At 41.1% G+C, this 57500-nt stretch overlaps 2 protein-coding genes across 2 annotated transcripts; one reads left to right on the top strand and one right to left on the bottom strand.

The window, feature by feature from the left end:
- The first annotated feature begins 25161 nt into the window (after nucleotides 1-25161).
- Nucleotides 25162-28894, top strand: six2a (SIX homeobox 2a). Its single transcript, XM_071927645.2, has 2 exons — nucleotides 25162-25721; nucleotides 27563-28894. The coding sequence occupies exons 1-2, from the start codon at nucleotides 25162-25164 to the stop codon at nucleotides 27873-27875; spliced, it is 873 nt and encodes a 290-aa protein (XP_071783746.1). The 3' UTR covers nucleotides 27876-28894.
- A 25392-nt stretch (nucleotides 28895-54286) lies between these two features.
- six3a (SIX homeobox 3a) lies at nucleotides 54287-57093 on the bottom strand. Its single transcript, XM_071927646.1, has 2 exons — nucleotides 56402-57093; nucleotides 54287-54479 (listed from the first exon to the last, which is right to left on the bottom strand). Exons 1-2 carry the CDS (start codon nucleotides 57091-57093, stop codon nucleotides 54287-54289), a joined length of 885 nt encoding a protein of 294 aa, XP_071783747.1.
- Between the last annotated feature and the right edge of the window lie 407 nt (nucleotides 57094-57500).

Below are 57500 nucleotides of genomic sequence, written 5' to 3'. Positions count from 1 at the left end.
CCTCACAGAGGGGTGTGTGTGCTGCAGCCCACCAAGTCAGCAAACCCAGATGGGATGAAGGATCATATTCTTGATTAAAAATGACGCAGAGAGCGCTGAATTCTTCTGTGTTTGTGTGTGTGTGTGTGTGTGTGTGTGTGTGTGTGTGTGTGGTGCGTGCACGTGTTTGTGTGCTACGCTCTATACACACACTCACGTACGTGTGTTTTCTACCTGCTCACACATTGAGTTAGGTAAGGCTTGGCTCTCATTTCCTGAACAAGTTGATAAATTCCAGATATCCTACCCACCCTGTGCACAAACCCCGGCCTGCGTGGATGGAAAGAGAAACTGTGGACCATTGGCGTGAGGTGCGTACTTATTCTACGCAATTAACCTTTAATTAAGCAGGCAGAGGCAGAGGTGAGGTAGCGAGGAGCCGCGGAGGAACAATACGCTGTCTGTTCATTTACTGGACTACTATGGCCGTGTAGTCTGAACCTGAGCTACTGCCATACTATCTGTCTGCTCTCCCTATTCAGAGGAAAGACAGACAGAAAGAGAGAGAGAGAGAGAGAGAGAGAGAGAGAAGGAGGAACAGTCCTGATGGTTGGTAGATATATGTGGATTGGACTGGTTCCATGTATCGTAGAATTAAAGAATAATTAATGTTTTATGTGCTGCTCAGAGGCGTTTTTGACCTGAGAGTACTTTATAGCAAACAGCAAAAATTAGCCACTGCTAACACTATATGAATTGGAATCAAAGGGACAACTGTGAAATTCTTCTAAATTAATCTCTAGATCATCTTAAACCAGGTTAAATTAAATAGAATGAAAAAGAGACATAGTGGTTGCCTTTATGAGTCCCATTCATTTAGATGTGGTTCGACAATGACGTTACAAAACGAAGATAATTATTGTTAAAGATCATCTTTTTTGCATTGTACATCGATGTAATAAATACATACCTCAGACTTGATAGAGCAGAAAGAAACAACTTTCTCACTTACAATAGAAAGTATGCATACAGTACACTATATGTCCAGTTCCAGACTGCACAGTAGATATCACTGACACATATTTCCACCACTAACTAGTAAAAGATATAAGATATATTTATAGAAAGTCTTATGATCCAATTATGATCCAATATGATCCAATCATAAAAATGGATACCATGTGTACCATCCAAATTATTAATTATAAAGGACTATGCCTGCACCCAGCTTAAGGTCAAAACAACTGAAAAAATGTATGAATGTCTCCAGTGTTTTGCAAGCCTTGCACTGCATTAGAAACAATGGGGAACTCAGAACTGCTTGATCCAGACTTGACTGAAATCCTGTTTTCAATATTTGAGCTATCAGGAGTTCGTCTGATTTATTTTTGTCGTCAAGCAGCCTCAAAAGTGAGAACATCACTCTCAAAGTAAGATAAATTCTCCTCATGTTGATTCCCATATTCAAAATGAATTTTGCGACTCCTCTACTCTGATCCAACTTGATTTATCTCATATTGTACATGCTCTGCCCATGTGCAATCTATTTTTAAAGGCTGTACCTGGCAAATCGAATTAAGCATGCTTTAGACACCTCACATATTATTTATTTTTCAGAACTCGACCGGGCTCTGATCTGAAGGTTTAAGCACTGAAACGTGACTTTTTACAGCAGGTAGCACAGTGAGGAGATTTTCTTTTTTCCTGTCAGATATATCTTTGCCCTGCGCTGCCCCGCGGATCGCTGCACGCACTCCTTCGACTATTTATGGCAGCAGTTAGCTCCCAGCGCTCTGGTAAAGAGCTTCAGCAGCAGGTGAAGTCAGAGATATAGTGGAGAACCATATCCCAGACCTGATACAACATTACAACGCATAAACTTACAGGGATGAAAAATAGCCTAGGCTAGGCTCACCAGGGTTAAGGATGAGAGTGTGTGTTTGCTGTGTGTGTGTGCGTGTGTGTGTGTGTTTGGGGGGCAGTGGTATGATACCAGATTGATTCAAGACCGGTGTTTTTGTGGATTTTGGAAAGAGAATATGCCCTGCCCTCCTTTCTCTGCCTCTTTCTCTGTAGTGCTGCTGTTGCATAGCCATTCAACTGATGGATGTCACCCAGGAGACTTACAAACACGCTGCAACCTGCAACTTCACAGGAGGAGAGGAGAAGAGAGGAAAGAAGAGGAGAGAAGAGAAGAGAAGAAAAGAGAGGGGAGCAGAGGAGACGAGAGTAGAGGAGACAAGAGAAGAGAGGAGGGAAGAGAAGAGAAGAGAAGAGAAGAGAAGAGAAGAGAAGAGAAGAGAAGAGAAGAGAAGAGAAGAGAAGAGAAGAGGGATAATTAGATTAGGGTATAGGTTAACAGAGAATAGAATAGAAAAAAAACATGGGGAAAAAAATAGGTTGCTAACATTTACAGTTACAATAGAATAGGATAGAATAGAACTCAACACAGCACAACAGAAGACAATGCAACAGAAACAACAATGCAGAAATGTTATAAAGATTGTTGGCCCAGTCACTTCTATTCTATTCTATTCTATTCCATTCTATTCTATTCTATTCTTTGTGTGACAGTTTAGTGTCTGTTTTCTCTTCCTCATTCCAACAAAGGGATCCATCCCTAAGGCCATAGACCATTTCAAAATAGCCTTTATTGTTGCACGCTGTTTCTTTTGATTACAGGAAGGTCTCACTTTACGCATCCATTGCTGAGCATGTCACATTACCTGCTGCTCTGTGTGTGAGCATGTGTGTGTGTGTGTGTGTGTGTGTGTGTGTGTGTGTGTGTGTGCAGACGTGTACGCTTGATACTACGTGTGTGTGTGTGTGTGTGTGTGTGTGTGCTTGTGTGCGCAGATCTCAGTTTGAGGTTCTGTTTTTATGACTTTGACCCCGAGTGAAGCTGTATTAATAAGACAGCCATCTCTACATGCATTTCCTTTCCCTTCACCTTGAATTTTTAGGCTTTAGTCTTTAACTTGCACCATTAACGGAGGCATCATGTTCAACGCGTCTATTTGTCTAGTTTGGGACAACACATCCTCTGTTTCCTTTCAAGACATTGCAGCTCGTCTTGTGTCAAAGTGTCTCTCGTAGTACATCTTGTTCACATGTTGACAAAAAGATTGGTCCCAAAAATAAGTTGAAAACAACACCTTCTTGTTAACAGTGTGCTATTTTTTATGAGCACTTGTATTATAAATTCTACCATACATGCTAAATCTATCTAAAAAGGAATATATATTAGAGGTCAGAGGCCATTAATGGCCATAGAAAAGGGTGGAATATCCTTCATATCCTTGTCCGAATGCATATCACACCCATATTTCAGGCGGCTGACTCGAGAGCTGAGAATTGAGTTGCATAGTGTTTAATAAATTGAAGCTGACTGGCCAATAAAAACCTGCCGTCTGCTCCGGAGAGGTCGTCCAGGGGTCAAGGGCCCGGCCCCTGATCCAGACAGACAGCCCCGATTCCGTGTTTTCCGCAAAACACAAACGGGTGAAATTCATACTTCAGCAATGTCAACTTCCCTCTGCACCGCTGTCACTTACCGCACAGGCCTCAGAGAGTAGGGAGAGACGGAGGGAGGGAGAGAGAGAGAGAGAGGGAGAGAAGGAGAGAGAGAAAGAGAGGATATATCCTGTATCATTTCCTGTTCTGCCAAGCGATGTCTTTCTGACCTTGTTCGTGATATGCCTCCATGCTTCTCAGTATCCTGCTCCCTGGCGCTTTTATACTTCATTCTGTCTCTCTGTCTGCCTGTCTTATGTTCTTTTTTATCTGTCTTTCTCTCTCCTTTGGTTGGTGGCTCTGCCTTTCGTGCTCCATCTCTGTCTGTCTGTCTGTCTGTCTCTCTCTCTCTCCAACTGTACCCGCGGCTTGCAGCTGGCAGTAGAGAGGGCATGTTGTGGGCCGGGGTGGGTAGGTCTGCTCCCCCTTCTCTCCGGGCGGCGCGCCAGCCTTCTGCCTCTCCCTCTACACCCATTTTTGACCACACGGTCAAGAGGGAGTGTTTTCTGTTGCTCTTGGACCGCGCTTTCAAAAAGCCTTTCCCTCGCCCTGTCTGTCTGCGCTGCACGTCTGACGAAAACTCAGACCCCTTTTTTCCAACCAGAAGTGCTAGTTCTGGCATCGCGAACAGCCCCCCCTCCCTCCACCCCCTCACACCCCAGCCCCCTCACTGAAACACCAAATATTTCATTTTCGAAGCAGGGAGGAGGAGGGGAGAGGTGAAGAAAAAAAACAGATAGATTTATGAAAACAAACTGGACGGCTGCTTTGACGAGTGCAGTTTGGGTTGTGGGTATATACCAACAGGAAAGGTGAGAGGCAGGTAAATGTAAACGTTCATTACATTACCATCGACTCGAGGGCCTCTGATGTCCGTTCCCCGGTCTCATAAAAGCCCTCCTCTGACCAAAGTCTAGCTTCTTCTAATTCCACATGGGGCTCGGGGAATTTATTCAATTACCTAAAAAGATCACATAAGAAAAAGGGCTTCAGAATCTGCTGAGGTGCACAGGATAAGCTTTCAGAGATGCCTATCTCTTGTAATTCATGAAAAGTGTGTGTGTGTTTTAAAATGTCAAAGTGCCTCGAAGCAATTTTTTGCTGAGTCCAGTAAAATCTCCAACATACTTATTTTATATAACCTCATTTTGTAAACAGGAAACGTATTTGATGTATACAGTGAACCAGTGTGCATATTTATGAATACTGAATAAGTTATTGTTGTGTTATCATCATAGTATTTTGACTTATTGTATATTTGTCTGTTGTTACCATGACAATTATTTTCAGTTTTATTCTAAATGTATTAAAATAAATAAACATTATTTTCTTAATCTGTAATTGTGCTGTTACGACATATTTCAAACATTCTGCTGGTAATTAAATACTAAATAATTGCGCAACTCTTGTTGAGTTCAGAATAATTTCTACTTTTTTGTCTACTTTTAGTAATTGAAATGTTATAAAGTGGTGTTCAGATTTTCTACTATCCAATGTAAAAATATTGATACCTATTTATTTAGAGGGACATTTCATCCATAATATCTGTAAACTTCTACGGTATTTTGTCCCGTCTTCAATTTTATGGTTTGATTTTTCAAGAAAGATTATGCCATGGCTTTGAGTTCATGCCATGATACTTGGTTATTTTTTTTTTTTTTTAAGAAAATCGTAATTCCTTAAAAGTTCACTCGAGGGAATAATTTAAAACATTATGCAATTTCATCAGTTTCATAATTTCATAAAATATCCATATTGTGTATTTAGCACAATATGGAATTATAGGGGCATCTGGCTGATATCACTCTTAGGACAAATTCAAACTCATTAACTTTCATTAGCACACAAGTCAGGGGGATTTTCTTTCATGACTTTACAGTTTTACGACGTGTGAGATTTTGCATATAATCATTCAGCTTTGTTTTCACTGAAGTGCCCCTTCAAATAAAATACGTTAGCAATTGTTTAATTTATCTAAGTGTTGAAGAAGTGTGCCAGCTGTGAGACAATGCAGTGTAAAAAAACACATTCTCGCTCATCTGCTCACATATACAGTATGGAGTTTTAAGGCTCGGTCTAAATTGGGGTTAAAGAGTATCTGTTGTCCTTTACAAGACTGCGCCTGAGCGTGGAAACACCACCCAGGGACACTACACACACGCACACACACACATACACAGAGGCTGTAATGAGAGTGTACTCTCTTTCTGTTGCGCTCTCTTTTCCGCCCCATCAGGGAATATAAAGTTTAACAGGCTTTTTGCTATCAGTGACCCTGAGGAGGAAAAGCATTCACCACAGACAGCCTACTAATTACCAAAAACGGTGTGTGTGTGTGCGTGTGCGCGCGCGTGTGTGTGCATATGTGTGTGAGTGCAAAGCGTGCATGGATGCATATGTGAGCTTGTATGTGCACTCGCGCATGAGTGTGTGAATGTGTGTGAGCGTGCACATTAGAGAGCGTGACACCTTTGGATGTAAAGTTCCAACCAGGGTTTGATGGGTGGGAATGTGTGTGTGTGTGTGTGTGTGTCAAATGGATGAGGTGGTGGTGGGGGGTGGGTGGATTTGTGGGTGGGTGGGTGGGTGGGTTGGGGGTGCAGGCTAATTTATGTCAGCACTATAGTGAGCTTCTAGATTTATTGACGGTAAGGCAATACGGCGAGATCTGCTTCTTCAAAAAAGTCCTGCAGCTCCCCCCCCCCACTACACACACACACACACACACACACACACACACACACACACAACCCAATGCCCTCCACCTCCCACCTCCCACCTTCTATTATACAACATGTCTGTCTTTCACACCGAACCCGACTGTAACTGTAGAGGCCGTACTGCTGCTGTGCTGACGCAAAGGACATATGGTCCCGAAAGAAACCATTAGAGGGACTGGGGTGAGGGGGGACTCTCTCTCTCTCACACACACACACACACACACACATGCACACACATGCTGTACATGCCCCATTCCCCGCTTTAGCCATCCCAATAAAATGACAGAATTCTTGAGATTTGTATGGTTGCAGGGGGATTAGAGCAAAAACATATCTTGGAAGGAAAGTGAATTTACCGGCTGACACGGGACAATAACTTGCACATGGGTCAAATGGGAGTATAAAGACAAGGAAGGAAATGCACTGTAAATTTTGGGAGCAATGTCTGTTTCTCTGCCGTTGCATGAAAACCCTGTGATTTTTTTTTTCTTTTACTTCTGTTTAATGTTTATGTGCATTTTTATGTGCAGAGTAGGTTGCATGACCTGGGGTTACATGATACCCATTGAAAACCCATTGCTCAATTTCAAAAACACATTTTAGTCAATATGTTATTGTGATATTTTCTAAATTCCTGAAAAGCTGACTTATTTGGAGATATGAGGGTTTCATCTGTCAGCAGCCATTTGCACATTTGTCTCCATACCATCCCCATTAGTGAAGTCATTTTAGCACTAACCCATCCTGAAAAGTGCAAGCCAAGTGCACGTCTTGTAGGCTCGTAAAAGTTCTCTCTCTGTTTGCATGCATGCGTCTATCTGTGGTTGCATGCATGTGTGTGTCCATGTGTGCCTGTGTGCATGTGTGTATACGTCTCTGTCTTCAAGTGTCTCTCCAGTAGAGGTCAGGCAGAAAAAACTTCAAAGTCTTGCTCCAGTATGCACTGTATTTTTATATGCAGGCCTGGGTTCTCTCCCAGCCGTTGTCGTTTCAAAAGAGCTGAGGGCTTATAAAAGCCATGTTAGGGTTATTATGTACATCCTATCTGCTTCAGCCCTCACTGACCCTCAGAGTGTGTATCTATGTGTGTGCATGTGTATGTGTGCGTCCGTGTGTGTGTGTGTGTGTGGTCATTAGGCAGAACAACGGTGGAATTTATTTACTCTCACTAATTTCGTCGTTCAGTTTTTGTGAGCCCGAGAGGAGGGACGAACATCCTGAGTTTATTGGCCATTAGAGAGCTCTAGAGTTTTGTGCGTGTGTGTGTGTGTGTGTGCGTGTGTGTGTGTGTGTCAGGCGAGCCAGTTTGTTTGGCTAAGTGGGGCAATTTTGGTCTTTAAGTATCTCATGTCACTTCCCCTCAAAAGGGGGCAAGTGATACAAGCTCTCCATTCTTAGCAACACACACACACACACACACGCACACACACACGCACACATACACTCACACACACTCCTTACTCTCCAGTTTCCAATTTGACTAGAATATTCTTTCAAAGTATCGCTCGAACATTTTCAACCACTTCATTTGTCCTAGCAATTTCTTAACACATAAATATCAACTGCAACGACAAATTGTGCACAGAAAGTTGTCAATCTCATTTAGTAAAATCGTTTTTTGTGGATCAGCACATATAAAATGTCATTTTTACCACTACAGATAGATAAACTGCAGTGTAAGAAGAATAGAATTGCTTTGTTTAAGTAAAAGTATAGACAAAATAATCCTCTGGAAAAAAGTAAATGTTCTCCGTTCAGTATTCTTCTCAAGGAAAAGTCTTGAAATTTTAGCTTTGAAATATAAAATATCAAAAGTAAAACATATGTTTACTATAGAATATTCTCCTATTTTAATGCTTATGGGAGTTCATCCCTTTTTTTTTTATTAAGTTCCAGCAGTTATATTAAATGGTTCAGATTTTTACCTTTACAGTTGGCTCAAGCTTTGAATGTACTTCATGAACTTATCACATGGTTTGTATGCATATACTCATGTCCTGCAAACTAATAATTTCATTACTGACAGCCGGTGTTAGATGCAGTGAAAATTAAGATAATTGTGTTTAAATATTGTGGAGTCAAAGTATTAAGTTCCCAAAAGTTGGCTGACTGACATACTCAGAGACTAAAAGAACCTCAAACGTACTTGAATACAGCACTTGAGAAAATGTACATCTCCACCCCTGCAAAGCAAAAACTATAAGCTGATTCCTTTGAGTAAGACGTTACCTGATTGGCTCTTCGGGGTGGTCCTCTGATTAACCTGACTGGCCAGAAACCCGGCGACTTTGATCTGTGATTGGTGAGGTCACCCAATGAGGTCACCCAGCCTCTGCAATGAAACTGAGAAGGTCGGCGATGAAGTATTTGATGAGCATCATTCCTAAATGAGATGTGACACCTAATTTCACCAAAAAATGATTGCTGGCACGCATGAAAGTGGAACTCACAACGGATTCATATTGAAGTCATTAGCCAACTAAAGAGCTTGGCTTACAAAATAATCTAGATTTCATAATCAGCGATATTTTTGAAATATTAAGCATAGGTAAGGGGTAAAATAAGGTTGTTTTTAATCCTAAGTGGATGTATACAGTGTTTTGCAATGAAAGCCGTCATTTGTTGTAATTGAGATAAGTGAAATAAATTAATGTTGGACATCGATCTGTGAATTAGTGTCGTTTTCTACACACAAGACGAAGAATCACATCTCTCTCTCTCTCTCTTTCTCTCTCTCTCTCTCACACACACACGCACGCACACACACACACACACACACACACACTATCTCTCAGCTCACTGTGTCTCTATCTCTGTCCCTCACGCTCTCTTTCATTCTCTGTCTATTCTCCCCTTTCTTTCTGTCTACCTTCCTCCTACTCTCTCTCTCTTTCTCTCTCTCTCTCTCTCTCTCTCTCTCTCTCTCTCTCTCTCTCTCTCCTCTCTAATGTCTCCCCTCGTCTCCCCTGTTGCTCAGAGGAAGATGAACTCTGAACAGCTGTGCTGCTCCCTGCCTGTCGTGAGTTATGGCTAGCTGCCGTCCTCTTGGCTTTTATTGATAATATTACACTGGCTGATGTAAATATGACTCTGACTGCAACAACCTTGTCTGCCCCCTCCATCACCCTCAGGCAAGGCTGACGCTGGCCTCTGTGCACATGTGTGTGTGTGTGTGTGTGTGTGTGTGTGCGTGTGTGTATGTGTGTGCGTTTGTGTGAATGAGATTGAAGAAGCGTGTCTGTGTGTGAGAGAGAGAGCGAGCAAGATAGAGAGAGCAAGTCCGAGAGAGATTCACTGTGTGTGTGTGTGTGTGTGTGTGCGTGTGTGTGTGTGTATATTCTCTTACTGACCCCAGGACACACCTCCCCGAGGTAGAGGACAACGCCAGGCTACATGCGGTTTTTGCAGGAAACAGCGAGCTCAGCTCCAACATAATAAATAGCTGCAACTCTTGACATGACTAAAAGAAGATCCTGCCCTCATATATCTATATGTTTTTTATCTTTCTATGCCGGGCTGTGACTTCCCGCAGCGCTGTAAATATTCACATAGAAACATGGCTGGATTTCACTGCCACTCCAGAGTTCAGAGGTCAATGTCTTTTCTTTTTTCTTTCCTTTTTTTTTTTGCCTGTATCAGCAAACCGTAAATTGCAGTTGTGGTTGAAAGTGGCTGCATTAGGTCAGGAGTGGCCAGTCTCAGGCATTTATTATCATCACAGTGTGGTAAGCAATAAAGAAAGAAAGAAAGAAAGAAAAAAGAAAGAAAGAAAGAAAGAAAGAAAGAAAGAAAGAAAGAAAGAAAGAAAGAGAACAAACAAGCAGAGAAGAGCTAGAAAGAGACAATATGAGAAACGAGTGGGAAACCAGAAAACAAAAGATTATATAGCCTATAGGCAGAAAAGTGTTCTGCCTATAAATACAGTATAATACTACACATACACAAGTATAACACACACACACACACACACACACACGCTCTCGTACCACCAGCTGCAGTGTGAGCAGTGATTAGGTTTTTGGGTCCCCCGACCTGAAGGTGTAAATTCTACATTAAAGCCCCGTCTGTTGACTCGACTCAACTCTGCTGCCCTCACTACTGTAGGTACAACACACACTCACTAAAATAAGTACGCACACACACTTGCGCACGTACACACAGACCCCCCCCCCGCTCTCAACCTGCACACACACACACACACACACGGACACACACATACATATCCAGAGAACCACATGCAGAGCCCTGCAGCTGCTGTCCACCCACACACTCCAACCATCTCATTCCTTCCCCTCACACACACACACACACACACACACACACACACGCACACACACACACACAGACTGGAACGCAGTCGGAACATTCTGCCATTCCTCTAACACAGACAGGCAGGAAGCAAATGTGCCATTTATTAAGGCCTGTTTCCAATCTATGCTGATGATTAATATCTCCTATCTCCCCCATGCTGCTCCTGAATATTCTGAGACAAAGGCCTCTTATGAAATTAGACTGTCATTAGAATGACTGCTCTGATTAGACACTGGGACTGGATTAGCCATCTGCTGCGCTCTTAGGCAGAGGAATGATATGACCAGAACTAATTATCATTTATTCCTATGTGAGAAGACACTGAAGGGTTTCGTTACAAAATGTGATATGCTGTATTAATTTTAGGTGACAAAAAAATCTCTCCGTATAATAAATGTGATGGAATTCTTTAAAAACGTTGCTGTTCAGTAAGCGACGTCGGCGTGTTGTTGATTAACTTCAATGCGTTTTATTCTTGTGCCAGCAATCATTTTGTGAGAGTAGATTTCACATTTTTCAAATGATAAATATCTCCTTTTGGAGTAAGACTGTATACTGAAAATGGATGAGTCAGATACAAAAATATTAGTTACTAAATATATAATAAAGACCGTGCCAACAGATGGGAATAGTAAAATGTCAAAGATGCAGAAACAGAGAAATCAACTTGTTTTACTTGGCTTTACTTCAAATGCTATATAATATTTGGAGGTGGTTCTTGCATGACACCAAAAATACTGAGCTTGATAGCAGATATTAACCTACTGAAACAACACTGTATTTTCAAGTTCAATATCCAAATAGACATTTTAAAATAAACTAGTAAGCCTCAGAGGGCTCATAAGTGCTTTTCTGTTTTCCCTTGGTTGCAGTGTAAAAGAATAGAGATAGTGGCGGGCAATGTGCTAGTATCAGGAGTTGCCACTGTGGAATGGACATATGTAGCAATTTATCACTTGTCTCTCAGCACATGTGTGGGTGGCCCCGCAGCGGGTATTATTGCAATTTGGGAGCAATTGACAGTAATCCCCTTTTTCTGCCTGTGTGAAAGCTCATCATCCCCCTGCATGCTGGCAGGCACGTCTTCACTAGAGATGACCTCCAGAGCTGGTACAGAAAGCTTCGGTCTATTGTAGCTCATGGTGTATATCATTATCAGCCCTTCCCAAACTTTTTCTTGGTGGGCTGGAGAGGCCTCTCAGACTAGACCACTAAACCTCTCTTCTGAAACCAAGCGTAATGAAATTCTTGCAGGCAGGGTGACGGCAATTCTATACAGGGATATTTCACCTATTTTATGATAGAGGAAATACTGCTGCATATGCTTTAGTCATAACCAGAAGAAATAGGTTGGTGGAAAGCAGATGCATTCACTTACACATTACAACCCGGCCACGAAACTCCCAAATCAAGTATCACAGTGATCAAATGACAGATGGAAAGTACTAGAGTCATTTACAAACTCCTAATTCATAATTTATTTATTTTTTTTTTTGTCTTGCATTTACAAAACTATGGGGAATAAAGCATTGGTATGCTCCTTGACTTTCATTCCATATTCCATATATAGAAAACAGATTCATGGAACGATTAAATCATGAATAGGATAGGGGACAGGGACAGGGACAAGGCACATTATTAATGGACAGGATTTGAAGGTGCAGCCGAGGTCTGGAAAGTGTCCAGTTTGGTGACGTTAGGGTGGCATCTCTGCTGTTTGTAGATGATGTCGTCCTGGCCTCAATGGACTGTGATCTCCGATTTGCATTTGAGCGGTTTGCTCCTGAGTGTGATGAGGGTCTGCACCTCCAAGTCTGAGGCTTGGTTCTCTCCCAGGAACTGCCCCAAGCGGAGGAGTTCAGGTATCTCGCGGCCTCATTCATGCATGTGGGTAAAATGGCTTGTATGATTGCCTGCTGGTTCGATGCAGCGGCTGCATAAATGTGGGCATTATCGGACCATGGTGGTAAAGAGAGAGCTGAGCCACAAAGCAAAGCTCTCGATGTACTGGTTGGTCTTCGTTCCGACCCTCACCTACGGTCACAAGCTTTGTGTAGTGATCGAAAGAATGAGATTGCAGATACAAGCAGGTGAAATGAGGTTTCACTGAATGGTGGCGGACAGGGTGAGGGTCAGGGTTTGCTGTCTGCGAGGACCTTGGAGTCAAACTGCTGCTCCTCCACATTGAGGGGAGCCAGTTGAGCTAGGTAGGGCACCTGGTGAGGATGCCACCAAGGCGCCTCCCTTTGGAGGTGTACCAGGCATGGGTGAGGACTGGGAGGAGGGTACACCCAGGACACGCTGGAGGAACTACATCTCCCAGTTGGCCTGGGTGCCAATTGGCATCCCTTAGGAGGAGCTGGAGGAAATTAGTGAAAAGATTAGAAAAGGATGTTTGGGCTGCTCTGCTTGCTCTGTTGCCACCGCGATCCTGATCCAGATAACTGGCCAAAAAATGGATGCGTGGATGGATGGATGGATGGATGGATGGATGGATGGATGGAACAATTAAACTCACCTTTAAGATGATCCCACACTCATTTTAAGTGGCAGGACATGACCAATGGTTCAGTAACATAAGATAGAAGGGATTCCCTCTATAAATGCCAAAAGTAATAGAAGCTGTCTGTACAGTGGAGTAGGCCTATATGAGGGCATATCTTGTATAGCACCCTGATCGGTTTCTACTATCATTATATTTGAGTGAGTCTCACAAGAAATTAATGTATTTCTCTTCCCCCTAAATTTACTGTGACGGTAAAGAATTACACCAACATAGGCAGATAATATCAAAACGCTATCAAATTTATATATTAAGATAACTGATTCACCTGTGCTCAAAACTGGTGCGTCGATTATAAAACTGTAGAGATCCACACTCATGGGATATTTTTACATTTTTTTTACAAAGTTGTCTGGAGGGACATCGTTGACTTGGTTTGTACTGTGTGCATCTCATTGTATTGTACAATTATGGGTGCGTTTACACCCCATAGATGAGTTTGTCTAACACCTGTCTGCAATTAGACTACCAAGCCTTTCTCTTATGTAATGACACTGATGAAGGCCTAGGGCCAAAATGTCTCTTCCCCTCAACGATTCATTAGAATTTGTAAAAATATCCCATGAATGCGGACTTTGAACTCTTTTATGAGTTTATATATTACACACCAAAAGATAATAATATATTGTAGAATTAATTTTGTCCTTACAACTTAAGACGGAAATCTAAAGTCTAAAAGACTAAACATGAGCCACTGATGAAACATTTTGCTGTTTCAGCAGTGTTGGACACCAATTCCAACCAAGAGGAGTAAGAGAAGAGAAAAGAAAAAAAATTTCTATCCAAGGTCAGACGTGCAATGAGTTATTGAAGAGACATAACTGCATTGTGAGAAACACTACACTAATCATAGTCTGAAGCTTTCACATCCAAATATCTCTCAAATATAAAGTATTATGGTGTTATAAACTATATTCTGACTTAAAGGGAAAAGTTCTATTGGTTCCCTTGGCGTAAATCATAGCAGAACCCTTGTGAATTGAGTCAACATTAAAAACACTGACACTATGAGGAGAAAATAAACCCTAGTAACGTGTAATGATGCATGAGGCATTTCCCCAGCCTAAGCCCCATCTTTCCTCTCAAATAGCTGTGGTTGCCATACGCTCAGATTGACTATAATTGTTAGTTTCCTGAACAAAGTGTTCAGAGGTTTGCAGGCGTTTAATATACCCTACAGGCAGAATTAAAAAGCAATCATGAAATTCAATTCTTCCATATAAAAACAAATGAGCGATAGGCCGAGCCACACTTCTATTTACAAAGCAAACACTTGCCTACATCTCCACAATATCTCATATTATGCCCGAGAGTGAGCAGAATACAGTGAAAAGTTTGATGGATGGTTTGGTTTAATGAGAGAGAAGTCATTTAGATGATGAAAGTCGACGAATCATTAATGAGGTTTCTTTAGAGACTTCAGAGTGGAAATAGGGGTTGAAGAGTTGGAATCCCTAATGCACTGAACACAAAAAAACTAGGGAAAAGATCAAAGTTAGCGCTGTGTTGTAAAGACAAGGCAGCGCAGAATGAAAACACCAACAAGCATTGATCATAAGGAGGCCCTTCTCTTTCTTCTGTGGTGGTAAGTGGGGTTTTACATGAGAGACATTTGTGTTCTTCAGAAAGAAGGATCAGCTGCTTGAAGAAGTGAGAGAAGCTCTGTCTTTCTATTTGTATGGTAAACCTTTGACTTTTTACTGTAACTGTTGGTCTGACACTGGAGGTTCACCAGTGTCTCTGCCTGATTTTTTGTCTTGATGGCATGGAATGACCTCTGAAACGCCACTTAAACCATGTGACACTAAAACCCTCCATTGAAATCAATACTGATGGAATCTTTTAGGTGGGGTATCAGCTCCTTCAGGTAGGGTGGCCTTTGACTATTCAGTGGAGGGGTAAACTCTGAGGTACATTACATAGAAAGTGGACCTGAGTGCACAGCAATTGTAATTATTACGTACTTGCGGAAATTTAGGCTACCTACTCAACAATTACTAACATTTATATGATGTTAAACAATGTAGTTGCATGTCATAATTGGCATCACAATGACTGAGTATTTACATAGAGATGGATTTTAACACAGAGTAAAATACAGAACTTCTTTGTGTGTTTTCAACTCACAGACAGAGAGTGAGCTGAAATACACAGAGTAAAACCTATACATCAGGACACAGAAAAGCAAAGCACTATTCAGATGACCAATAAGTCATCCTCAGTCAATCATCTGCATGCCATAAAAAACAACATGCAGAATGTTGTATAGCAATATGTTTCTCTCTGGTACAGTATCACCACAACCACTGACTCTATCATGGAACTATTTACTGCCCATATGGCCGGTGACACAGGGTCAAGCCTGTGTTTCAAGTGAAACCACCAAGTGTTGTAAAAAGCCTGCATACAGGAATGGATACAAATTCAAGCATTAGCACATCGCTAATTACTGCGGGTCGCTTTTAATAAATTCTTTCCTGACATACGAGTTCCAGCACTGTAAAAAAGGGAGAATGTTGCATAAGGGAAAAACACTAAGCGATGTTGCAGATTTTTCTATAAGGAAAAAGCTTGGGCTGTATGTAAAGGGATACTATACTGTAAGGTCTATGAGATTCACACAGGATACTGAAGTCCCCTGGTTTGACTTAAAGAGGAATACCACTCAGTTTAAGACTTCACATGTGTTTTTATGGACCCAAGGCAGTCCAATCAGATTTCTCAAACACTTACAGCTCTTTCCCAAACCTACAAGACAGCGAACCAAGAATTAAATCTGTAATATCATACTGATCCCCCCAGTGGAGATGCTACTTGATAGTATGTGGGAGACATGCTGTTTTTTTACATTCAAATTATCTTCATGTTATGGTAGTGCTATCAGTTAAGTAGTAGAAAATATCCCCAGAACCAGGATGTTAACTACCTTGGGTATCGTCTTTGTTACCTTTTCCATCTTATTTTATTCATCCTCAGTGGAGCTGCACATTGGGCTGACATTACTGATCAGGGGGTGGGACTATAATAATGACTTACATTTGAGTCATGTTTTCTGAGGGTAAATAACTCAACAAGCTGACATAAAACCTGTGCTCCAGAATGCAGTGGTTTCTGTGGGTAAATTCTCATGTCTTGTTTGCTTCCCTCACTGATTTGGTAAAAACAGTTCTAAAAAGAAATTCTGGTCCCAGCACTGGTACTATTAACACTGAATTAACAGTGTGGTATCATTGTCTAGTCCTCTTTTTAGATGTTGGGGTGGGACAAACTCTTCCCTCTTGTTTCTGGCTAATGGAGACAGAAGTGAATTGACTTCCAAAGGAGTTCTAAATACACTTGAATGCTGAAACGCATGGATGTTCCCCTTTAAAGATTGTAGAAAAGTAAGCAAAAGCTGATTTGCATTTAGGACTGTTAAATGCCCCCTCCATGCTAGTCTGATTAGAAAAATATTTTTTTATGTAGTAGTTTGTTGATTCTCACTGTTGGTAGAAGTTATCTCTCTGGGAAAAGGCTCCATTGATTAAAATGCAGAATCTGTTGGCAAACAAATCATAGCACATAACAAGTCTCATAGAAAATAACACATTGCCTCCAGAAGTCTCATGGAGAAGGATGTCCATAATATTAATTCAATTACACTTACTGCCTCATGCAAGAGGCTAGTTAACCATTCAAAAATCTCTTTTATTACTTCCAACTGAAGTGACAATTAGTTTTTGTTTCTGCATAGGAGTTTATTGAGGGTCCTAAGGCTGTCTAAGGGGCAGAGAAGAAGGAAGATAGGGAGGTTCTGGGCATGCTCCCCCATGGAGTTGTTTGTTTTTTGTTTTTTTGTTGTTTTTTTTTTGGGGGGGGGGGGGGCAGTCAATTTCTGTGACTTATGAAAGAAAAATTTTGATTTCAATATTATATTAATGTGCCTTTTCTGCAAAACACAGCACTGAATGATCATTCACTTTCTTCTTCCCCTTCTCTGCTTTCCTTCCCAGGGATTTGATTCCTTTTTTGTATTTTTTTTTCTCAATCTGAAAGAAACACTTGCACATCCTGAATAAAAAGAGAAGAGAGAAGAAGAGTGATTGCTCCCCACTTCCACCCCTGTGTGACAACCATGAGGAAACTATATGAGCTCCACAGCTGACCTTTCTCTGCCTCCGACCCCTTAAGGCTTAACAGCATAACTCAAAAAAAATGCAAGTTTTACAGATTGCTTTTCTCCTGCTGTATATACTCTGACCTGTATAAACCTATGGGGGAAAGCCAAACCTAACCATCCTGCCCTTTGACCGAGCTAGAGTAGATTTAACTGACATTTGACCCATGATCCAGTGACCTTGATGAGCAATACTGTTGAAGCTGGTAGTTCTTTGGCCCACCTGGACTTGTAATGGGAACAACCTGAGTCCAAACAATACTTCATAGTGATACAACAGCAGCCTTATCCCTTTGAGATTTGACCAGCAGCGAAGAGCCGTCTTAAATCAAATCATCCCTCTGTCTGATATTACAAAAGGCTAGAACAGCAAGGGGGGAAATGTGAAAGGTGAGGCACAACACAGGCACAACAGCCAAAATCACTACTGTTGCTATCTCAAATGTTATGTCATTAGAAGCAATTGCATATCATGATCCAATTATATGTCCCAGCCTTGTGGTTACTTTGATGGAAAGCAGGCTAGAGTTTATCTGATCCTACATATTGGTCCCAGGGTGATTTCTAAGGTGTCGGCCCATATCAAAATACCCCAGAGGAACAAGTTATGCCCTAGCCAGAGGTTTGCAATTGACAGTGTCATTACATGCACGGAAATCCACATGAACTATAATATTTTTAAGCTATATGTATTCATCAAATATATTGTTAAGTAGTCACCGAATAGCTATTTATATTTTCATAGCCTATTTGCCAATCAGTTGCCTATAATTATTAAAGGTCTAACCAATACATATTTTAAATCTGATTTTACCAAAATTGTCACAGGAAAAGGAATAGTAGGCCCATACAAAATACATAACTTGCTAGCTGATCAGTATTTTCTAGGCCCACAGCAAACATTTCTTGCAGAGTAATCGATAGGATATCCATCCTCATTTATTCGGCATACAAAAACAGAACATGTAAGGAGAGGGTGCACAGTTTGCCCTGTGTATTTGCCAAATTGTAGACGATAATAATACATAATTCCGCACTGGAGTCTGTTTGCACTCATTTAAACAAGCCCACGGCGTTGACATAAATCAGTGTCCGCAGGCTCAAACCGCTGTATGTGTGAAGCTCGTATACCTGCATGTCTGCGCACTGCGGGTTTGACGAGAGACAGGTCTGAGGGGATTTCACCGTAAAGGTTAGGAACCGTGAAATATCAGAGAGGTGCTGGAGCGGCTCTCCTCTCCAAATTATAGCCGAATGCGTGCTGTATGGTCTTGGTGGCTGGGGGGAAACGCCTTGGCAGCGCATAAAGGGCTCAGTGTGCGGCTGAAATGACCGTGCGACTCCTGAAAATAAACAGGAATCAAATAGAGTGATTGATCGAATGAATTAGCCTAAGCAGCAAGCGGCGTGCGCACTCTCACTCTCTCTCTCTCTCTCTCTCTCTCTCTCTCTCTCTCTCTCTCTCTCTCTCTCTCTCTCTCTCTCTCTCTCTCTCTCGCACACACACACACATGCACTGCTGCTCGGGAGCGCCAACGAAAGGTCTTGTAGAAAAATAGAGACACTTGTTGCTGGTTGCTCAAGTGCTCAGCCCACCTGCAATTTGGGCCCAAGTTTGTTCCACAGGGGAAACACTGAATAGATGCCATTTTTGGCATGAAAATGGTCAAATTTAAAGCAGCACAACATATCTTCTATGCGACTTCACTCTTAAAAATATCGGTATCATATCGGCCTTCTAGTAGAACTAGAGTTTAGAAAAATTGATATCAGAGTAAATTCATACATCTTATTAAGTAGGCTCGTATCAATATAATGCAACCTAAGTTACACAAGGATGGGATCTTTTAATGGGAAAATACAGAAATTAATGCTTTTGTAATTGATTTTTGTTCATGCTGGTGTTCGTTTGCATAACTGGAGATGATAGCGTACTTTCCCCACCTTTTAATTTCTCTCTACAGCCCTGAGTTTTGTTTTGTTTGTGCAGGGCCTGAAATGTATGTTCTTCGAAACCGTGTCAGCGCGTCAGAAGTCCAACCTGACCAACCTGCCGGCCGGTCTGGGCAGTCTGGAAATGAAGGCAAGATCCGCTCTACATTCCCCCCGCAACCCCCCCTTTCACCCCTCCCCGCTGCTGCTCTGTTCGGTTTAGTGAAATCTCCTCCTTGCTCTAGGATAGCCCCGGCCTCTGGGGTAACAAGATAGATGTAAACAACCAATTATTGGATAGGCCCTCATTCATATCCCCTTAACCGGTATAGACACAGAGGTTCTGGCTTTAATAATCTCTCCCCCTCCCTCTCTCTCTCTCTGCCCAACATTTGGATGTCTGTCTGAAAGAATGTTACTCATCAACCCCTTGTTGCGCTTGTCTCAGGTCGGTGTACATAGCGGTCTTATAGAATAAAAGCCATGTCCCAACCCTACACCCCCACCACAACACATACACACGCACATACACACACCAAAACACACATCTTGCAATAATCAGCTCAATTAGTGGAGGTCGTGGTGGAGAGCGGCCGAGGTGAGCGGTGGGAGGTTGTGAAAATAGGGGGTTGGCTATTAGGGGAAACGCGATCTCCATTCATCAGCGGCCGTAATAATCACCGTTTCAGACCCGGGGCCCTCTGATCAAACTGATCCGTGGAAACAAGTGGTTTACAAACACTGTCAAGGGCCAGACATGGGACCCTGATTCGCCCTGTCACTGCCGGCGCACACACCCGGCTGACGGGCACTTGGGGTTTTGACCATGAACGACCCCATATAACCATGTAACGAAGATGATTTGACTTCATGTTGTAATTGCGTGTTGCATAGGCTACTTTCAATACTTTGTATTTGCTCTATTGTTATGTAGCATTCTCTCTGCTGCTGCAACTAGCAATTTCCCCACGGGGAACATTAAACCTTCCAATCTAATCTGAACTAATCTAATCCACAATTTGCATTTTACGCATGACGCGTAAAATGTCCAGGAGCCACCAACAATGAGTGAGCAGGTAGGGGGGCGTGGGGGCAGTGTCTTGCTCAAGGACAAGTCGAGAACACGGGACTCTGACGGGAACTGAACCTGGGACCTTCCGTATACGGGCCAGCCTCTCCAGCCTGGGAATAAGAACGTTTTCATGTCAAGAATGTCTAAATGGACGCGCATTACACCGCTGACCTCCATTGAAATAGATTTTGTCCCAAGAAACCCCATCCCATTTGATGGTTAGCTATGATTTAGTATAGAACTGGGTAAATGTAGTCGGGTGATAACCACAGATGAGAGTGAAACCTGTGGTCCAAATAGTCAGTTTCATACATGATCTCACTGGACTAACTTCTACGGAGTGGAATAATCTTGAAATTAAACAATTTCTCATTTTGCCACGGACCCACTGGAACCACCATCAGGGACCCCTGGAGGTCCCCGGACCCCATTTTTGTATCAACCCCCCCCCCCCCCCCCCCCCCCCCCCCCCTCCACTGACTGCGGACTGTGTCAGTAAGGAATTAATTAGGCTCATAGGCCTTCATGTAACCGCTGCTGACAGGGACACAGAGCATCAGTCTGCAGGGAGACAACGGGCTCAGTTAAAGCTGAGGCCGAGCACTTGACCGGCAATGTAAGAAAGAAAGAAAGAAAGAAAGAAAGAAAGAAAGAAAGAAAGAAAGAAAGAAAGAGTGCAGAGAGACTACACAGCAAGCCAATATTATCCAATATATGTTTTACTTTTTCCAATAACAGCCTGATTCTTAAAGGGTATTTTCAGTGTACAGAGTCGTATAGATAAATCAAGATATTTTACAACGAATAAGTGAATGCCATTTGATAGAAAACGGAAAAGTGAACCCACGGAGACGATAAATAGTCCTACTGGAAAATACTGTGTCCATTGTGAGGGGGTAATTGCAGCACCTCTCTCACCAATGGGAGAGCTCCGTGTATGTTTTGGGTTCAATTACGAGGCATTTAGGTGTTTGTCTTAGATGGTTGGAGATGATAAGTTTATCTGAAATCAGTTTGAAATGGCACGTCTGTCAAACAGTGTTTACAGGCGCTTATTTTCACTTTGCGTTTTTGCTCACTATAAGCTTTCTTCAACTTTCATGAGTTGGCTGAGTCAAAGTCAAAAAGCCAACTATTTGGATGCCATTCAGGTAGTTTTTTAATGGTGTTATATCTGCTGTTATCTAATTATTATATTATTTTTAATGCTATACATTATTATTATTATTATTCATATTATTATTCTCATTATTACAGCTAGCCTTCTTTTAGCCTATGTGTTTTTTGATATTATACAAGAATATAATTAATGAATTATTTTTGTAGTAGAGTTGTGCGATTTTTTTCATATGAACTAGATATAGGCTATGTACTATAAGGTTAAATCGCTTCCTTGTTTTTCTCACTATCCATTTCAGGCAAGCCCCGGTCCCCTGACGATTACCATCAGTCAGGCTAATGCCGTAATACTCTCTGAGAACTGCGCTTCAGGCGAAACCCAAGTCAATTTATTAAACAGAGGGAAAACACAATACGGAAACAGAGATCAGGGTCTTCTTACAAGACTGCTCATCTCTGGTGATAAACTGCCCTCATAATTAGACTAATAATTCCTCTTAAACAGCGCGTCTTATATGAAATAGCCTCTTAATTACAAGGTGCATAACGCAGCTAAGACGGAAAAACCCTGACAGATTGTCCTTGATTTGGTGCAAACGTGAACCTGTGACGTGATCGCTGCAAGTAAAAGTCACATCAGCCTTAATAATGACGATAAACTTTTATTTAGGCTATATGTGGAAGGGAAATTTAATGTAGCTGTTGCTGGCTTTGTATGTGCTGGTAGGATATTTATTTTAGATTGGATATGCTATTTGAAAATATGAAATTCGTAAATGGAGATATGCATTGTCGCCTATGAATTAAGCTTATTGGATTTTTAGCAGCATGATAATAATAATAATAACAATAATAATAATAATAATAATAATAATAATAATAATAATAATAATAATAATCTATATACAATGAACAACAAATAAACATTTAAAACCTGTTATGTCTATTCGTTATTACAAGCTACCTCCCTTTCATTCAACAAGCGCGTCCCTGAAAACTGTAATCAGTCTGAGCTCTGTTGTGGTCCAGAGGTGATATTAAGTTATGGTGAGGAGATGAAAGCTGCTGGAACAGGTCTGCTGGAGGAGAGAGAAAAGCGGTAGAGGTGTAAGTGTGTGTATGTGTGTGGTTTGAGACGGTCTCGAGTGATGTGATACTGAGTGTGTGTGTGTGTGTGTGTATGTGTGGAACTGACAATAGTAGCTCTAATGAAGAGGTCCCATGGTGAGGCGATATAAATCTACCAACTGGTCAATCTTTGGCCCAATAGTCAATAACAGACATGCCCGGCCACATGACACACTCTTCACCAGACAGCCTGCAGTCTCAACAAATCAAATAATAAAGTGCAACGACAAATTAGAATTGATTTTGTGACCGTTATGTTTTGTGTTTTTGTGACCATTACGTTGCAGCCATTTCCTTGTGGACTGAACTTGACCGCCGCAGTCAGGACAGCAGAGTCACTCCCCGTCTCCTTTCATAGGCTGAAAACTCTTTTCAACAAGTACCTCACATCACCTTCTCCCCAGTGAATCACATGCCCTCTTTACTCCCTTTAATGGCTCTCTAAAATCCCTCTCTGTCCTGTTAGCCTCTACTCTATTTCTTTCCCCAGCACTTTTCTCTTACATGATCATATGATCACAGGATAAGGGGCACCAATGGCACCTTTGCACTTCTTATCTTGTAATCCTGCTTGTAATTTTGGTGATCTGGGACTTGCAGCTCATTCCACTGTTGCACCAATTTCAAGTCGCGTCAGCTACATGCCTAAAATGTAAATGTAAACTTTGTCTCACCGTGTGCTGCTTGATGCCGTTTCTCTGCTCCGCTGTTGCCCGGCAGACTCTCCTTTCCTCTCCTCTCCTCTCCGTCCGACAAGCTCCACAACACACACCTCATTTCACCATTAGGTCGGTTATACACACACACACACACACACACACACACACACACACACACACACACACGCACACACACACCTTAGGCTTGTTTCCTATTCTCTGCAATCCTGCTGCGTGACTGTCTTACCCCACACACAAGGATACCAATATGCTGTTATTGTTGTCATCACCTCTTAAATTAAATAATGGACCGGGGGCACACGCCTTATGAAAGAACTATAGAAATCCTATAATACATTTTTAGAAGGATACTACAAATATTACAGCAAAGCTACAATTCCCTTTAGGGATATTATAGGAATATCATAGTTATAGCATATGAGATTAATAAATACCATAAAGTATCAAAAGCTCAGTATAAACTCGCTATTGAGCACAGACACACTTTAAGTGCCTATAGGGATATAATAAGGATTTTATTGACCTAGTGATTATTCATTAGAGCGCATGGCCTTTCATATCAAGTGATTAAATATATCAAGATGACCTGCTTTCTAAACTGAACTTTCTGTACTTTTCCACGGGCCCATAAGTCTTATTTGTAACTCTCATAATTTTTTTCTTCATCCTTAGTGTCGCACTTGTAGATATAATTATCTGAATTTATATATTGTCATATATATTGTAGGTACAGGCTATTTTCAGTAAAGTTTGGTGGTGTTAGGCTACAAACTATATGGAAAAGAGTTTTTTTTTTTTGTTTTTTGTTTTTTTTAGCTCAAATGTGTCAACAGTAAGCAGGGTAAACCCACCTTACCAAAATTGTATTTGCCGAATAGGCTTTACCCCATTTTTTAGGCTGACATAAATCTTTATGACATTAATTGAAAGCAATCAGAATCAAATGTATCCAAGTTATATGATGGTGCAGTCATTTAAAGGGAAAAGCATAAATTAATGTTTTTTCTGCAAGTGTAGGTCTAATTATTTTTTGTTCATATCGGTGTTATTTTTGCCTTATAATAACCACCGACTGGAAGTCACAGTTTTCAGCGTTTTATTTACCAATACATCACTGGTTGTCGGGTGTTTACAGTCATTTCGCGTGTATGTAATAACGGACTTAACTATCATTAAACTTACAGACGTTATGGAAAACTTGATTGATTGGTGAGCGGTGTCAAGAGCCGGGTTAGATACATAAAGATACATACAGTCTTGGTGTTGTGCAGCAGGCTCTGTGCGCTCTGGCGCCATCCTTCCTCCAGCTGCGGGATCAGCGCAGCTCTCCTCCTCCAGACTCCGCAGCTCTGCGCTCTTTGGCTGCCCGAGGTGTCTGTCAAAACGAAGGGAAAGAAAAAAAACGGGTTTAGAAGAAAAATCTGAGCAATATTTCTATTGGTAGGCGGGCTGGTCGCGAAGGGAACAATCGGATTGACTTTGCCAGGGAGCCACCTCAAAGCATATCAGGTTACTTTGAGTGACAGCGTAACCATGGCAAATAATTTGACTAAAACTATTGTCTTATCCTCACCATCCCCGGGTCAGATAACCGACCAATCAGAGTTCATATAATCGCTTGTCTTGCCAGCTTAGAATAATATTATTAAAACGAGCCAGCGAGCCTGGTCTCCGGGAGTAGGTTATGTTGAAACGGCATAGAAAAGGTGGAGGAGGACGGTGGAAGGAGTAGCAACTTTTCTCTCTTTCTCACCAACTTTATGAGGAATTGTCGCCTGGGGTTTCGTATGGCTGAATGGACTTGAATTTATTCTACATTACGCAGTTGGATATTACCTACGCTTTGTCAGTTTTGTCAAAGTTTTAGACTACTTTTTTGGGGACCTTTTCTCGCTCATGGACTTAATGCGTTTTGGTTTAATGTGAGACTGAGCGGGGAGACGTGGAAGTAAGGCACAATATAATCTGCGCTGGTTTACGTTGTAGCCATGTCCATGCTTCCGACGTTTGGTTTTACGCAGGAGCAAGTGGCGTGTGTCTGCGAGGTCCTCCAGCAAGGGGGGAACATCGAGCGGCTGGGGCGCTTCCTCTGGTCCCTCCCGGCCTGCGAGCACCTCCACAAAAACGAGAGCGTCCTGAAAGCGAAAGCTGTGGTCGCCTTCCACCGGGGGAACTTCCGAGAGCTCTACAAGATCCTGGAGAGCCACCAGTTTTCGCCGCACAACCACCCGAAGCTGCAGCAGCTGTGGCTCAAGGCGCACTACATCGAGGCGGAGAAGCTGAGAGGCCGCCCGCTCGGCGCCGTGGGGAAGTACCGCGTCCGGAGAAAGTTCCCCCTGCCCCGCTCCATCTGGGACGGAGAGGAGACCAGCTACTGCTTCAAGGAGAAGAGCAGGAGCGTCCTCCGGGAGTGGTACACCCACAACCCCTACCCGTCCCCGCGGGAGAAAAGAGAGCTGGCCGAGGCCACAGGACTCACCACCACGCAGGTCAGCAACTGGTTCAAAAACCGACGGCAGAGAGACCGGGCAGCGGAGGCAAAAGAAAGGTAGGAGTAAATTATTACAGTTTGGTGTGGAAAGATATGGGTACTTGCCATAGGTCTAACTTAGCCTAAATGAATCCTAATGTGATCTTGTAGTTTTTGTTTTTTTTACCATTATAAATAAAGTAAAGATCAAGCAAAAATAGCCAGAAATACATTTAAAAAATATATCATGAGAGCATAAAGAACAAAGGTTCCCCCTTCTAAGTGTGCGTCTGTGCAAGAAAGTTTGGTGACCTACATCTAATAATTTATTACACTGATCAAATAATAATACATTGGCAGTCCTCGCTTACTTCTCCACTTGTCCCCAGAAAGCACATAAGCAGGTTTTGGTTGCAAATGATATTAGATGCAAGGGCTTTTGTACATTAAGGCTTAGTGAATTGACGTCCCGTTACTATCGCTGTTGTTGTTGTTGTTTTGGTTGTGTTTGTGATAATTGTCTAGGCCGCGCGTAAAGGTTGAAACGCTGAAAATGAAAAGGCTCGTTGTCTGGTAAATTACAAGGCTATAAAAGTTACCTTTACCCTACTTTTAAGTTATTGTAATCACACATATTATAACATGAAATAGATACTTTGACTTTGACATTAACATCAGGAAAGCCTTCTTTTTAACTCTCCAGACTGTTTATCCACTCTTAGGGCTGTACGGCCCAAACTCTTTTTAGTATAGCCTGTGTAGGTAGTGTAGATATGTACATCTAAAAAGACAACATTGGTCTATGTGAATGTGTTATGAAAGCTGTTTTGCGATGTAATTGATGTGGTGGGGTGTATAGGCTCCATACCGGCCCAGCTCTTTTGACATTTCATTAGGAGTCGTTTGTACATTTCAAAGTTTGGAAATTACACAGGCAGGCGTGCAGGGAGACTTGGGAGACGTCTGTAGTCAGGTGTTCGCTGGGTTGGTGTCTTCTTTCACCCTCTGGCCACTAATTCGGGCTGAAAGCTCCACGTAAATCATGTCTTCCCACTGGAAAAGGCCTTACTCACCACTGCAAACAGTTGTGAACTATGCCATACGCAACGCGCACAAGTTTAGCAATCATTAGGCCTGTCATTTATGTAGACATAGCGAGAGTGTACATAGTACATTGATAGTAGGTCTTTACTTACGCGCACGTCGCTCTGGTAAAATGAATTTCTTATGAAAAATTATTACTTTATGTCAGGCTAAACAGTCAAATAGATTTATTGTTTTCGGTCTTTCTTCACTGTTGCTCTTAGAAGCACACAAGCATCTGCCTTGCCATAGGCCAGAGAACAGTGAAGGAGCCTCTAATAATTTCAAGAATTACAAGTAGTTTGCACCTTGGCGCATGTACGCATGAATGCATTACTGATTTATACATTAATAAATGATGACGCATTCATACTGTAATCATGGTTATTAGGCCTATGGTAATTACAGTGTAATTACCCACTTTGACCTAATAGACGATACTATTTTTGCTTACGCGCGCGCGTGTGTGTGTGTGTGTGTGTGTGTGTGTGGGGGGGGGGGGGGGGGGGGGGGGGGGGGAGGTCATTTGTTTTGAAACTGTTTAATTCAAGAGAAATAAGAAATACTGTAACTCTTTTCAGAATGATGAATCTCTATTTTTGTTTCATCTGACATTTAATTTGCATATTAGGTGTTCTAGTTTTCATGCATGACTTAGTGTTAGGTGTTCTAGTTTTCATGCATGACTTAGTGTTATAAAAGTATGTGTCCAATGGTCCATTGGTAATTCTGGAAATTATAGGCTATAAAATGCGGTAAAACGGTGTGAGAGTTTATGTCTGTACTAGTAAACAGGCTGTTAGGTGATTGTGTTTTGTTTTGTTTTATGTTCGCAGAGAAAACAATGAGAACTCCAACACCAATAGTCACAACCCATTGACTTCTTCCATGAATGGAAATAAAACTATATTGGGGAGCTCGGACGACGACAAAACGCCCTCAGGGACACCGGATCACACGTCTCCGAGCCCGGCTCTGCTCCTCGGTTCAAACCCCGGTTTACCGTCCCTGCACGGCCTTGCGCCCCCGCCGGGACCGAGCGCCATCCCGGTACCCACCGGTGCAGACTCGGTGCACCATCACCACTCATTGCACCACGACACCATACTGAACCCTATGTCTTCTAATCTGGTGGACCTTGGCTCTTAGAAACCGGCACAGAAAGGAGACGGAGAGCGCCGTTTTTGGAAAAGTAATTTTCTACATGGAGGCGTGAGACAAGCTTCAAGCACTTGCGGCAAGGTGCAAGGCAGACAGACTGGAAGCACTGCAAAAAGACCCATCTCAACAAATCATTTAGTCTCATAGTCAGCCTTAAATTCTTGTTTCTCTTGAAGAAGTGAAAAAAAAATCTGCCAGTGGGTGAAATGCCTCCATTTGTTTCTAATTTAATTTCCACTTGTCTCAGGGATTTTCTGGAAACAAGTGTCAGTGTTTTGGAAAAAAAAATAAAATGGCAGAATAAGGCAGATCACTCCACTAGTGTCAAGAAAATGACACCAAAATCCTTGAAACATGTTGATTTACATTGAGAACAAGTGAATTTATCTCATTTCATTGGCAGATTTTTCACTTTCATTTGTCTTAAGAAAGATCAAGCAAGATTTTAAGACTCAGTAGAACAGACCTACAAGATTAAATGACTTGTTAAGATGATTTTTTTTTTTTTTTTGCAGTGTATGTGGTGCATACACACACACGGTGAGGCGGATCTAGGGAGTTTTAGGTAAAAAAAAAAAAAAAAGTATTTTACCGGAATGTAATAACGTAACATGTTATATTGTTGAAAACAATAACAATAAAATGTCTTAATTCTTGTTACTATTAACGTTGTTATTTTAGGGGTTTAGATATATCAACAGACTCTAGGCACCGAGTTAAAGGTACCCCATCGACTTTTCGTTTACATAGGGTTTTCAAAGAGAGCCATAAGCAGTTTTTTTTATTTCTTTTATTTTATGGTTTTTTTTTTTGGTTGTTTTTTTTTGAAAGGGAGGGGGGGGGGTATCATATCTTCAAGTGTCTTATGTAACAAGAGCCGTCTGTGATAAGATGAAATATCTTAATCTCTTGATATTATTATTTGCATTTTCATTTGGAAAGAGACTGCATGTAAACTTTGCGATAAATAATGAAACATAAATAAATCGATTCACCTATAGTTTCATATACCCTTTACAATAAAAGAAAAGAAATACATGGATTAAAATGAGAATTTGTTTGATTTCCCATTCAGTGATTTTGGAAAGTTTGCAGCAAACATTTGTTTTTTGTAGGCCTATAGTATTTTGTCTACAGGCCACCTTCAGTTCTGTGTCTTCAAACCGTTCAGACAGAATGGGTGACATTTTAAAAATAGCTGAAACCAGCAAAGCAAAATGACCAGTGTCACCAAATGCCCATACAGTTCGCGTTATCCTTTTCGAATAATACGTTTTTTCATAGTATTGATGTTTTACAGCAGATGTCACGGGAAAATGTCAATCTGTACACAATCACAACAGTTAATTGCGTTTCAAACCATTAATTAGTGTGCATTACTTTTCCAAATTAATATTAACATGTTGATTTGCATTTTGCATGATGGAAATATTTATGTTTATTCATATTTGGATGATTGACACTTTGTTGCAGTCATACATTTGAGCCTGAAGCCTGTAGCCTATAGATCTGTGGTTGCCAGTCGTAGGCTGCACGTATTACAACTAGCCTATATGGTGTAGAAGTTCAGATCCAAACCTCACTCTGTACTGTGGCCTCTGAAGGGGTGCTGAACCACCGGTTCCTTAATAACGTTAGGGAAATGTATAATGAGATAGCATTACTCAAAATCAAGAGCTCTTAGCCTTTGACACATATGCCTGCTCTCGAAGAAAGAGGATATTGTCCTTTATGTGTGGGCAGTCTGCCGGTATGCATGGGTCGATATCCTGGGATTATCTACCATCTAATCATGAATGCTAGAAGGGAAGTCGTTAGGAGGAAAACTATCTACTTCTCCCCATTCCCCCCGAGCGACTCGGTTCCAGGTTTATGTCCTTGGCGTTTGGTGCGCAGTTGAAATGGAAATGCAAGCACAGTATCTGATAAATATGGAAAACAGTCTGGATATTCGGGAAGCACAGGCTTGTCAGAGAAAAATACATATGTCGATTTTAAGGGTTATAGTGGACGGTAAACCCACATAGGCCTAAAATACAGTTTACCCTCCTTTTTTATTTGTGGATCGATGTAAGTTAGCCCATACAAGTACAGGGACTTTTTAGGGGGGGGAAATACCAATTAAAGTTATTCTGAAATTGATTTAGTTTATATTAAAGGCTGTTTTCCCTTATGATGATCACCGACTGGAGGTCATAGTTTACCCAACCTTTCTATTTACCGCTACATCACTGCCGATGTTTAAAGAAAACGGCACTCAAGCCAGTACTTTGTAAAAACAACACTCAGAAAGCGACTGAAGCATGTCATGTGGCCATTATAGGCAGAGCCGGGCGAAATTATACGTGCTTTTCCAACCGGGGACCTTGATGTTCAAGTGATGACACCTTATCTTTCCTCGCTTGGGTGAAGGGAACAAAAGTGCCGTAGTGTTGGCGGAGAAAAACAGAGAACTGGAAACGTGCGTTGAAAGAAGACACTTTGTTTGAACAGCTTCAGCCATGCAACACCTTCAGACCCCCCCTCCTCCGCTGTCCAAGCCCTGCGTGTAGAATATGCCTAAAAACAACATTTGACTTATAGCCCACCCCTTTATCCAGGAAATGTCAATCTTTGCTTTCTCTCGTAGCTTCATTAGTAAGGTTATGCTTCAACCCCCCCATACCCCCAACGAGAAATCACTATAATAATCCTACAGGTTATACGCTTCCAATAGACTTTGGTAGTGAGTTTCTATAGTGACCTTATTGTACTGGATGGTACTTTTCAATCTCCTTTGGCGTATCACTATACTTTATCATGGTTTTGGTGTGACATTTGCATAGTAGCCTATCTTTATATAATTTATTATAGCATTAGTCATTTTTCTTCCACCCCCGCCCCCCTTCTCTCTCTCTCTCTCTCTCTCTCTCTCTCTCTCTCTCTCTCTCTCTCTCTCTGCGATGTGACCCAATTAATGATTTCAAATATTTGTCATAGCATATATTTGTCCACATATAGGCTACTAGAAATATTTGTTCACATTATAATGAATGTTGGGCTATTAGGTTCAGTAGGCTGCATGTGAGCACTTGTGCAAACAAAGGTTTCCTTATAATTCAAGAAACAAAAGCATAGAAATAGTATGATCCAGTGGAAAATGATCTGCAAGGCCCAGGCGGCTCGGATGCATGTGTGAACATAAAATGTGTAGCTATACAAAGAGTGTGTGAAGTGTTTCCCTCCGGCCTGTAAATGCTAAGAATCAATCACACCTTGTTGACTGTAGCTTCTGGCCCATGAAGGTCAATTACACACGGAGCTCAAACCCCACACTTTATAATTAGCGAGCATTTTAGCGCATATGGGTCTACTCAAAACAAGCCTGTAATAGCGGCCTTTGCGAAGACATAACACGGAATAGTTGGGCTCTCACCAAACCAGCTCTCTTAACTCCAAAGAAGTGTGATTTTCGTCTCCTCGTACATTCTCTTTCTCTTGTTTCCCAAACAGCTTGAAATGTGAACTTGAAGTGGGGTTGTGAGTGCGGCATGTGTGCCCGGGGAGGGGCGGGGAGGCTCTTAAACTTTTTTGGGCAGAAGATGTTAGGAAAATCCGCCAGCATGCAAGAAGAGGGCTAACAAGACGCACTGATTATAAACTCTGATTTAATTCTGTCAAGCTGGCTTATGGGAATAATGACCCACCAAAGGCAGCGGCAGAATTAGGATAAACAATTATGAAATCATTATTGTTCCCCCTCACTCTCGCCCTATTTCTTTGGGAGACAGGTGTGAACTTGTGCTTGTCCTGCTTTCTAGCACAAATCGATCTGGAGGCTGACAGTGTAGAGGAGATAAACGTCAAGTGCCCAACGGCAGAGGCAAACAAAAAAGAAGAGAAGTTAACACCCTGTGGCTTCATGACAACTTGTAACATCACGAAAGAGCCAAGAAAAGAAAGTTTGGGAAGCCCAGAGCTAGGCTTGCTATGTAGGCACTATAAACCTCAGCTATGTGCATTTATAGACTATTACACACCGGCTTGTGCTTAAAAATCTGAGGCATCTAGTCCACAGGGCGCTGACCCAAACCCTGTTGAGACGAAGCTTTTGTTCTTCGCTAGGCCCGAGTTTATAGATGGGGTAATTATTTGATTTACTTAATTAGAACATCACCGCACTACACATAGGTGATTTTGTTTATCTAATAGGACTAAGCACACGATGCATCTTTACGCACAGGGATGTGTTCCCCTTTCAAATTTTAATAGCCTTCTGATAAGTGAATAATAAGAGTTTTGATTGTTATTTAATTGCCTTATCGCTTTTAAAACATTACCTCTTGCATTAACTATTTTCATATTTAACACATGGCCTTGTGTTTGTTTGTAATGGCTGCAGCGGTGTAATAATCTACAATGGTTGTACCAAGAGCACAACCGATTCTGCTCTCATATTTTTGATTTATTTACTTTATATATATATATATATTGATTCACTAACCACTTTCAGCTTGGATTGTATGACTACATATCCCGCATGCTGTCAGGTCAAACAGACGCAATACAAATTTGAATAAGCTACATATTAATTATCAAAATGCTTTGTTACTGATGTGACAGAAAGATGGTAAAAAATATTTTAAAATGTTGATCGGACTTTCTCTTTTATCAGCTGAGCTGGAACAATGTTGGTCCCGTATCAGTATTAAATCTTGTGATAATAAATTTTGGTTAAAATAAGGGGTAGCTAGGCCTGAAGATAACACTGACTTCAGTCTGTCTTATGTATGAACAGTATGAGTCTTTCAGACGATTTAATTCATAGGGGATATCCCCCCACAGCGAGTCGTGTACAAGTAAAAACAAAAACAATAGTAATGATAATACAAATAGTATAAAATAAAACAGTAAATTGAGGAAAAAATACAAAAAAATAAGAGGAAAAATAACAAAACAGATAAGCCAGATCGAGACGTTACAAAAATTATTCTTGCATGATTTTCTCTTTTTATTAGGCTATTATATTTTATAGATGCTATATTATTATTCTCTTTCACAAGTAGGTTACTTGACAACCAGAAAAAAAACAGGCTGGGGCAATAAATAAGAAAATGTGAGATTTTGGGGAAGTGGGTATGATATTGTCCCCTTAAAAACTGTCAAGTTGTCCTTTTAGGGTTGCTCTTATCCTGAACAAAAGCAACGTCCTCCTCACATGTGGTCTGAAGGTGAAATTGAAGCAGAAACGTGCCTTTCAAACATGCTGTTTATTCACTCCTGTTCCTCATGGCTTTTCCTTAAGATGATTGGACATTTGAAGGGGAAGAGTTGTATTCCAAAATGACAGATATGTTATTTGAAAAATTTGATCATTTCTTGCAATTTGATTTTTGTCATGAAAAGTAGGTCATATTGAAATTCTTGGCTATTGTAATATTTTTACCTTAAACTTTTTTTTTTTTTGCAAGGGATTGTGGGCAATCCAATCCCCTGAGTACTGAGGCAGTGAGGACAGTGGACAGCAGGCTGAGAGGAAGGCTGCCTCTGGAGTCTTTTAAAGGATCTGTATAGATGAAATTATAGCAATAATAGATTCAACATCAGTTCATGTTTTTTTTCACAGAATGCACACATATAGAAATGAAATTGGAAATGCTACTCCCCCAGCAAAGTATTTTATGCAGGAGAGCCCTATAGATAAACAAGGGATAATGTTGCTCTGCTGCATGTTCCTACAGCAGATGATAATTATTCCTAGTCCGCACTAATAAAAGAGACAGTGATTTGGTGCAACCAGCTTCCCTTGGTGACAAACTGCAGGGAAGAGTGATAAAACAGTTTAATGGTCGTGTTCACCAGTCTTCAAATTGTCCAAAAATAATCAAAATGGCTAGCAGGTGACAAAATTTACATCTCAGGAATATTAGAAACTCACTCAAGATGGGATTTTTGCAAAGTGATTGTCACAGTATTATACTTTGCAAAAACCCCAGGTTGAGTGAATGTGGTGATGATTGTTATAATGTGATACTTTATTGATCACCTTAGGGAAATTCTTTTTTTACTTGCCCTCCCTCTAGGGAGGTCAGAGGTCAGGCTCAGCTACAGAAAAGCAGCCCTGGAGCTGGAAGGGATTCAGTGTTTTGCTCAAGGACACTTCAGCAGGGCGGATGCTTGCCGACACGGGGCCTTGAACCCTCGTCCCCTGATTGACAGATGGTCTCTCTAACCACTTGGACAGCTTAAAGATGACCTCTGCTAGTCTTGAGATGAACCAAAATAGTTTTATAAATGTTCAGTAAGTGACAAAACTCTGACTCTGATAGTCTCTTATCCCAGGCTGAGTGAGTTTGATGATGATAATACCCATCAAATATTTCAGAATAAAAATTGAAGCAGTAGAGTGTGGACAATTAAACAAATAAACACCACACATTGCCTAGAAGGGCTGGTGGGAGTGCTAACAAGAGAGTGAGACAGCTGGGATTCACATTACTGATGCTGCTGTCAGAGAGACAGTCTACAAAATGGAAACTCGTGTTTGAGCCAAAGGAGACAGAGGAATCTTCTCAACTTGTTGCACCTCCGCTGTCATTGAAGGCTTTTCACACTGGGTTTCTGCAGCAAGACTATAAGGTGTGTACCACGTCACATGTTTTTTTTTTTTTTTTGTGTTTTGTATTTCTAATTAAAGCACAGGACAGTCCATTCAGTGAACATGATGAACACATCTCCCAATAAGTTAGACACCAGAGTATTATTGATGTATTTCCTGGAAGGCTTTCATTTACAGTTAAAAGTAAGATCTATTAAGTGGAATTATACAGTGGTTGTTGGTACATTCACATTCATTCACATTCCAGTATGATTTTTTTTTTTTTATAGTAGTGCAATTACTTTTTAACTAGACTATAGACATTATCCCTCATAAAATGTGTCCACGATTTGTCACTGTCACCTCTCTTAGGATCTTATCTTCTATTCCCATCATATTCACTTTCACTGGAGCTGTACATCAGCGTGACTTCACAGATTAGTGAGAGAGACAAACTCTTCTTTCTCATGCTTGGAAACACCAAACTTTAAAACTGATGAAACTGTCCTATGGAATAAGAATAATGTATTTTAAAGCTGAAATTCCTCTTTGATAATCTATAAACCATGACTGGATTGTGCTTTCAAGGGCTGCAATGGTGCTGTAAAGGAGGAGGAGAAGCAGTGTCAGCTGGACAATCAACATCCTGCTCTCATAGAGCACCATACAACACATCAAATTTACCTCTATGTTTGGTCACTTTAGCAACATAGGTTTTAGTTTTTCATCACACTTAATGATGTTCTTTTTTTTAATTCCAATTTGGAGTCCTTTTATTACACATATAAAAAAATATTAAATATCACCGAAGCACATTGAATTTGCCTTGTGTATGAAATGTGCTATATAAATAAAGTTTGCCTTGCCTTGCCTATAATATTAACTTAGGTTTTCAAAATCATGTAAAATTACTTGACACTACCAACTAGTGATTCTTGAATCTATACTTGGCCTGCTAAGATGAAGGAGTATCTGGGCTACAACAAAGTATGACATTAATTTGAATATAATTCACAATTGTTCACAGACAGTCCTTTCTTGGCTGATACAATTAGACTGACAAGCAGTGCAGGGCCAGTGTGTCAGCCATCCAGGACAATTCAACATGTACAAGTACACCCTGACAAATAAAACCAATATTAATCAGTAGCATAGTGGTCTATACAAGTTTTCTTGTTTTGTCACCTCAAAAAGTGAAACCCTATTTTGTGAAAAAGCCCAGACACAGGCCTCTGTGTGAGTAGAATGTAAATTCAAATTAGTTGATTAGCCTATATCTACCCAATAGCATGATGTCAGTTATGTTGTAAATAATGGAGCTAATAAGATATTAGTAGTACAGCTACTTATGGTCACTCCATTGCAAATATTTGTTACAATCATTCCAATAAGACATTTCAATTTCAAAGCAGATGTCTAACATTAATCTGATTATTGTTTTATCAGATATTAAAACCTATTTTTCTTTGTGTTTTTATTTTACGGCCCTTTGGGGTCAGGCACAGTGGTATGTTTATTGATGAGCACATTGATTTCAGCCTTTCCTCAGCCATTACGCATTTTTAGTGTATCAGGTGCGTCCCATAAAACAGGATAAAACGGCAGGGGGTTTGGCGGGTGAGGGGGGGTGGACGGTGTAGGGTTACGGTCAAAGAGAGAGAGAGAGAGAGAGAGAGAGAGAGAGAGAGAGAGAGAGAGAGAGAGAGAGAGAGTGAGGGAGAGAGAGTGAGAGAGAGATGGCCAGGGGAGTATGAGCAGGGCCAGAGCATTAATGCACTCCCTGTGTGCTGGACGCGTACTGTTACAAAACACACACACACACGCACACCCCCACACACACATACACACACACACACACATACACACACATACACATACACACACTGTGGGCAAACCTTTGCTCAAGTGAAAGGTCACCTGGCAGACCGAGTCCTGACTTCCATCACTGCAACCCACTCCGAGACCTGAGACAAGGAGAACCATATTAACAAATAAAGACTTCAGGTTAAAGTGAAAGCTGCCATATAAGCAATTGGGATTTTAACTTTTTGTGGCTTCTCTTATCTAAGATTGTATGTAAAATGTTTGTAATATACAATCTTGTATATTAGAATTTTTTGGGGGTGAGAGTGTGTGCTTGTGTATGTGCAATGTATAATAGAGAGGGAGAAAGAGAAAGGATTTTGAGTGCGTGTGAATGGGTGTCTGTATACGTGTGCGTGCATGTGTGTGTTGGGGTGTGGGTGTGTGTGTGTGTGTGTGCATGCACACTAGGGGTTAGGAGAGGTTCACCTGGGCTATTTCCCTACTGTAAATTCCTAGATGGGAGACAGACATGGGGTATTCTGATCGCATTAGGTTCACCCCGATGGCTTTTCCAGCTATTGTCACTTGACACCGTTCCATTAAATCTGTCCAGTGTAAAGATTAACTACTCCATTCTTTATGCTTTCACTGGGTGTTCACTCTGAACGCCGAGGGGCAGGTTAAATCATGCACAAAATGTTCATAGCACACTGTATTTTACGTTCAGACGATTTAGCTTTTTCTTGATGTTGTATCAACTGGCAGTACAGAGTGTCAATCAAATATGTAACTATGTAAAACTATTCCATTCATCATTTTTCACCCCTTTGTTTCTTTTTTTCTAGAAAGTATTAGTTATCTGCTATTAGAGTAACAGGCATTTATAAGGGTTATTTGTCTTTTTGTTTTTGCAGATTTTAATTTTAAACTGCATTTTCACTCCTTGCCACTGTTTCTTGTTTGTTTGTTTGCATGTTTGTTTGTTTTTTTTTAACACTTTTTTTTTTTTACATTCCTTTTACGGTAATTTCTGCAACATCATGCCATGACTATGACATTAACATTTACCATAATGGTTATCAAACCATCAAATAGTCATCATGACCCCAGAATCACCTGTATTTCTTTATTATTATGACAACAAATTTCACACAGGCATTGTGGAATACACAATCAACTGTGACATCATAAACCTAAATAAGTATTATTGTGTATTACATCACAACATGCCTTGCACTGTGCATCGATGTTTACCCCCCACATGTTTCTTAGTGGGTTTGAAAGGTCTCTCAAACAGCATTTAGATCATTGCAAACTCTCATCTGATACCAACATTCATGAAATTATTTTATATGGGATGACAACTCCTCCAGACAATGGGATTCCCAGTCAGTGGCAGGGGAAATATTCCTGTAAAGCTCAATATTTCATCACAAATGCAATATCTCATTGCAGACTATGACTTAAAATAGCCATTATTGTAATTGCTAGGATTATTAAACCTCACTGTAATAAGTTTAGCTGCCTTTTTCATATGATTTTATATTTCTGCTTTGATGAACAGATCAGTAGAGAATTAAGAGAGTGCCAATGATATGTGATATAAGGAAGTCCCAAGCTGCATTTGAACTCACAGTATTGCTGAAGTGCATTTGCGCCGTAGACCCTTGTGACACACAGTGCCCCACATGTGCAGTTTCTACATGAACGTTTTAGGTAAGATTAACTATTTGTCTATTAATATAGTGGCCCTTTATGGTCAGCTATTGACTTTCGATTGACTGGATTCAATTGACAGTGTAAGACAAATCAAAGGAAAAATATGTTTGTACCAGAGGCAATAAAGAAAAATAATAAGAATTGTGAGGTTCCTAACACTGGATAATTATAAACTACTATAATTTCAGCTATGACTGTTGACCTTGGCCTGCACTCTGCACTTCAAACACAAATATGCAAATGGCCAACTGTTACGATGGTAATCTGTCCTGTCTTGTTATGTGATACGTTTGTAGCATGTCTTCCTTTTAATGTTTGTTTGTGCCTTTGAATTATGTCCGTTCAATTTCCCCATGTGGATTAAATAAAGTTGTATTGAATTGACTGGGTTCTTATTGAATTGAGAATTGAGTTCTTATTCTTATTCTTTAGATTAGGGTTAGGGTTAGGTTTAGGTTTGTGGTTAGGTTATTCTTATTATTCTTATGTCTGCTTTATTGGAGCAGCACACAGTAAAAGTTGATAGAAAAGATGAGACAGAGAAAAATAAAATACAACATGGGTTTTGAACATTAAACCTACAACATCAAGAATACATAGCGTTGCCTTAATCCGCTGAACCTCTGAGCACCTACACGTACAGATTTTTTTTGAGAACTGATTAAGGACTTACAGGTTACACAACTCATTCATATCCTGCTCCGGGCTTGTCTGTTCCATGGAAGCAGTGGGTGAAGGGAGCTTCCTTCTAATTTAGATCAATCAGCAGTTCAATCAGGAGAGACTAGGATGAATGCTCAAATGAAAAACTTTATTCATGACATGACACAAGATGTAAACTTTGGCGTAAGCTCCATGGAGGAAAGTGTTCACCAACTCTGATTGGGTAAAGAGAAAGCATGAATGAATGATAAGTAGTCTTGCTGATTGAAATTGCGTAATACTTCACTTGTGTAAAGTAGTCCTGTCTGTCTGAGTGTGTACAGTACAGGCCTGTCTGTTTCCAGCTAAACACACCAACGGGTACAACCTGCTAGACTGTTGACTCAGCATGCAGCGTGTGTGTGTGTGTGCTTTAATCTTGGCTACATTTTTCTGCTCTGTATTTGTCATCCGTGTTCAACAACAGTATCTAGTCTGCAATCAGACACCTAACAGTGAACAGAAATCACTCTTTCTAATAAATTTTCAAAGACAAAAATGTAATACTAGGTAAGTCATACAGTATATAATATATGTCATATAACACCCCTTACAATTTGGATCAGATTGTCACCGAAGCCACCCATGATTAATATAGAGGGGTGTCATAACACAACATGTAGGGTTGTCCATTGACTCAGCAGTCTAAGGTACAGTTATGTTCTTGTGGTTTCAAGTCTGTCACAAGAATTATTTATGTGCCTGTCTCTCTTTTGTCATTCTGTAAGAGCAATTGCAAAAGGAACATAAAGTAAAGGGGTAACCATAGAAACCAATCCAGGGAGATGATGACAGGAAGACAAGATGAAGATGAGAGGAGGAAGGATATATGAGTGTGTCTGCCTGATCAAATGGAAACCACAAATGATTCATATGACACACAATGACCTGAGACACTCACACACACACACACACACACACACACACACACACAGATGCCCATGCTGCCCCACCACTCCACTCACACACAGACACATGCACACACACTGTTACACTGTCTTCACTCCACTAACTACTGGGCAGATTTGTTTGATGAGTAACAGCGCCTCAGGACAGGCGTGATGAGAGGTAACGATTTGGTTTAGTCCAGGTTTTCGAGCGAGGCAGCGGAGGCCTGAGTGAGAAGACTGAGAACCCATTTTGAGTTGAACACTGCTTCCACCTAGGGGACAGAAAGTCTACCTGCACCTGGGTCAAAGGAGTGAGCAGGTTTTGCAGAGAGACCCTGACAACCCTAATGAACACTTTTAGGCCAGTTTGTAATTCAGTGTCCAGATTGGAAGTACTGGAGTGCCATGTCGTGAGAATATACAGTTTTTGCTATAGGCCTATAAAGCTAAATAGCTAATTATGTTTTTATATTATTGTTTATGTTTATTATTTAATATTTATGTAATAGCATCTATAATATTCCATCTTTTCAATATTATTTATAATATTTAGTGTTTTTTGACTGCTATTTAACATGTTTAGGCCTGAGCAATTTGTTAGCTTGCTGCGCCAACACTGAGGTCTGCTCAACAGTTATGAATACTTATTTTCATGTCTCCAGTCAAAAGGGAGTTTCATAAGCAATGGTAACTTGAAATCATCAAGTATTTTTGTTAAAAATGTATAGAAATATTCTAGTCACGCTATGATTTCATCAAATGCTGGCACTCAATCAATGTTGGCACTGGCACAGTATTACCAGATCCACATAAACAGTATGTTCAATAGACAAACAGTCATATATTCATGCATTCAAAACGCAGTGCTGGGTTTCCCTAAAGCATCAAGGTTCTTCTCCTCTTATTTCCATTATGTGCTCAAATAATGAATTAAGGTGTTAGTACTTAGATGTTTTCTAACCCTTATTCCCTTATTTATTCAAGCAGGCAGACTAAGGTCACATTCCTATTTACACAGTGGCCCTGGAGGGAGCGAGTGTGCGAGGAGGGAGGGTTACATGCATAAATGCTAATCTTGTGCATATCTGGGAGCTGCCCAGTATAACCATCAGCATACTGCGGTAATAGAGGAGCGCCACTGAAAGTTCACCTCTAAGTGTTCATCAAAAAAAAGCCAAGGCTACGCAAAGGCATGTTGTCATATGAAAATAGATCCAGTTTTGCTGGTGGACATAATGTCAATACAATAGTAATACATGTCTTTCAAAACCACCTGCCACTTCAATTCATGCCTTGATACTTGAGATAAGTGACCATGAAAAATTACAACAAAAATGGTTAAGGGATGGTATTACCAACAGATTTGCCAATAGAATAGAATAGAACAGATTCAAGCAGTCCTTCAGCTTCTTTGGAAACTGCATAGTTTCTGTAGACCAATCACATTCTCCCGCCTCCCTGTTCCCTTTCACCATCTTTCCTGCACTTTTTTCTGAAGTCCTTCTACTTCCCTTTATCCATGTCTCCCTTCCTCTTCCTCTTTCTGTTTCTGTTTCTGTTGCTCTGTCTCTGTCTCTGTCTCTGTCTCTCTCTCTCTCTGTATCCCCCCTCCCCTTTCTATCCATTCTCTCATCTCCCTTCCTCCCCCTGTCCTCTTCTCCCTGATAACTTACACTAGACTGGTTTCCAAGCTGTGGACTCCTCTTTCTTTTTTTCTCCCACAGCAGTGGCAGCTGCTTGAAGTCTCTTTTGCTTTGTTGCCGTTCACTTGCTGCTTGATTGGCTTCTCCACTACACTTCAGTCGCTCCTGGGCACCAGCCAAAGCGGTGAGCAATTGTGTAGTGAGATATGCAGAAAACATGCCATGGGTATAATTTCACTACACGATGAGAGGTAGGGAGGGAGAGGGGGGGATATGTGTCAGTGACCTTAAAGCTTCTGTATACACCATTTGTAATTCATTGTACACTTGACTTGACACACACTCTACATGTAACTACAGGAAAGGATCTCGAAGCCATGAATACCATAGGCAGCTTTCATACACAACTGGAAAGACTGTGTATTCTTCACAGGATATGTATAATAACCTATACAGTATACAGTTTTCCATGTAGGCGTAATGCACTCTTAGTAAATACATATCAGATACAATCATATCTATAGGATCACAATGTGTTTGCCCCTCAGTGTTGCTTACACTTGCATCATATCATTTCATCAATTAAATCAAATCATTTTGAGTCATGAGCTCATGATGACCCCTTGTGGTTAAATTCAGACATTTCTGGATTATCTTTTAGAATAGCTTAATTCACATTTACATACAGTGAAACATACATTTATAGGTATGTTTCACATTGCACAATGAATTAGATAGGAAGATGTGATGTCATAACATAGTTAGAATTGTAATTTATATAACAGCATGCTATAATTACACACTACATTCAGTGCATTTTTTTTTTCTTCAAGGGTTTGCTGACTGAGTACTATCTCTCTTTTCCAGCATCTTCATTCACATCTGTGAGCACAGACCAGCCACTTGTCCAGGGTGAAATACCTTGCTCATGGGCACAGTGGTGGTATTCATAAGAAGAGAGGGAATGTAGATACCCAAGGTCACAATGATGACAATGGGTTATACACACTCTGTGACGCTACAGTCGATAATCACATGCTCTATATCCTGATGCCATAGGTACATTTAGAGTCCTTCCAAGAGGAGGGAAAAGTGGTATTGTGATGTCTCTTCCAGTTGTGATGTCACAGAGTGATTCTAAAACTCACGGCAAGAATTTGAAGCGACTGGCTATCACATTGTGACTGCAAGGCATGCAACTGTTGAATCAATAACTACTGAAAACATTAATTTGATAAAATATCATTATTATTTATATACTGTTTCATTTAAAAAACAGTTTTTAAGGTGATATTTCACTTTGAAATATTTCATTTTGAAAACCTTCGTAAAAATTGCACTTCCAATACGGTATGTATTGGAAACAAGCAAAAGTATATTCAGGTATTATTGCTATATTTTGTACTACAGATCAGATTTTTCAAGAAATAATTTTGCTTACATGTTATCAATACCGAGAGTAGAGGAAAAAAACATGACAGTTGGTTGATATCTGTGGATCCCCAGAGTAGCCAGATGGTAACTATTCCTAAACTTGGACAGATGTACAGTATATTGAAAAGTGAAAATTATATACCAAAGTGAAAGATCATTTTAGGTAAATAATTCTTCAGGCCATTGAGCAATGAAATGAACAATTTCAAAGCAAATGTAAGCATAAGTAATCATTTGAATGTACATACAATTTGAATTCTGATTAAAACCTGTCTGTGTTGTTGTTGTTTTTTTTCCCCTGATGGATGTGACATATTCAGTATCACTAGATGGCACTGTAACATAATGAGACAACCAAATTTTGTACTATAGTGCCGATATAGAGAGAGTGAATTTAATGAAAGAGAATGCTGCAAGAATGCTGTGTGTGTGTGAGAGAGAGAGTATGCATGTGCATGTATGCGTGTATGTACATGCATGCACATACATGTGTGTGGATGTGCTTGTATTCACACTCTGCATGCGTGCATGTGACATTTGAATGAATGCGAGGAAGTGATATCTTAATCCCAGTACAAACACTATCCAGCTCCTCACTCATCTCCGCTCCCTGGGGCTTTATAGGCTACTAGTATGCTGGAGAGGATTACATCAGGGAAATCAAAAGAGTGCACATTGCCCACTGACATCGTCACACCAAGAACAGACACCACCGAGTTAAGCCAATTGACCATTTTCACAGCTCTCAACCTCTCCCTTTGCCCTCTCTCTCTCAATTCTCTCCAATTGCTCACACTCAATTTTAATAGTGTGTGTGTGTGTGTGTGTGTGTGTGTGTGAGTGTGTGTGTGACACAGAGGGAGAGAGAGAGAGTGAGAGAAACAAAGAGCCAAAGACTTGATTTTGTATTAATATAGTAGCATATAATTGAAAATAAAATATATTTTTTTCCAGTTATTCACTTGCCTTGTATTAAACTCATAACAATTTGAGAAATTATTATTCTGAAATGTAATTGTCTAATTAATACTCAATGATTTTTATATAGTATGCAGCCCAAACCAAAGAGCTAGACCTGAATTGTTTTTTGCTTTTTTCTATTATTATTGAAACAATGCTCTGCATTAGAGATGGAAAGACTTCACATCGCCTTCAGATTTACCAAAAGATGCTTTTAACTCAACTGAGTTAGTTTGTTTGGTTTTAACCTTGAGTTCAGCACACACCTGAGCTGAACAAAAACATGGCAACGTGGACATGTGATGGATATTTGATAAATGACCTATAACTGCTCCTCCTTCATCCACACACACACACACACACACACACACACACACACACACACACACATACACTAGGTCTCTGAGCTCAAAACACTTTGGTTGTCTTTTTTTTCTCCTCGCCTGTCTCTTGTGGGAGCTGTGCGGCTGCTGCTGCTTGCTAAACTGGACTAGGAAGGGGAGCGCAGAGGACCCGGCCGTGCATACTTCAATAATGCAAGGGTTTTGGAGGCCACCTCGGGACAGAGGCCCTTTTTAAAGAGACGCTTTGAAGATGCTCTACGACCGACTCATGTACAGGATCCTATTAAAAATACACAAGGTGGTCGGACAAAACACCCAGCTTCGGCTGAGGGCCTCCAGAGCCCGATCCTTCTGGGCCGGTTATTAACTAGCGAAGTAGATCTTACATACACCTCTTAGTAGACACTCTCATAGACAATGACTTGCAATGGGTGAATTTTAAAAGGGACTTTCATTAAACTTTCCCCATTTTTTTTTTCCAGATGGTTAATCTCAATCCAAGAGCAATCATGACAAGTAAAACCTTTCAGTCGGATAGAGGGAGCTGAATATGTGAGGAGAGGTGGATTGGGGAAAATTCAAAATGTAAAGACTATAAATTGACTTCCCATACACAGATATGTACTTTAAATGTAAGTATTAAGCTACGCATATATGTTTGAATGTGTGTGTATGTATGTACATATATATGTATGTATGTATTCATTCATCATGTTATAAATAATTCCATAAGCCTTTTAACTTATAAAACCTAAAGGCTTTTGAAAGGTCGGTTAAAATCCACAGATCCAATAATCTACTACCCAAGTGCATCTTTTACCTTCAGGCTACACTGATGAGACTTTGGGAAGTGGATGTATCTCCATCTAGACACTAGGTATACATCCACTCACTGGTGGGGTAACTGGTGGAACTGGAAATAGACTCTGGTGACCCCAGAAGTAGGTTGCTTATACACACTTACATGAACATGAAAAAGGTTTGTAACCGTTTTGGGAAATGTGAGTGGGTACAAAGTGGGGGAAATGAAAAAGTTATTGCCTATTACATGTAACATACCTACAGTACATACCCCACTCCTCCTGCAATGATTTAATGGTGGTTTCAGGCCAAGTTGCCGTAAGCGTTTTACCGTCCATTTAGAGCGAAACCTTCTCCGCTGCCTGCTCTCTGTCCTGTTCCTCCCCCTCCCTTGCTCTCCAGAATAGGAGCGTTAAACTCTAAAAGGCCGCGCTCCAGCGGATACCATTAGGTCCCCCCGCCGCCACCAGTACCACCATCACTCTCACGTACACACACACCAGTTGGTCACTTGGCTCCTTGGCGGCCTCGGTAGGACTCTGGGTATCAGTGGTGAAAAATTAACCAGGGATCAGGGGTTCCATTACACTCTCCGGCGTCTGAATCCTTGATCTAGCACTAAATGGAGAAACTGGTTCAGTGTTCCAACATCATTTGACTTTCATGCAATGAAACTTTAATGAATGTGCTTGTAGAGTGTGTGTACGTGCATGTGTATGTGTGCAGGCAGCACGGCCTCGCTGGCCTACCGTTGTCCCCATGGCGCATGCCTGTATGTGTGTGTGTGTGTGTGTGTGTGTATGCTTGTGTGGGCATTAACTGGAGCGCAAGGAAGATTTAACTGAGAAGTAAGGAGTCCCAATTTAAACAGAGGTACTGAAGACATGGCTTCAGTGAGAGCACTAATGGGACAGTTTGCCTTTGTGCTGTAGAAAGGACCTATGATCATTTTGGACTGTGATCAACGAAAAAAAGTAAATATATTTTCAAATGAGCTGGTTTAATAGGAGAGTGAAACGCCAGGTGGCACTTGAAGAGGTATCTTGGATTCTCCTTGCCCTGCATACAAAGATGGCACATGAGAAATTGGGCACAGAAGCAGTTTCTCACACTTTCTCACAGTATGGTTCCCAAGCTGGGGTCCGGGGACCTCCAGGGGGTCTCCAGCAAAATAAGAATGGTTTAATTTAAACATTATTTCACTCCCTAGAAATTAACACAATTAGAGAATATGTAAGTGCAACTGTTCTAATCATAGCTTTTACTCTCCCCATTTTACCTCACCACCTACAGCAGGCTATGGACATTTATGTAGTCTTGTAATAAATCATATCCAAAAACAAACAAACATCTTCTCAGGTGGGGTTGCTTAGGATAAAATTATATTGATTTGGGGTCTCTGGCTTGATCATTAATATTAATTTTGAGGTAGGCCTACTAAACATGGGGAAATAGTTGGGGAAGCCCTGTCTTATGCTTCGGTGGAGTTTCTTCCAGAAGTTTCCTCTAGATGGCAGTCAAGGAACACAGTTCAGCCTTGGTCTGGCCGGCTCTGCACCTGCCTGGCCTGCTGCTCTCCCTCGCAGTTTGGACTCCTCTCTGGCAGGGGTTGTTTGTGAGCTTGGGAGGCTGGCATCCCCGGGTAATCCATCCTATAGCGTTCTAAATGGAGGTTAAATTGATAAGGGCAACCAGGCCCCAGTCAATCCCCGACCTTTTGTTAAGTGCATAGGCACAAAAAGGGGGCGTATGGCTCGGCAGGCTTTAAGCCGAGGCTATTTACGGTGTCACGTATTAAGGCCAATCACCATTATATAGGCTGGGCTATTATATTGCTACATATTTTAGAATGATGGTTCCAGCGTATGTGAGAAATGTTTTCCGGAGTGTCACAAACGTTTGAAAGCACTGATACATGATGATTTATCCTGAATACGTGTTCTGTTTATGTTTATCAACATAGAAGCAATTAACAATTTAAATTGTTGCCAATTTTCTCTCATATTATTTCTCGATTTCGAATTGGGACTGATTTGTCACCATGGTCACATTATTTTTATATCATGGTCATATTATGTTTTTCCCCTTTTGCCGTAAGAAATACCCAAAAAGTAATAATAGCCTACTTTGGCCGTTTGAGGTGCAGTTATTTTTTTTTTTTAATCAAAATCTGTAAGAAACCTAACATCTACAGGCAATTTTATAATTATGCTATTTTCTAATTTAATGTCTTTCTGTTATCTTATATGCTTGGGCAGTAAAAAACAACTAACGGAATTACCATTGTAACTGTGTAGATTTTGTGTTGTCCTCCTCGTTGATTTTGCTTTGGCAAAAAAGGAAGGAAAAATGTACCGCCTTCAGTGCAAAAGGCCTTTGGAGTCATTAGGCCGATTTACGTTAATAGCCTGCAGTCTCATTCCCGGCCAAAATGGACAGGATGAAGGTGTGTCATCGTCCCAAATCCAAAGGGAGAAAGAAAAGATGACTAGTGCATTTGTGAGCTGGCTGGGCACAGCGGGGCTGGGTGTGTGTGTCCAGGTTCATCCGGTGCTTTCAATACCAGAGGAGGCAGGAGCTCCAGCTGACAGACAATAGCATTCACTATCAGACCAGGGAACAATCACCAATTCATAAAAAGAATGAGAGTGGAAGAAAAGGGGAGAAAAGGGGGACATGTCACCAAAACGCACCAAGTCCGGCAGTAGCATGGTGTCTGTTTTAATGGTTTCTTGCTAATAAACACATCTTCAATAGCGTCTTTGTGGAGACGTCAAAGATTATTTACAAAATGAGTGAGAGTAGAAATGGTTTGAAGGTTGCTGGGCTGGGACGCCATGGGAGGCAGCAGCGTCCTAATGGAGAGGGCTGAGGTAGTTGTAACTACGCCTACTTCTCTGGCATCTTTAAAAAAAAAAAAAAGAGGGATCGGAGGTATGACGGGCTTTTCAACCATGCAGCCTATTCACTTTAACTTTTAAATGCCTTTCCTTGTAATAGCTACGATGCTTAGTCTACAAAATAGCCTAATTTATGCCTGCTTATTTTGTTCATGTGTCGATTTGTAGCCTTGTTAAGTCATTGGACTTTGATAAAAACTAATTTGTTAAAATGAGGTTATTCAAAAAATAATGTTGGACAAAACATGTAGTCTGTTAAGCCAGTGAAGCGATTTAATATGATAGAAAAAAGTGGGTGCAGTTGGTCAAAAGCATAATAGCTTATGTGTAAGGATATTTCAGTTTTGTGCACTGCTGAAATATTCTTTCCCCGCATCAACTCATCATTTGGTTTTGTCCCTGGCTCATGGTGTGTATGTACGCGTGTCTGCGTGTTTATGGTGTGATTCTCACTGCGTACATTATAGTGCCGTGCGGTGCCGTGCCATGCTATAAGAAGGCCTGAGAACGGCGGTAGAAAACACAGGTGCCGGGGCTCTATTTAAGCTGCTCAGCCCTCTGTCCACTCGGTGTGCACAAGGCGAGAGATCACAGCCTGCACCCATCACCGCCCCCACCCTCCACACACATACACACACACACACAGCCTTCATGTGCGTTTGTGCGTGCGCGGGGGGTTCATGTTCGCTTGAGCAAGCTAAAGTTGGGTTGCTTTCATGTTATGCTTGTTTTAAAAAGATGAGGCTTGTGCAATGGCAGTCCACACTAATAAGCATTAAAGCATTTCTTAACCCCCCTCCCCCCCTCCCCCCAAACACCACTATGAGAGACAGGCAGACATGCCATGACCCCATCTGCCTATATACAGTATATGTAATGAAAGTTCAAACGAGCAGCTTACCGCTGATCCTGTATCATCGCCTTCTGTGACCTCACAATTACAGTTTAATAGAATTACAGTTTCAAATACTGCGCCAGTCTTCAAGAGAGAGAGGAGGGGAGATTTGGACTAATAAACTGTGTGTGTGTGTGTGTGTGTGTGTGTGTGTGTGTGTGTGTGTGTGTGTGCGTGTGTGTGTGTGCGCGCGCGCACGCGCGCGCATGTGAGAGAGACGGGGACAGTTTATCAGGGCGTCAACAAGCAGCAGGTGCATGGCGACCGGCGTTGTTAAAAGCGCAACATTTTTAACACACCTCAAGCCCTAACACATACAAACCCCCACCCCCTAACACACACACACAACACACACACACACACACACACACACACACGCACGCACGCAGGTTTTCACCTCCGCAATTAAAGTCACCCCAAAAATGTCAAATGTCGTACGTTTACCTGCATGCAACACCGTCAAATTACATGACTGTCGACCTGACCCCTATAATGACATATCATATATTCCTGTGGGCTTATAGGGACTGATGTGTCTGTGATAGTCAACAGTGAGTTTATAGTGACCTCACCTTAGGCCTACTTTTTGCTTCCTATGTTATGACTATAATATTAATTTAAGATAATTTATAGGGACGTAGCTGTAGTTTTTCTATGATCCCTCTAAAATGTGTTATAGGATTAGTTGTTTGTTGTGTTTTTTTGTTCTTAAAGCGGATGGGATTTAGGCATCTGCCCTGTAAAAAAAATAAATAAATTAATAATTGAAAGAAAAAGAAAGTTTTTTTTTCGCCTTCACATGGATGGCTAATGGCTGTTAATGTTAGGCGTTGCTAAATAACACAAGCAGAACTGTAGCTGTCCATCAAAACTACAGGATGACAGGACTGACGCGCCTGGCATAGGCCTAGGCGATATAACTTGGTGTATATTGCTCCTCAGTCAAGAGGAATGCCGCAGCCCGGCGTCTTACCTATTCAAGAGAGGAGAGACAGAGAGCAGAAAGTTTAGTCCAAAAGGGCCCCGTCCATTCCTGCATTGACAGCTATAGTAGTGAGGCTGGGCTGCTATAGGGAAACTGGTGCTCTTTGGGTGCTGCATGAATACACACCAATAGAAAAGTTGTGCTCAGTTAACCGGTGAAATCCGAGAAAAAACAGGGCAGGGCAAGTATTTCTCACCGCCAGACTACGGCCTAATAGTTTTCCTTCCCCTTTTGTTCCTTATAGTTCGCCTCGCAGTGCCTCTATTGCTCACCAGTTATGGGAATAGCCTACAACATAACCAGTGTTGTGGTGGTGAATAAATAGATGGGTAAACTATGACCTCAAGCAGGTGATTATCATGGGCAAACAACCACCAACCTCAACAAAAATCAATTATATTTCAGAAAAGCATTAATTTGTGCTTTTATTCTCTTAAAGACCACATCTTCATATAACTAGAATCAGTTTAATGCTACTTCTATGGACTATGAATTTCGTATGTCAGCCTAAAAAGGTGGATAAACTCTATTACCCAAATTAAACTTGAGTTTAGGTGGGGTTTCCCTTCCTCTATCCCTGACAACTAATCCTCGATGTTGTTTGTTTGACAGCCGCACTTGCACAGATAAAGGCAAAACAGCTGCGGAAAGGGAGGGAGTGGAAAAAAAAACAAAAAAAACATGTGAGTCTCCATTGTTGCCGCACTTGTCTCACATTCTCGTTTACTCTCATGTAAGTATCACACACAGAGATTACTCCTCGCTAAGTTCCTTTGTCTTGTGATCCATATTTGAGTTGACAGATCACGAACAAGAGCTCCCCCACTGTTAATGACCCCAGCCAGCAACAGATAGACTCACACTTCCAGCACTTTTTACTACTAGGCTACCAGTCTGGCCTATACATGCACACAGTTTACATGAGCTAATTTAACTGTCTAATTTAAATGGATAAACATGCCCTATAACAAAAAATCACTATAATATTCCTACTGGGACTTATAGTGTGTCTGTGGTACTCATGTGATCTTATCGTTTATCTCCCATGGCATCGTTATAATAGGTCTATTCCTATAATTTCCTTTTAAAATCCCTATAGTTTTGTTGTGATATTTATATGGAATCCTTGTGAAATTCATTATAAATATATTATCATTCTTTTTTCAAGATTGCAAGCCCGACGGACCTTGTTGAGGGTGGAGAAGGCGACTGCAAAGTTTGCCTCTTTGTATGTGACTTTTACATTGGTCTACATTATCGTACACAAACACAGTCACCGTTTATTTTTTACTGGACTATTTTTTACTGGACTCGGTTAAGTTTTATATCTGCATAATTACACGGTGTTTCCAAAGCCCGTGGGTTTAATGAACGTAACATTGCGCAAATGTAGCCCATTCAGCACTTGTTTTGTATTCATGAGTCCCTATCTGTGGCTCCATCTCTCAGATATAGCCTTAATCCCCGTGTCCTCCTTTAGCGATAAAAATGCTCTTCAGTTTACGATTAATTTAATCTCAATCATAGCCGGGACTTGTCGCAGCCAATAAAACTTGTGGAGTGCGTGAATTGGGGGGGATGGGGTGGGGGTATGATAAGGGTCTGGTGGTGAGGCGGTGCCATGGCCCCTCGGTGCTCTTGATAGGGCCTATCTGTCTCTAGCAGGCCGATTTAAGACCCAGAATGGGTTTAAAATAGCAGATACAGATTTACTTCATCTGCAATCGACTGCCAATGGCTGCATGTCTGAGTCGGAGATGGCTTGTTTCGGGCTTTGGAGTTTGTTTGCTTTATGGCCTCGGTTATTTTAGGATCAATAATAGGCCCATAGAGTCGTATGGCTGAAGCTTTGGCACACTTGTTTTTGTGCTTTGATGGTATCAATCTGAAGGAGACCTATGCCTGGAGATAGCTTATGCGCACATTTCGTCCAGTAAAGACTGATAACGTTTATGCAGCTGGGAAAAACATAATCCATTGCCAGACGTGCCGTAGCCGAATGCATTTGACCGATTCAATTAAGTTTCCTATTCATATTGACTTCGAGTTGTGCCAACCCGAATCTCATATTCAGCACATGGGATTTCACAAGAATAACTAATCTATGAAGTGTACTATTTTTATTGTTTTTATTTATTTATTTTCACGCGCGCAGCCTGGCTGCTGGTGCACATGCCTACGGGTGGCCTCGTTTGTTAATAATTTACAATCACTAGATAAAAAAAAATAAAACTCGAGTCTTATTAGGTAATCAAAAAGAAAAAGATGTTTTCCCTGATTTGTCTGTTCTGATTGACTCCCCCGCCCGGGTGCGCGCACGCGCGCGCGCACAGACACACACACACACACACACACACACACACACACACACACACACACACGACGGGCCTGTATTCCATAGTATTTCATATTTAGGCATTTAGGCTATGTCAGGCTGCCTGGGAAAAATACCCCAAAATCCTGTTGATAATCCAGACTCCAGTAGGCCTTTAACTGAAATTTGTGGTAAACTATACTTGTTGGAGACATGCGCAGTAGGCTATAACTTGTTTTATAAAAGTCTTGATAAGCCTATTTTTAACATCCAAGCTCAGTGAGAAATCTGCCCACTGCCATGTCGAAAGGACTTGGAGGTTTCCTTTGTACACTGTTGATGCTGCCGCCGTGGCTTTTTATGCCAGCCTCCACTTTCTAAGTCCTGCGGTCTCCCTGAGCAAAGCAGTAGCCTCTGTCCTACTTTCTGATCCTAAAGAGATGACTGCAACACACACAGCGAGTCGGTGCGTATTACAGAGTTGCCTGCAGTTAATACAGCCCCGTATTTACTGGAAAGATCCTCGGAGCTGCTTCTAGGAAGGACAAATCTGTGCGTCAGTGTTACCACCAAAACTATAGTTCCTGCAACAGTGTCCTATAGCAAATCTGCCCTAGTCTGCAGCATAATTGGTTGGGGATTTAGATGGAAAGGGACTGCAGGAAAGAAAGCCTTTTTTGGAGGGGGGAAATGGTTCTCGTCCGAGGAAGAAAAGCTCTTTTCAGCGGGCCACAATGGGAGATTGGGACAGGGGAGGAGTCCCATCGTGATTAGCCCATTTAATGGCGCGTTTACTTAATTTCTGTATTCACTAGCAACCGTAAACAAAAGGGGAAATAGCACTCACATTTTTTAAGTGCTGCATGACGCTGACGTTTGCCATAATATGTGTGGTATATGTACAGAGACAGTCATATAGGGCGGTTTTACCCACTGGTTATGGGTTTTTAACCAGTGATGTAGTGATAAAGAAAAACTATGACTACTACTATGACCACCATCATGTAATATAACCACCAATGTAAACAAAAATCAATTATATTTTCAGAAAAGCATTATGCTTTTCCCTTTAAAAGACCCGAGCTTCCTACAACTTACACCAGTTTGATACTACTTACTATGGTGTATGCTATGAATCCATGTCATAAAGATTTATGCCAGCCTAAAAACATGGTAAACTCTTCCGAAAATACAACGGTGGGTAAACTGATTTTAGGTGGGTTTACCCCCCACTACATAACCTGGTTTGCGAATGCATAAGCCAGTGATGAGCATTAATGCTTCCACAATCCAATAATGCCCCAATATGAACATGTGTTCGGCCACTTATCAATGTCCTTATCCGTAAAGGCTCGTAATCGGATGGAGAGAGAGAGAGAGAGACTTCATGCAAAGAGTTATAGAAAATTGAATACTGTATTTGATTTAGAAATGTATACATTAACATAATAACCACGCAAGAAAGAAACATTGAATAGGCTAATGTAAATAAGCGCTTTGAGAGACCTTGGAGGGGGTAAAGGCTACAACGACTTGAATGAAGTAATATTTCAGTTTTTTTTTTTAATATTAAAACTCTTTTGCATAAATGTGACTGGTAAAATGTGTCATTATTACCTCCAAAAACAACCAAACCAACAAAAACGCCTAGAGCACTTCGTTGTACGTTTTGACAAATATTTTATGTAGGAACACCAAGTCAAGAAAAGTGAGGAAGGGATAGAAAAGAGGATGAGACGGGGAGGAGAGCAATAATTATGTACAAGCATATTTCTACACGTATATTACAGACCGGGAGAATGATCGCATTATTTGAGATATACATAATTCAATATAAAATTTTGAAAATAAAAATAAAAATCTGATACAGTCATAAACGATTCCGTTCGACATTTTTTGACCATGTACCCCACACAGGCAGTGACTGAAGTGTATTAAAAAGGTGCTTACGACTTAAAATGATTGTCTGATGAACATAAAGTAAAAACAGGATTGCATCTTGTCTGCATGGCGGCTGCTTCATCATCATCATCATCATCATCACTTGGACTAAAAACGGAGATGGAAAAAAAAAAAAGCGACGAAGATACCAAGACGATCTGCTTTTATTCCCTCTGATCGATGTTCCTCATGGAAAATCTTGAATTCAGGTTTTTTTCCCTGATTAAAAAATAAAAAAAAAACATCATGCAAGTAGTCTAGTAGTAGTAGTAGTGGTGGTGTGGGGGTATGAAGAGGAGGGGGAGGCGTGGGTCCTTTGAAAGCGCTTTTTAATAAAAAAGACGTGCTTTTATCTCTTTTTTATTTTAATATTTATATCAATCGGTCCTTTTTTCATCCGCGATATTTCATAAGTCTTTTTTTCTTCCTCTCAGGTCCATATTCCCTGTAAATATTTCTCTTTTTGTTTGTTTTGTGTTTTTTCCGTATCATACATCGCACTCCGAGTCACTGGATGTGACGGACAGGATGGACGTCCCAGTATCAACTCTCTCTGTCATACTGGAAACGCTGGTGGTGGGACTGGCCGCGGTCGAAGGCGACTCTGCCGAGCTGTGAGGGGTGAGCCCGGCCTCCGAGAGGGACCTCATACCGGTCGGTCCTATTGCTTGGTGCTGGAGCCTGGAGAAGAAAAGAAACGAGGAGGGGAGGAAAAAAAGAAGGAAAAAAGAGAGAGAAATGGCAATTAGACCTGAGAATGTCCCCCTTCCCCTCCTCCTCCTCCTGCAAAATAGGGGTTCAAACTCGCCTTTCTTTCCCCCTGCCGGCCCCAGCCATGCATGCATGCTTTTATCAAATAGCTTTCAGGGGACAAAACACAGAACTATTTAGACTACCAAATGTTGGACGAAATGTGTGTGTTTTTTGTTTTTTTACAATAGTAGGCCTAATAATCGCGTAAATCGTCACCAGTTTGGGCTTTAAACTGCTTGTCATATCACCGCAAAGCAATTCATGTTTTATTCCAACTCGGTGTCTTTTAAAAACGCATTATTTAGAGCATGCTTTAACTTCAACGGTCTGTGGCTATTTTGTTTTTATTCTCGTTGTAATTACTTCGTGCATTTGCTCTACAACATTCTCTTCCCCTTTTCTTCTTTATTATTCACGTTTTTGTTTATTTTGGAAAACACATGACTGGTTTTGTAAGTGCTCTACAAACAAAGATTATTTTTCTTATTATTATAAAATATAGGCCTACGTCTAAATGCTAAATGCAGCAGTATGAGGCTTTGACAGAGATGTATTACAGATTGATGGAAGTTGGAGCTGTGTATGAATGAGTGACGTCGAGATCCAGGTTACTCCAATCATCCTAAATGTTTATCTCCAATCCACTCATGATAATAACTCCATCACAGCGGGATAATGGCGGTCTGGAAATATATCTATTCATTTAGCAAAAAGATTAGAATAGTATTCATATGGCTTAGTACTCTCCGAGGTATGACTTTCTAATCAATTACAGCATTTCAAAGGAATGATACTACACTCAATGTTATGAATATAGCCTATATCCTTAAATGTTTTTTTTAATAGGCATGCTCATTTTTATTGTCAGGTAATATCAATGATATTTATATAATCCTTTGAGATACTCTGCTTTAACAAACCTTAGTAATCTGTAACACTAAAAAAACAATAACTATAATAAGCTATAGTAAATATGCTATATAGCCTAGCCTAAATAAAACTCGTATGGCTTTGTTAACATACCCAATAAATATGTTAATTTATTTGCAAAATATGTCTAAACTCCTCATAATGTTCAGGTTTTCGGCTTAGGTCTAAATATTATAAATTCATTGTGGCACGCTAAATATTTAGGCCAGTCCTCTTTGTATTGCACAGCTTTAACAGTTACAAAAATGATATAGCCTACACCATTAAAACTACTATTACTCAAATATTATGCTGCTAATACAAATAACTATAATTGTGTAACGTTTTTGTCCCATTGAATGTTGTAGGCCCATCAGTTTGTATTTTTTTGTTCTTTGTCATATACTACTTTCACTCTTACGGAAAAGATAAACAAGCTGTTGGGATTAAAAAGACAGTGCGCAGCAATCGCCTCTCGAGTTTAACAACAATCTAGGTTGTGATTTTATTTTTTTCTTTTATTATTACTGCCTTATTTGGATACCAAACTAGCTTTCTGCATAAAATAATGGGTGCGTTTTCTATCTAATAATTCCACATTCAGCTCAATATATCGGATGGATTAATCTAGATATTTGTTTTGAAGGTTCTTGTAATTGCAAAACATACTATTAAATAAGTACAAGACAGTTTTTAATAATTACAACAGCATCAACACTAGCATTTCGATGTTTCTCGTGATTTCACTTCATAACTAAAATGTCGCCGGAGCCTACTCCCTCCCCCTGCCAGACAGGCTTGTCTGTTTCCTAGACTGTAACTATCTGAAAGCTTAACGATATGTTTAATGAAACCGCTTTTTCCCTTTTGAATTTACGGATTTTCGACACAGTTCAGCATTTACATGTGCAAATTTGACAGTATGGGTAAAAGGCACCAACCTGTTTTTGGCCGCCGCGGCTCTGTCTCGTTGTCTCCGGTTTTTAAACCAGTTTCCGACCTGTGTAGGAGTGAGTCCAGTGGCTTGAGCCAGTTCCCTTTTCTTGCTGGGGTTTGGATATGGGTCCTGAAGGTACCACTCCCTCAGCAGGCTCCGCGTCCGCTCCTTGAAACAGTGCGTCTTCTGCTCGCCGTCCCAGATGGTCCGAGGCAGCGGAAACTTCTTCCGCACCCGGTACTTATCGACCGGTCCGAGGGGGCGACCGCGGAGCTTCTCGGCCTCCTGGTAGTGTGCTTCCAGCCACATGGCCTGCAGCTTGCCGTGTGAGTCCTTGGTGAACTTGTGGTTCTCCAGGATGTGGTAGAGGTCTCTGAAATTCCCCGTGTGGAACGCCACGACGGCTCGGGCGCGCAGGATGGACTCGTGCTTGTTGATCGCCTCGCACGCCCCCGGAGCCACGGGCAGGGACCAGAGGAAGCGGCCCAGCCGTTCGATGTCCCCGGTCTCCTCCAGCGTCTCGCAGACGCTCGCCACCTGCTCCGGGGAGAAGTTGAGTGTCGGTAGCTGAAACATGGACAAGTCTTCTGGAGACCTGGTGGTGGGAGCGCTGTTCGCCAAGAGCAGAGGGCGATCAGCGAAGTTTGGCAGGAAGAAATGGGAGGGATAAAGCTCTAAAGGGGATCTGAAAACCATGGAAATGACCTGAGAGAGAAAGAAAATTATCGAGAAAAAGGAAAAACCGAAAAAATACGGCAAGTAAAAAAGATTGAATGATTCAATGGCTATCGCCTAATGACACCAGCCTCATAATATCTCCCCCCTAAATCCGCCGTTGAGTGTAGCATTGAAACATTTTGTTTCCCTTTTCTATTGGTCTTCTTGGTGTCGTTGTAGCGTTGTCATGGCAGCCCTGCCAATCACTGTCAAGCGTGCCAATCATTAGCCAGTACGTAGCGCGAGGCTTTCACCACTTGTGCAGCACGCACGGGGGGTTATCAGAGTCTCCGATCTCCACAGCAACCCTCCCACCGCACCGCGCGCATCAGGCACAAGCCAATGCTCGCCTATCTGCTGAATGGAATGAGCAATTAGAGGGTGGA

The sequence above is a fragment of the Centroberyx gerrardi genome, chromosome 15 (genome assembly GCF_048128805.1).
Source record: "Centroberyx gerrardi isolate f3 chromosome 15, fCenGer3.hap1.cur.20231027, whole genome shotgun sequence".
NCBI classification, from domain to species: Eukaryota; Metazoa; Chordata; class Actinopteri; order Beryciformes; family Berycidae; genus Centroberyx; species Centroberyx gerrardi.
This window is presented reverse-complemented; position numbering and strand designations above follow the sequence as displayed.

Excerpts from the sequence above, each read along its gene's own strand:
- six3a (XM_071927646.1), bottom strand. The coding sequence starts at position 57,093 with ATGGTTTTCAGATCCCCTTTAGAGCTTTATCCCTCCCATTTCTTCCTG. Across the intron at positions 54,480-56,401 it reads GCCGCGGCGGCCAAAAACAG|GCTCCAGCACCAAGCAATAG; the intron begins GTTGGTGCCTTT and ends TTTCTTCTCCAG.
- six2a (XM_071927645.2), top strand. The coding sequence starts at position 25,162 with ATGTCCATGCTTCCGACGTTTGGTTTTACGCAGGAGCAAGTGGCGTGT. Across the intron at positions 25,722-27,562 it reads GCAGCGGAGGCAAAAGAAAG|AGAAAACAATGAGAACTCCA; the intron begins GTAGGAGTAAAT and ends TTATGTTCGCAG.